At 41.0% G+C, this 72,089-nt stretch overlaps 2 protein-coding genes and 1 long non-coding RNA gene across 3 annotated transcripts in view; 2 read left to right on the forward strand and 1 right to left on the reverse strand.

Annotated features, from left to right (window-relative positions):
- The first annotated feature begins 12,264 nt into the window (after nucleotides 1-12,264).
- On the forward strand, nucleotides 12,265-36,794 carry LOC121860734 (phosphoserine phosphatase-like). The gene is made up of 6 exons (XM_042358062.1): nucleotides 12,265-12,449; nucleotides 24,753-24,900; nucleotides 25,509-25,643; nucleotides 25,970-26,115; nucleotides 28,613-28,774; nucleotides 32,638-36,794. The coding sequence occupies exons 1-6, from the start codon at nucleotides 12,413-12,415 to the stop codon at nucleotides 32,736-32,738; spliced, it is 729 nt and encodes a 242-aa protein (XP_042213996.1). The 5' UTR covers nucleotides 12,265-12,412; the 3' UTR covers nucleotides 32,739-36,794.
- Nucleotides 36,795-41,727: 4,933 nt separating this feature from the next.
- Nucleotides 41,728-51,831, forward strand: LOC121860733 (mitochondrial inner membrane protein OXA1L-like). The gene is made up of 8 exons (XM_042358061.1): nucleotides 41,728-41,951; nucleotides 42,587-42,775; nucleotides 44,217-44,360; nucleotides 45,887-45,972; nucleotides 47,161-47,325; nucleotides 47,897-48,004; nucleotides 48,348-48,510; nucleotides 51,045-51,831. The coding sequence occupies exons 1-8, from the start codon at nucleotides 41,903-41,905 to the stop codon at nucleotides 51,200-51,202; spliced, it is 1,062 nt and encodes a 353-aa protein (XP_042213995.1). The 5' UTR covers nucleotides 41,728-41,902; the 3' UTR covers nucleotides 51,203-51,831.
- Nucleotides 51,832-54,182: 2,351 nt separating this feature from the next.
- Nucleotides 54,183-72,089, reverse strand: part of LOC121860838 — a 72,209-nt gene continuing 54,302 nt past the window's right edge. The window contains exon 2 of the long non-coding RNA XR_006087935.1: nucleotides 54,183-54,614. This is a non-coding gene — a long non-coding RNA (uncharacterized LOC121860838). The remainder of the gene's footprint in view (nucleotides 54,615-72,089) is intronic.

Genomic DNA, 72,089 nt, shown 5'->3' on the forward strand with positions numbered 1-72,089 from the left:
ATATCACTTGCATTATTTTGGTTATAAATTACCTTCGTTAGTTAATTCATATTCTCAATAGAAAGAAGTAGACGGTCTTTTCAACAGACTCGTGTGTGTGTGTGTGTGTGTGTGTGTGTGTGTGTGTGTGTGTGAGGACTCAGACATGTTTGATATACTGCTGGTCATATCTCACTCGTGCTCTTCTGTGACCTGTGGCCGAGCCTGAGGGAGGGGGAGGAGGAGGGAAGAGGGCAAAAAAGAGAATGTATAAGGATAGAGAAAAGGAGGATGAGAAGGGGAGAGGAGGTAAGAGAGCAGAGAAGGAGAGAGGGTAGTAGGGAGGAAGGAAGAGGGGGTAAAGGGATAGAGAAGAGGGGGAGGATAACGGGAGAGGAGATGAGAGGGCAGAAAAGGGGAGGGGTAGAAGGAGGAAGGAAGAGGGGGTAGAAGTGAGGAGGTATAAGGGAGGAAGTGGGAGAGAAAGAAGGACAGAAAAAAAAGCAAGAGAAGGTAGAAAGGGATAATAAAAAAGAAAGTAACGCGTAGAGAGAGAGGAGAAAGAGAAAGGCCGATAGTTAGAGGAAGAAGAGAGAGAAGGAATAATGAGAGAGAAGGGGAGAAAGAGACAAAGGAGATACAGGGAGACACAGATAGAGAGACACAGAAAGAACAACAGGTTGACTGTTAGGTATATAATGTGTCAGAAAACGAAGACAGGACAGAGGGGATACTTGTCTATTTTTTGTTCACAAGTTGACAACATTTTAAGAAGTTGTAATTGTGTTAGGCGCTGGGTGAGGCGTCTTCTTGCCTCCTGCACTTTACCAACCCGCTCAGAATTCTCAAATTTTCGTCTAAGCGAGAGAGAGAGTATGTGAGAGAAAGAGAGAGAGTTTGTGAGAGAAAGAGAGAGAGAGATTGTGAGAGAGAGAGTGTGTGTGTGTGAGAGAGAGACTAAGAGAAAGTGATTGAGAAACCAAGAAATTGAGAAATAGGTAATGAGAGAGAGTAAAAGTATGAGTGAGAGTGAGAGAAAAGGAGACTAAGGGAGAGAACAGGAGAGAAAGTGAGAGAAAAGGAGAGTAAGTGAGAGAACAGAAGAGAAAGGGAGAGAAAAGGAGACTAAGGGAGAGAACAGGAGAGAAAGTGAGAGAAACGGAGACTAAGTGAGAGAAAAGGAGAGAAAGTGAGAGAAAAAGAACAAAAAAGAGAGAGAGAGAGAGAGAGAGAGAGAGAGCCACTAGAGATGATATAATAAGTCGTATAGGAGCCATAATTTAGGGGTGAATATTGTTGATAATTTTGGATATAGTTTCTTCAGCCTCGATATGTTTACATTATCAACTTTACACTAAGATTCATATTAATCTGTCAAGCTTTTATCATGTTATCTGGACCTACAGTACACGCAGACGGACGGACATACGGATGAACAGACGGATAGCATGTACACCCCCCTCACTCACTAAATTTTGTCCTCATTCCTCTCTATTCTTCCTCAATTACTTCAATATAACTCTGCCCCCCAAAAAAACAACCTTCCTGTTCAACATAACGTGTGTGTGTGTGTGTGTGTGTGTGTGTGTGTGTGTGTGTGTGTGTGTGTGTGTTATGAACCCAAGCCTCTTCTCTGGCTGGTAGTAACGATGATGTCGAGTGTTTGTCTCTCTCTCTCTCTCTCTCTCTCATCTTCTTCCTACCCTCCTTCTTCCTCACTCCTTCCTCTCCGTGACGTCACAAGAGGATAGGCAGAGGGATAGGATGTGTACAAAGGATAGAAGTCGTGACTCGGGCTTGGGATGACGTAAAGGAAAACACACACACACACACACACACACACACACACACACACACATAGAAATAGAAAAGTTGGCACACCCGACCCATACCAGCTGTTGTTTGTTACCAGCTGTTGTTTGTTACCAGCTGTTGTTTACGTTACCAGTTGTTGTTATTGTCACCAGCTGTTGTTATTGTTTGTTTCAATTATTCAAAACAATCATATTTTATAATATTTTTATCTAACTTCCTGACGTACTAAATTTTCTTCTGATTTATGGGATTATTTTTTCGATTGTATATTCTGTGTCGTAGAAACTTTCTAATCTACACGTATGTAATTTTTATTTCGTAATACAGTAAAAATAAATCCAGTATGATTTATTTTATTCTTCTCTATGCGAAAGAAAATTTAATTTGACGAAAACAAAATTTGTGTAATATATTAAATACATCCGGTATTTTGTTATTTTGTAAGTGAATGAAAATTTAATATAGTTAAAATAAACCTTTTGTTGTTATTTTTTATGTGAAGGAAAATTTGGCTCAGTTTTAGGGTGAGTGGTGTAATGTTGGCGCACTGTCGATTCAATGTTTCCAGGTAAGGGTGAGAGGGTGAGTTGCTCGCCTCACTTACTGTACATTTGGCTCCAGTGCCTGATAGTTATACGAGTTTTAATATACAGTACAGGATCCCAGGTGTTATTACCTTCTCTCGTGTCTAAGAAAAATAAAGTATATTGCGACATTCGTGGAATTATTGTTGCTGCTGTGTCGTACTGGCGTTATGAAACCACACGTCAGTGAAGTTGTCAAATCCTCCAGTTTCCGTCTCCACCTCCTCCGCCGACTCAAGTCCCTCGGAGTTCCTGCACACGAGCTCCTCAGTGTTTACATAACATTCATACTTCCCAAGCTCACCTATGCCTCCCCCACCTGGTCTTCCTCCCTAAATGCCACACAACGTAAACACCTAGAAAAAGTGCAAAAGAGGGCATGCAAGATTATTCTCCCCTTCCTACTCCACATATCAAGAAGCGCTCAACACACTGACCCTTTCGACTCTCACTGACCATCACCACGACCTCATCTGCAAATTTGGTAAGAAGCTTTCACCATCCTCGACACCGGCTCCTACTACCACCTGAGATCCCTAGTCCGAGAATTGCTGTTCGACACCACAACCGCATCCAGCCCATACGTGCACGAACTGATCGCTATAAGAACAGCCCAGTCCCAACCATTGTAAAAATTATCAATAACTTGTAATAAACCAGTGTATTCACTCCCAGTAAACACTACTCCTTGCACTGTCACTATGTTGAAATGAACTGTAGTTTGAGCTTTTCCCCATCTAGTTATTATATATCTTATTTGTGTCACTTATGTTACTTGTATATTATCTGTAATTCGAAACCCATTCCCCAAATATGTAACTGTATATTTTCAGCCTTCTGGCTGCCAAGCTCTTTCAATAAACCGTTAATTATTATTATTATTATTATTATTATTAAAGACTGCATGCTGATGCCATTTTCCTCACTATTAGAGAACAAATATATAACAATATTCTTAGGGAATTGCTGTAAATTTTTGAGTTGTAATATAATTTAAAATACTGTTTCAATGTAGCAGAAGTACGAGTGATTTCCTCCGTACCTTTTTAAGAAGAAGAGGTGTAGAGACGCACACTACGGGGGAACTATTAAATAATAATTATTGGTAGTGTCGCTCAGGCAGACTCACCTTAAGCCGTCATGTTATTACTGTCAGGTTTACCTGGTTGAGGGACGCCTGTTATTACTACAGTATATTGTTCATAACGGCGGCGGTATGTTATTAATCCCGGGAACATACCACAAGTAAATGTGCTAGAAAAATATAACAGTTATTAAAATATTATAAAAGGAATATATATATATATATATATATATATATATATATATATATATATATATATATATATATATATATATATATATATATATATATATATATATATATATATATATATATATATATATAGAATGTGTGTGTGTTCACAAGTTCATCGCTTCATGTACGCCTGGCTCTCATTCCATGTATGGTTTATGACGATTATTTTTTCGTGTACGAGATTTGTATTTTTTTCTCTGGTGTATATGTGAGTGTGTTGCTTCTGCGGGTGAGTAGTGCGTCACTCTTGTCTCTGTGTCTAGCAAGGGGGGGGGGGCACGACATATGAGTGACCACTGAAGGTGGACAAGGCCAAGGTATAATACCTTGGACAAGGCATCAAGCTCTCATGAGTAGTAGACCAAAAAATTTGCGAGCTATGTTAAATTAGGTTAAGCTAGGTTACTTTACGTTACGCTACGTTACGTTATTATAAATTAAATTTGGGATACGTTAAGGTAGGTTAATTCAAGTCAGGTTTCGTCTCCTAACTCCTGAGTGGCACCAAGTAAACGAACATAAGGTACTTCTTGATAAAGGCAAAGTTTGGGAATTGACAACAGTAATGGACTTAAAATTAACCCTTGACAAGACCATCAAGAACACAGGTGGGATCCTACACACGCTACTGGCTTCCTTCCATCGCCATGGCCATTTTTTAAACGTTATTCCTGTGTTTTAGCTTAAGTTAACCTGTTGAGTTCTTTGTTAAACCTTCACTTATGGAGGAATATTGATCTTATCCAATATAACTATGACGTCATGTTTAGACTCGATTTCTGTGCCTTTGTTTAAGTGAACCAGCAACCTACTTGATCACATCTTCACTTACGAGGAATATTCATGGTAAGGAATCTTCATTAGCGAGGACTAGACTTGTTGATTGGCTGGAGTGTGTGGGCGTGTAGTGTGTGTGAGGGAGGCGGTGTTGGTCGCTGATGGATGTGACGTGAAGTGTGCCACGCAGGAATGAGAGAGTTACCCCGCCGTCATAAGCTTGGTGCTCTATGGTGACGATACGCAGTGCTTCAGTCTCTACTGCCTTTATATCACAATGGCTAATAAACACAGTTACTAAGATATACTGAGTTGCTGTTCGTCAGTAGAATATACTGTATATGCTAGCAAGGTATTGGATAAACCAATGATGAAACTTTCTAGAATATAGTGAGTTACTATTGGTTACCTAACACGCAAGAGGTTAGTTAACGTGAATATAAACAGAATTCAGCACAGTAGTTAGGGTAGTGTTGATTATTATAGTATATTAACTAGCGAGATGCTGGATAAACCAATAGTAAAAGGATGCCGGCATAACCTGAATTACTATTGAGTAGTGCTCTTTGAGATGCTTATACACCTTAGCTAGGTCGCCCCTTGCCCGTCTGCAGTATAAACTAGGCAAGTTCAGGCGCTCTAATCTCTCTGGGTAGCCGTGGTGCCGAAGTGCCGTCACCAGTCTGGTGACATTTTCAATCCACCCGACTCTCTCCGTCAAATTCTCCCTCTCTCCCTCCTCACCAAACAGTCTCCTCTCTCCCTCATTCCTTCCTCCACCACCACACAGCCTTCTCTCCCTCGCTCCTCGTCCCGACTCTCCGTGATACCTGATCATTATAAAGGGGTTAAGAAAATTGTGTTTACGATGTGACAGAGAAAGCGACGCCCCGACCATTACCTGCCCCTTCTCCACCCTCCTCCATCTGTCCTTCCCATGCTTAACGAGACTCTTGTTGTTAGTTTGTATTGTTATCGGAAACTTTTATCAAGTAGTGAGAGACACCAGGCCCTGTGGAGAGATAATAATAATAATAATAATAATAATAATAATAATAATAATAATAATAATAATAATAATAACTTCCTTTTACTTACAACAACAAAAACAATAAGACAAATGTGATCCCTCATTATTTATTTTCTTAAGTTCATTTACCAACTTTCACATTTTTTTTATCCAATTTTCCTCATAAGTTAAAGAGTGAGAATGTATTTAGTGGATGACCTTAAGCTACAACACTGAAGATGGGTCCTCCTGAATCCCTTATATCACTCTCTGAAGCTACAACACTGAAGATGGGTCCTCCTGAATCCCTTATATCACTCTCTGAAGCATTAACTCTTACTTCGTTTGTGTCGTTTTTAACTTTATTGTTTATCTTTAATTACTTATTGTTTGGCGTTATTATAGCGATCGTAAGACCACCAAACAATAACTAACAAAAGACGTGTACAATATAGCTTTAGTTATTCTCCTCCCAGCTTGTTTAAAAGCTTTGTAAACACCAAAACACCAACAGGACTTTGAGCCATTTCAAGAACAAAGCTTCGGATAAAGAGTCGGGCTATGAGTCACGTTCAGTGTGTAGGAGTCAACCTCTTGGTCACGTTCCTCTGTCTCATCAATAATTCTTAGTTGTTAATGTGTGCGAAGCTTAAATACTACCAAACCATCCCTGGCCCTCCTACCATCCATCCCCTGGCCCTCCTACCATCCATCCCCTGGCCCTCCTACAAATCCATCCCCTGGCCCTCCTATCATCCATCCCCTGGCCCTCCTACCATCCATCCCTGGCCTCCTACCATCCATCCCCTGGCCCTCTACCATCCATCTCCTGGCCCTCCTACCAACCATCCCTTGGCCAGCTCACCATCCCCTGGCCCTCCACCAGCCATCCCTGGCCCTCCCTACCCAACCATTCCCTGGCCTCCTCCATCCATTCCTGGCCTTCCTACCAACCATCCCTGGCCCTCCTACCAACCATCCCTCCTCCCCATCCATTCCTACCATCCATCCATTTCCTGGCCTCCCACCAACCATCCCCCGCCCTCTACCATCCATCCTGGCCTCCCATCCATCCCTGGCCCTCCTACCATCCCATCCACATCCCCCTGGCCCTCCTACCATCCATCCCCCTCACCATCCATCCCTGGCCCTCCTACCATCCATCCCCTGGCCCTCCTACCATCCATCCCTGCCCTCCTACCATCCATCCCCTGGCCTCCTACCATCCCCTGGCCCTCCTACCAACCATCCCCTGGCCCTCCATCCATCCCCCTATCCTACCATCCATCCCCTGGCCCTCCTACCATCCATCCCTGGCCCTCCTACCATCCATCCCCTGGGCCCTCCCACCATCATCCCCTGGCCCTCCCACCATCCATCCCCGGCCCCTCCTACCAGCCATCCCTGGCCTCCTACCAACCATCCCTGGCCCTCCTACCATCCATCCCTGGCCCTCCTATCAACCATCCCTGGCCCTCCTCCACCATCCATCCCTGGCCTCCTATCAACCATCCCCTGGCCCTCCTACCATCCATCCCCTGGCCCTCCCTCCCTGGCCTCCTACCATCCATCCCTGGCCCTCCTACCAACCATCCCCTGGCCCTCCTACTCATCCATCCTACCCCATCCTGGCCCTCCTACCATCCCCCTGGCCCTCCTCACCACCATCCATCCCCTGGCCTCCCATCCCCTGCCTCCTATCCATCCCTGGCCTCCCACCATCCATCCCTGGCCCTCCTATCAACCATCCCCATCCTACCATCCATCCCCCTCCCCCACCATCCATCCCCTCCCCCTACCATCCATCCCCTGGCCCTCTACCATCCATCCCCTGGCCTCTACCATCCATCCCTGGCCCTCCCATCCATCCTACCATCCATCTGGCCCTCCTGCAACCATCCCCTGCCCTCCTACCATCCATCCCTGGCCCCCTATCAACCATCCCTGGCCCTCCTACCATCCATCCCTGGCCCTCCTACCATCCATCCCCTGGCCCTCCTACCCATCCCTACCATCCATCCCCTGGCCCTCCTATCAACCATCCCCTGGCCCTCTACCATCCATCCCCTGGCCCTCCCACCATCCCATCCCCTGGCCCTCCCTACCATCCATCCCTGGCCCTCCCATCAACCATCCCCTGGCCCTCCTACCATCCATCCCTGGCCCTCCTACCAACCATCCTGGCCCTCCTACCATCCATCCCCTGGCCCCTCCTACCCCATCCCCGCCCTCCACCACCATCCATCCCCTGGCCCCCCCCCACCATCCATCCCCTGGCCCTCCTACCATCCATCCCCTGGCCCTCCTACCATCCATCCCCTGGCCCTCCTACCAACCATCCCCTGGCCCTCCTACCAACCATCCCCTGGCCCTCCTACCATCCATCCCCTGGCCCTAGTGTCGACCCCTCACGGCGGTTCACTGTTGGTTGAAGATGCATTAATTGGCTGATAACTTGTATATTTTTAGTTCAGTAGAAATGTTAACATAGAGTAAACTGAATTAAACATTTAATAGTTTTCAAAAATATTCATCTCTGGCTCAAGATCACCAAACTATGGCTCTTTATATGTAGCCAGAATCCAGATTAGAAATATATTTACAAGAATATTTCAACATTAATATATCTTGTAATAGGCCCCTGTCTCATCAACAGAACGTATTATATAAATGGGTCAATACATCTGATATTATATTCAGATTCACCACCCTGTAACTTTCCACTGTCTATGAGTAAGACATGAGATGGACACGTGAGCGGGCAACTCACCCAAGCGGGCGAGACCCATAGCTCAGCATTTCTGTAAACCTGCACTGCGATGCCCTTAAGCTTGAGTAGCTCACCTTAACTCATATCGTAAGGACGTGACCTAACGTTTATAAGACATAAACGCCGTACCTTTCTCATTCACTCCTATACAGTGAGACTTACGGTCGATCTACACTCAGGAATTATATATACAACCTTTTATAATAAAACAAAGGAACTACCGTTTGGGTTTCGTTACTTAAAACCCAAATATAAATATGTGTGAACGGACTGGTTAATTGGACAAGCAGCCGATTCAATCTGACAGTATATAGATAAGGTTTCCAAACATTCGTACTTTTTATTGTTCGCGTAACTGGAAAACTTCCTGCCAGGCTTACATGAAGTCGTGGATATAACAACTGGATTAAAATTACAATTGGCTTGGCTCGGTTTCCCTCTATATAAGGTATTTTTAACAGTCTCTCTTTAACACCCGCCAAATAACTCAATAGGCGGCTGATATACTAACTATTGTTGTTTTATCTAATTCTTTCGGGATTAATTGCAGGTAACATCACCAGGTAAACGCTCGAGTACAGACAGCCCCTGACAGGAGGAAAACCCATGTTGACCAACTCCTGACGTGGCCGTGATTGCCTCTTCACCAACATGACTTGCGGTGATTGGCTGTTGAACGCATACGAGGTTAGCTGATTGTCCTTTCACCCACACGACTTACGTTCATTGGTTCATGGCCTAAAGTCAAAATCCGCTGATTGGTCCATTTATTCATATGACTAGCGTTGATTGGTTGGTAAACGTCGTGAGGTTAGCGATTGGCTACTGTCCCAGCGTAAGAACACTGGCCTAGGTGTTGTCACTGTATAACTGCCTCTGTCTTATATGAGAGAATAGTTAGTTTTATTCAAGACTACTGTTACTCATAGACTATTAATCCCAGAGTATTTATATATAGCCCACCAGCAGCCTCATATAGTCCCCCAGCAGCCTTATATAGTCCCTCAGCAGCCTCCTGCAGTCCCCAGCAGCCTCATATAGTCCCCCAGCATCCTCCTGTAGTCCCCAGCATCCTCGTGTAGTCCCCAGCATCCTCATATAGTTCCCCAGCAGCCTCCTGTAGTCCCCAGCATCCTCGTGTAGTCCCCAGCAGCCTCATATAGTCCCCAGCATCCTCTGTAGTCCCCAGCATCCTCTCCCCAGCAGCCTCCTGTAGTCCCCAGCATCCTCGTGTAGTCCCCAGCAGCCTCATATAGTCCCCCAGCATCCTCCTGTAGTCCCCAGCATCCTCGTAGTTCCCCAGCAGCCTCCCCGTCCCCAGCAGCCTCCTGTAGTCCCCAGCAGCCTCCTGCAGTCCCCAGCATCCTTATATAGTCCCCCAGCATCCTCCTGTAGTCCCCAGCATCCTCATATAGTCCCCAGCATCCTCATATAGTTCCCCAGCAGCCTCATATAGTTCCCCAGCAGCCTCATATAGTCCCCCAGCAGCCTCATATAGTCCCCAGCATCCTCATATACTCCCTAGCTTTGTTCGGTGTTTTTCCTAGTAATATATAGAAGTTTAACTCCATGCGTTATATAGCAGTATTTCTATCTCCACCTTTTGTTTTTAGTGATCTGGTTTCTAGTAATACTGTATGTAGACAACGCAGGTATACCGTTTAGCTGTGTACTGTATACCACGACCCGTTAAACAGCAAGATTCATCGGCTATCTCGCTCTTAAGTTTGTGTCTTAAGTCTTTAATGTTATAGCCCTTGGTGAAAAAACACTGGAGCAATTCTATTAACACAACTTGCGGCTGAGAACTTGAACCTACCTCAATATTGTGGGGGTATTAGTAGATATGTACGAATCACCCAGTTGATTCTTGCTTCCAAAGTTCTCATTAGCCAATATATAAATGCCTTGATTTAGTTTTCTCTACAAATTCATACCACAACCTGCCAGAAAATCACTTGATAATAAGTTTAACACCCCCCCCCCCTCCACACTGTAGTCATGAGGGCTTCAGAAGTGTTCTATGCTATTATGGCAGAAAAATTCATCGCAAATTGTATAATTATTAAAGGTAAAGTAATTCTACACTGAACAGTGGGTCATTAATGTTTATGTGATAGTTAGGAAGGCTTAATTTATGCCTTACAGTGTAAAATTATTAATAGTGTAACTAGCTTTGGAAACTCATTTGTTTACGTCTGTCTGAGATTAAAAAACCTTGGTAACTCATTTGACGGAGCGATATATAAGAGAGTGTTATCAGAGAATCTCGTAAGATGGATTAAATGTATGTGAGGTGTTGGGGTAAACCATAAGCTGTTAAAGTGAAGTTATTATACATAGCGATCTAATGTGACGGACAGCCACGGACTCTGGGTGTTACGGTCAGTAAGTTAGCAACAATATACTTGAGCACATCAGTCAGTCACATGACACAGACGCAACAAAAACTTCCCTGTTTATTAACCTCAGACAGAGTAACCAAGGTAACCCCCAGACATCCTTCAACTACTCGCAATATTTGGTACCAATTGAGTCTCCCCAACAATTGTGTGGGCATCTATAATTCTCCCTTAATACTAACTATATACAGACTTAAGGCTATATGCATGGACCCCAAAATAAAGTACAAAACATTAAATAAGTTTCCCCTTCGAAATGTTGACCATTTTGTGACAGCATAGAAAACTTATATATATAATGAGTGACTACCTTGAAATGTTATTTTGGTCATGCAGATGTAATATAATTGTATAAATAAGATTGTAGAGATCAGTAACTAGGGTGGTTCATTTTGCGAATAATTAAATATCGGCATCTGGTATTTCTGAAGTCTGGCCGAATAGTCGACTCAGCCGCTCGTGATTTTATTTCACTTTTTACTTTTTTCCTCTTCGCCACTGATCGGCTCGTTAGCCGCTTGGGCGACCTGTCACGTCTCTGATTACTTTCCCTTTTCATTTATCCTCTTCACCAAAAGATCGGCTCGCTAGCCGCCCGGGCGATCGGTCCCGTCTCTGTCACGCACTGTTGGCAAATACTGGGCATGCACCGGCTCCTTAATGTACCTGAACCCGCTCCAGTGTTGGTCAAGTCTTGTCTTGAAAGAGCTCACACTCGGTGCCGTCACAACACTCTCTGGTAGATTGTTCCAAGAGTTTACAGCCCTCACTCCGAAAAAGTTTGCCCTCACAGTTTTCTGGACTTGCGGCTTCTTCAATGTTGAGCTGTGACCCCTTGTGGGGCGAGCGTCCGCCAGCTCCAAGTAAGGACACTACTGAGTAGTGCCCCCTGAGATGCTTATACACCTTAGCTAGGTCCCCCCTTGCCCGTCTGTAGTATAAACTAGGCAAGTTCAGGCGCTCCAATCTCTCAGGGTAGCTGAGGTGCCGAAGTGCCCTCCTTTGAACAGTTTGACAGTTAAAGAAGATTACCGTTGTCCATAATACAGTATACTGTATAACAGCGAAATGTTATTGATTATTTGTGTATCTGAAGCTTGCTTGTCGTTCTGTATTGTCCTGTTGCTTTTTATTGTTCTGAGTATCTACAGTACAGTATCTATAATTGAGTTCAAATGCCAAGGTTTCCACACACGGAATCAACCACGTTGTGGTATCTGTCTGCCTGATCAAAAGGAATACATATTATTTTCAAGCACCAGTATTTTCATGACACTTAAAATATGGTTTCGCATGAAGTTGCGAAAGTGTTGTTGTCTGCCATCTATTTCTCACCAGTTGAACAGCGACGAGCGCATAACTTCCTGCTCACTCTTTTATTGATCTGCCTATATGAATCAAACATAACCTGAACACAAGTACAACCTGGCTATTTAATTTTAATGTTAGGTTAGATATGCTTAGATTTTCGTTATCTGCTTTCACTTAAATGATGAAAATTATTTGTTTAACTGACATGGTCGTGGTATTCTCTTAACATGACTGTGTTTTGCTTGGCGCAAAGAGTTACTCTCATCCCCAGCTGGTGTGTGGTAGTCTCGTCCCCAGCCTGGGTCTGATCAGCTGATCGGAATTTTCCTCTAGTCTCCGTCAGTGAAGGGGAAGACTGAGGCCGTGGGTAGCGTGTTGTCTGGCTGTGTCTACTTAATTCCCGTAATATTTTGAAGGAAGTTGTGACCAACATCACTACCACACACCATGAACGGCCTAGAGAAGAATATTATCAACAGGAAAGGTGAGAGACACCGTCTTTGTTTTATCTATTAAGTATATTTTTCTTCCTAATTGAATAATGTTGAACCTATCGGGAAAAAAGGTTTAATTCTATACTGGAATTTATCGTTACATTAACTTTCCTATAATACAAACTGAATATAAAAAAACGCTATAATTTTAACAAATATTAAAAATGTAACGAAAAAACAAGTAAAATTAATACATATTTAACCTTTGCCAAAAAAATACAATCATTCACGTTGTCATCTCACGTAGATAAAGATAATTTTAAAAGTCGGGAGGGACTGATGTATTCCCCGCCAGCACTGGACACAGCTTGTGATATAGATTTTCTCACTAGTGTAAATATTTCACCCAGCGTCGCCGGGAGACTCGCACTGTCGGGCTAATCATACGGTATTGTGCTAAGTTAACCTAGTGTGTGTTGGGGGGAGGTCAGTAGTAAAGTATGGAGGTGTAACAAGTCATCAGTTTGACCTATGTTACTGTTATGCCTGTAGTAGTGTGGTTATGGTGTGATGGTGGTTGTAGTAATGTGGTTATGGTGTGCTGGTGATTGTTGTAGTGTGATTGTGGGGTGTTGGTGGTGGTAGTGATGGTGGCTGTAGTGTTGGTGGCTGTAGTGATGAAAGTGATGGTGTTTTCCGTGTTAATGATGATAGCGCTGTACACGTGCAACATCGGTGGACGACCCTGCCGCGCTGGTCCCGCATCGGCCTCTCGAGCAACCTCAGAGTTCACCAACGAAGGTGACATCTTTAATAACTCCTATCATTGTATCATAGCTGGATGATCGTCATCCTCGATTCCAAGTGATAGCAAAGTAGTAGTAGTAGTAGTAGTAGTAGTAGGTAGTGATGGTGGTGATTATGAGATGGTGGTAATGTCGGTAGTGGTTATGGGATTTTGGTAGTGATAGTGGTGGTTATAGTGATGGGAGCAGTGGTGAGTTTTGTAGATCAATCACACACACACACACACACACACACACACATTAACCCATCTTTGCCTAGAAAGGGAAAGTGATGTTGATGTACGATAATTTTACAGCTGCACCCACTAGGTACTGTTGTTTGTATATTGCGGCGTTGTCACAAATACCGTTACAGTTCTGTAGTGTTATTATTAATTATTATTATCAATGTTATTATGATCACATTATTATTATTAATACTATTACTATTAGTATTAGTATTTCTTATTACTATTGGACGGATCACCTGAAGAATCGTCACCCCAGAGTCCGGCAGGGCGACAATTCTTCAGGTGGGATATCCTGGGGTGACGATTCTTCAGGTGGGGTTAGGAGCCTCCACGGTTGTTAATCTTCAGGTTAGTGGAGTCAGGACCCTCCAGTCAGGTAGGAGGACTATATAATGGGAAGTGGGCTCAAAATTTTAGTCACATTCATCAGTCGACCATGGCAGGCAATACCTTCCAAACTGTCGTCCTACCACTGTTGTGTGATGAGTCCTCTAAAGTTATTCGATGGCTTCAACAAAACAGACTTTTAAAGCTTGAAGCGAAGTGTGATACTTGTGATAACTGGAGGAATTGGACAAAATGCATCAGATCGAAGGATGTTTTTTTGTGGAAATGCCAAACAAAAGACTGCCTGAAGTATAAATCCACTAAGTCTATAAGAATAGGATCTTTTTTTGCCCGTTCTAATATTTCACTTCAGAAGTGGGTTCATGTTATGTATCTTTAGAGTGAGCGTATTGGAGAAACAGCAGCAGGCCGCCAGGTGAACCTTTCTGAGAAAACGATGATTGACTGCTGCAGCTTTTTAGGGAGGTCTGTACTGTGTACTTTGAAGCAAATCCAATCAAACTTGGCGGACCTGGGATCACCGTAGAAATTGATGAATCTTGCTTCTCCCATAAGCCGAAACATCATCGTGGACGTGCACCACACTCTCCTATTTGGGTTTTCGGTATCGTCGATACGAGCTGGAGCCCTTCAATTGGCTACATGGAAATTGTCGAGACAAGGGATGCTGCCACCCTTCTTCCTATAATACTCAAAGTGGTTCAACAAGGATCAGTCATTCACAGTGATGAGTGGAGAGCATACCGCAATATTCAAGGTCTTGGATACACGCACAGAACTGTGAACCACTCAGTCAATTTTGTGGATGTGGATACTGGTGTGCACACACAAACGATTGAATCATATTGGAACAAGAACAAGAGTTTCATCAAGACCATGCGTGGCTGTAAACGAAGCTTTTTAAATTCTTACCTTCAAGAATTTATGTGGCATTATCGTTTTTCTGATAATCCTCTGGAAATTTTGTGTCAACACATTGCTGTTCAGTACCTTTGTAATATGCATCACAATAAAGAAGCATAACACAAAAGAATATATTTATGTTATCCTAATTATACATATTATATTCACTGTGGGCTGGGGCGACGTTTCTTCAGGTGGAGCAGGCTGGGGTGACGATTCTTCAGGTGATCCTATTGGACTATTGATTATTTTGGGTGATTACAAATTGCAATCTGACTAGTTTTTGCCTCTCTGATACCATGTGGTTTGATCTTACAGGCTACTTGTCTGTATGTCTGTCGAAAACCTTGAAGAAAATCCTTGTACAACCCAATTACCTTTTTCACCGTAGTTACCGTTTGTAAACAACTTCGTCAAACAAGATTATCTCTATAAAACCCGTGTTGTTGTGATAGTGCTCGGTTAGCGTCTCTTGTGTCATGTTAAACTGCTTGGGTTATATTATCTGTTTCATCACTACCCTTTACGGAGTTCAGGATGACGTTGGGTGATTACCAGTCTCAAGGCGCCTGTGTTCCACGATATTCTGAACAGTAGTAGTGGTGTACATTATTCTGAACACCGTAGTTACCGTTTGTAAACAACTTCGTAAACAAGATTACTTATAAAAACGTTTGTTGTGATGTGCTCGGTTAGCGTCTCTTGTGTCATGTTAAACTGCTTGGGTTATATTATCTGTTTCATCACTACCCTTTACGGAGTTCAGGATGACGTTGGGTGATTACCAGTCTCAAGGCGCCTGTGTTCCACGATATTCTGAACAGTAGTAGTGGTGTACATTATTCTGAACAGTAGTAGTGGTGTACATTATTCTGAACAGTTTAGTAGTGGTGTACATTATTCTGAACAGTTTAGTAGTGGTGTACATTATTCTGAACAGTTTAGTAGTGGTGTACATTATTCTGAACAGTTTAGTAGTGGTGTACATTATTCTGAACAGTTTAGTAGTGGTGTACATTATTCTGAACAGTTTAGTAGTGGTGTACATTATTCTGAACAGTTTAGTAGTGGTGTACATTATTCTGAACAGTTTAGTAGTGGTGTACATTATTCTGAACAGTTTAGTAGTGGTGTACATTATTCTGAACAGTTTAGTAGTGGTGCATTGTTCGGAATTCATTCGATACCTCCTTCATCACCTTCGTCTGTGTTTCATTCCCCTGGGCCCTGGATGTCCTTCAGGCTGGCTATTTTTTTTTTTCTTGACCAATTCATGTGTGATTGTTGTCTCTCTTAATTCAACTTCAACCCGACGGGTGTACATTCTCTTGGAGACTAACAAGTTATCCAGGTAAGATTAGAGAGGAGACTTATAACTGGTCTTAAAATCCTATTAAGTGGATAACATTGTGTCAACGGCAGCGAGATCCAGTCACTCGGTCAGTCAGTCTTGAGTTAGTCTCGGTCATCACCAGGGGTCAACGAGATCCAGTCAGTCAGAGTTGGTCTCGGTCATTTACCCTCAGGAGTGTGAATGACGCTCCGGGTAAGGTAGGGAGCTTATTAAGGTGTGACACGACCCAGATGACTGGCAGGTATAGACCTAAGGGAGGGGCTCTTGGCGTGGTGGTGGTGTGGGACGAGGTTTATTAGGAACACCTGTGGGATTACATGTTACTATTACTACTACTACTTATAATAATAAACAAAACGGATCACATGAGGATTTGACCCCCAGGTAGCGTCACGGTAGTTAAACTTTAGGTGGGATGAGCTTGGGGATAGTCTTAAGGAAAACAAAATGGGGCTAATCTTCAGGTGAGCACTGTTGGAGGTAAACAGACCCAGCCATCGGTATGCAATTATGTGCTACTGTCAGGTGTTAGTTTATACTGACTCTGTTTCCTGTCCTGTGACCACACACTAATCCAATTTAGAATATCTCCTCCAATTCCACAAGCCTCTTCTTTAAATGGGAGAGGCTGTCGAAGGCTTTGTTAAAGTCGAGGTAAACCACATCATAATCTTGTCTGTTATCCACTGATTCAAAACACTTGAAAAGAATAATAGATTTGTCAGACATGAACACCGCTTGTGAAGCCATGTTGGGAATCATTGATGAACTTGTGTTCCTCGAGGTGATTTCGAACTGAGTTTGAAATAATTGCTTCCAGCAATTTGCCTACAATTGATGTTAAACTAATTGGACGGTAATTAGGAGATAATGATCTCTCTCCCTTCTGAAAATTGGTATCACATTCGTTATTCTCCAGGATTCTGGTACTACACCCGTTTTTAATGACATGTTAAACAAGTTTGCTAAGGGCATACTAAGCTCTTCCTTACATTCCTTTAATACTTTGGTAAATATCTCATCGGGACCTGGTGACTTATTAGGCTTTAGTTGATCTATTTGTTTACTTACATCGTTACTCGTCACTGCTATCTTGCTTAATCTATTTTCTTCACTATCTTTGTATATAGTTGGTGTCTCGGATATTATGTTCAAATTTTCGGTTGTGAAAGCTGATGAAAAATATCTGTTCAGATTATTGCTCATTTCTCCGATGTTATCGGTTAGCTCGCCGGTGTCTGACTGTATTGGTCCAATCTTTTCTCGTGTTTTAGTTTGATATATCTGGAAGAATCTTTTAGGGCTCGACTTCGCCTCCCTTGCTACCTTCAGCTCTATTATTCCTCTTTGATTTTCTTACATCAGTCTTAACCCTACTGGCCAGTACTTTATAATAATCTCGGAGGTAAACGTCACCATGGCTGATTCTCGTACCTATAGCCTTCCTTTGTCCAATATTCTTTAAATAATTATTTATCCTTTTGGGGTCATTGTTATTTGTTCTGGGTTTTCTGTATGGTGTATTCTGCCTTTATGCATGAAGTAACTCTTCATCCTCGTATATTTTGTGGTCAGGTCACCCTCAGCACAAGGTCTACAGAGATTAGGTTAGCGTTAGGTTGGGTTAGATTAGGTTAGCGTTAAATTGGGATAGATTAAGTTAGCGTTAGGCTGGGTTAGATTAGGTTAGCGTTGGGTTGGCTTAGATTAGGTTAGCGTTAGGTTGGGTTAGGTCTGCTTTAGGTTGGGTTACGTTAGTGTTAGGTTAGGTTAGGGTGTTTAATATTCAGGTGAAATAAGCAAGTGTGGCTGTTCTTCAGGTCATCCGGCTAGATACTGTATACAGACTGTTATACCCCATAACTATACTGCACTCCAGTTTGGCGCCAACTCATACCGGATGGCACCAATTTTTTCTGAATTGTGACCTTGACCTTCTGACCCCGAGGCACACCAGCTCGAGTAGTTAGTGATCCCTTCAGGCATTTACGCCCTTAATGCATGAGTCACGAAAGCAAGCATGAACACCGCATGCTTACCCTGTAAACGCTTTTGCGATCCACCTTGCACAGGATGCAAAGGGGTACCCAATAAACTAGCCCCCTCGCAGGGCAAATTAAAATAAATAAATAAAGAAATAAATATATATATGCTGATAACCACAAGGAAAAAGAAAACACGAAGTTTCCAAGCGCTTTCGTGTAATTCACATCTTCAGGGGTGAGTACAGACTAAGGAGAAGTACATAATAACGTGTATATATATATACAGAGGAGGGTGAGATCAGGTCCACAATGGTCAGGTATTAGATAATGACCCTACTAATCTTCAAAAGCACCGCAGCGGTCGGTAGTCAGGTCAGAGGGTAAGGTGACCCAACCTTCTCACCTGGTTACAAATCTTATTAATTACGAAATTATCTAGTTTGTACATACCATTACTCAAATTACATAAGAAAATAAGGAGTCTGCAATAGGCAGGTTGGCCTGTGCATGGCAGCTCCTGTCGAGAGTTACTACCACTCTCTATCATCCATGAATCTATCCAGTCTCCTTTTGAAACTTTCCAGAGTTCCAGCACTTACTACATAGTTGCTAAGCTTGTTCCACTCGTCCACCACCCTATTTGTGAACCAGTTCCTTCCTATCTCCCTCCTAAACCTAAACTTATCCAACTTAAATCCGTTGCTTCGAGTCCTATCCTGCTCGGATATTATAAGAACTTCATCTATATCCCCTTTATTGATTCCTTTCACCCACTTGAATACTTCCATCATATTTCCCCGTGTTATGTATTTCTCTTTAGTCTGTGCTCACCCCTGAAGATGTGAATTACACGAAAGCACTTGGGAACTTCGTGTTTTCTTCTTTCCTTGTGGTTATCAGCATATACCTAGATCACGCGCACCTACAGTGATTTACTTCCATATATATATATATATATATATATATATATATATATATATATATATATATATATATATATATATATATATATATATATAAACGAGAGCCTAATACACGAGAGAGAGAGAGAGAGGTAGGTGCCTAATAAAAGAAAGTTTACACCCCCGAGCAACAGCTGATATGATGCGGGCAAGAGTATACAAACCAGGGGTAAAAATAGCTGTGATATAACCCCTTGGTGTGTGAGAGAGTGAGTGAGTGTTTTGGTCGTCGTAAGAAAAGGATTTACAAACCCCTCCAGGCCATGTGTACATTTGTGTGTACAGTACATCTTGTTCTGTCTAGACAGTTGCCGCCATTTATAACGGGTACAGCTGCTGGCTTGTTTTGTGAGATGTGGCACCACTGTGTGCACATCGTAGTAAAACTAGCAGAATGGGCAGAAACACCCTCGTTGTAGTAACCAGACCAGAGATGTTAGATATCGTCCTCATTTTCTCTACCTGTGAATGTACAAATTGCCTGTTGGACAGTGGTGCCACATCTCGCAAAACACCAGCCACTGTACCCGTCATAAATGGAGGTAACTGTACATCGTGACTGTCTGTGCCTCTTAAGGGGTACCCGGTGACGGTGTGTACATTGAGTGTGTGGATGTCATAACTGTGTACATTATGAGAGTGTGTACATTGAGTGTGTGTGTGTCATAAGAACATAAGAATGGAGGCAACTGCAGCGGGCCTATTGACCCATACTGGGCAGTCCCGTTTACACCCAACCCCTATTGCTCATATAAGCATCCAACCTATGTTTGAAGCTATTCAGCGTATTCGAGTTAATGATGATATTTGGTAACTTGTTCCATTCATCCACTACTGTTTCCAAACCAGTGTTTACCTATTTCACGCCGAAATCTAAATTTGTCTAATTTAAAACCATTGTTACGAGTTCGCTCCTGGTTGGATAGTTTGAGTACCTTTGTAATGTCCCCTTTGTTTAGCCCTGACTTCCATATATACACCTCTATCATAACTGTGTGTACATTATGAGTGTTTGTGTATGTGTCATGACTGTGTGTGCATTATGAGGTGAGTTGATATCATGACTGTGCACTTCATGTATACATCATAACTGTGTGTACATTAATATTCCGTGTACATGACGACCTCTACAAACCTCACCAAAAAGGTTCACGGTACAGAACCTCAGCGAAATTCCCCTGACATTTTACCTCCAGCTTTCGGTAGGAATATTAAGCGCTTATTATGGTCCTCTGGGAGATTCTTCAACCCCTGCATGCTGAATGATTTCCCTTAAATATACCTAAGAGAAAATGTAGTTAGTTAGGGTAGATGCTCAGTGAAATTAAGACGCCATTTTGAATTATAATGTCTGTCTGGCGTTTTCACCTCCAAGTTCATATTTATAATTATTATCTGCGTTAACTTCATGTTTATGTACTGTAGTTAAGGTAGAGTCTCAGTGTTATGTTGCTACCATTTTGGGTGTTATTTTGAGTGCTTTAAGTTTAAGTGTGATCTCTGTATTCATTTATGGGGATTTTTTTAGATTTAGGAACCTTTGAAAATTTAAATCCACGTTTTCTTCTCCGGGATATTTATAAAATTTATTGTTTTGCCGTAAGAAAATACACAAAGAATATTACTGCTGGTGTGGAAAACAAATCAGATTTATTCCATTTTTAGTCGTGAAAGTATTTAAATACATCATACATAATTAATATTTTATTATATAAAATATGGAACAGATGTCCTAATACTATACGGTGAGCCTTGAAAAAATATATTTAAAACTCGAGAGAATAACGGCAAGATTGGTTTAAATTGGGAGAATTCCTTCACAAATTGTTACTGAAGAAGCACTGGCTGTGTATTTGTCCAGAGATTTAAAACAAAAATATCCAGTTTTCTAGTATATGCGACTGAATGATTGGGCCTTACTCCCAACAGAGGTTAGGATGGATGGGGTCTATTAAGACTGGTGGGGCTCAATCGAAAGCGTCGACATTTGCAGTACATAAAGGGCAGACTGAGGGCGGGGGGCAAAGCAACACCACATTACTTACAGAGTTTTACCGACTTAAACAAAATAATAAAAAACAGTTGATTGTTGTCTGGCAACATCCCAGGGGAAGATGCCAGGAGGAAAGTGATGTAAACAGACCTGGGCGGCCGCTAAATATACCTGCCCCCTGTCGTCATACACACCATGGCCAACAGGTAACTTGCCGGGAAGCAGACATCTTTTGGTTCATTCGTTAAACAGTTATACACAAATGGCAGTTACAACAATATTGCACCAAATATTTATTTCTAATTTTACTTGTTAACGATTAGAGTAAATAAATGTTATCGTAATGCTAATGGATATACTTGCTGACCATGGCAACTATAAACCAGTTTAGTTAGGCGTGTTCCTCCTGACACACTAACTCACGTCTACAGTACTGATACAGCCGCAATATACGCCAACTTGTTCTTGTTGTCCTTGACCATTTAAAGCGCCACGAGTTGCACACATAGCGCATTGATGGACTAGACTAGCTTGCAGTATACGTAGCATAGTTTGTATACCTGCACTGTATGTGTATTTGTACAGTATTCTATCTGACTATATGATGAACCAGTTTGAAATTGTATGGGGGGATTTTTCAATGTTGTCCCTTGAAACACTGTGTTTCGGCATCAAAATTAAATAAATTAGTTTCGCCGTCTGAAGTAGAACCTGTTTTACCCTGTACAGTCATTCCTACTAACAATACAATATTTCGCAAGATGTTCTTTGCCTTCTTCAACTTTCACCAATTATACAGCATCTACGTATATTATCACCAAACCCGTTATCATTATTAACAAATTAAATACATAACGGCAAGATAATGGAAGATGTTGAAGGATGAATTAAGCAGAAAATAACAAGCCAGTGAATCGTTGTTGTTGGTCAGTTTCTCATATACGAGAAAACAACTTTTACTCGACCTAAGTACCAGTTGTTTGACCCCCCCCTCCCCCCACACACACACACTAGGACAAGTAATATTTATCTCATGGTAAAAAAAATAGCCAGTCTTTTATATGTCTGTGTGTGTGGGGGGGGGGGGGTAAAGGGATGTTGGCTTTTTATTATGTGTGATATAAGTTTTGTTAATAGACCTACGTTGGCTAGATGTCTGTTAGTTTTCTCTCTCTCTCTCTCTCTCTCTCTCTCTTTCTGTACAGTAAATGGAACGCACATCAAATATTTCCAAATATGTTAAGTTTTCCATTATTGGTATTAAAATATTAAACATGATCGATTAATAAGGATGATCACGACAATATTAATTTGAAGCCTTGTGGTTTACTGAATTTCATAGCATACCATTAGAAACCTTGATTTATCACCTTATCAAATTGAACTGATTGGAAAATTTAGGAATTATTTGAAAATTACTACAATATATATGATACTTTTATTCAAATAAAATACCCAAGTTACTCGTAGGTCCAGAACCATTGTCTAGAGAGGGAGGCTGACGACAGCTCCGAAAATAAGAACATAAGAATGGAGGAAACTACTGCGGGCCTATTGACCCATACTGGGCAGTCCCGTTTACACCCAACCCCTATTACTCATATAAGCATCCAACCTATGTTTGAAGCTATTCAGCGTATTCGAGTTAATGATGATATTTGGTAACGTGTTCCATTCATCCACTACTCTGTTTCCAAACCAGTGTTTACCTACTTCACGCCTAAATCTAAATTTGTCTAATTTAAAACCATTGTTACGAGTTCGCTCCTGGTTGGATAGTTTGTGTACCTTTGTAATGTCCCCTTTGTTTAGCCCTGACTTCCACTTCTACACCTCTATCAGGTCGCCCCTCGCTCTACGTCTCTCGAGGGAGTGCAAATTAAGATGCTTTAACCTGTCTCTATACTCAAGGTTCCTAATGCCCGGGATTAGTCTTGTCATTCTCCTCTGAATTCTTTCCAAGAATTTATATCCATTCTGTAATACGGTGACCAGAACTGAACTGCGTAATCCAGGTGTGGTCTCACAAGCGCAAGATACAGTTTTAGGATGACCCGCTAGTCTTGTAACTAACACTCCTTTGTATGAAACCAAGTACTTTATTAGCCTTGTTACGAGCAAAAACACATTGTTTACTTGGCTTAAGGTTCCTACTTATCATTACTCCTAAATCTCTCTCGCAGTCGGATTTCTCTATGGCATCGTTGTTCATCTGGTATCTGGTTTCCCTGTTTACATCTCCTATACTGAGTACTTGTACTTTACATTTGTCCACGTTGAATTTCATCTGCCATTTTTCAGATCATTCGAAAAATTTGTTTAGATCTTCCTGTAGTTTTGCGGAGTCCTCGTCAAATTTAATAACACGTCCTATTTTAGTGTCATCAGCAAATTTACTTACGTTGCTGTCTATGCCGATATCTATATAGTTTTACTGTATTTTCTTTGCCACTGATCGACTTGTTAACCTCTTGGCGGTCGGTCACGTCTTTGTTACGCACACTTGGCAAACACTGGCTCAATAACATATCTGTACCTACTCCAGTGTTGGTCAAGTCTGGAATACGCTCACACTCGGTGCTGTCATCGATTTGAATTAAATTAACGTTCACTCGGCACAATATGAAGTAGAATAATAGTGTACAGTGGTTCCTAAGTAAGCTTATGTTGTGTAATCTTATTTTTCCAAAACAATAAATTCAAAAGAAAAAAGTATTGACGTGTTGAATTGTCTTAGCAGCTTCCCAAACTATCTCATTTCACCGAATAAACAAAAAAACGATTACTGTCAATCATATACTTCACCATGATTCACCTCACCTGCCTCACCGCTGCTCTAAAATACTGTTAAACTTTTATAATATTTTGCGAGGAACATAAGACATAAGGTCGTTGTGAGGGTCTGAAGTTTAGTGTTGCCACAGAGCTTAACTCAACCAAGGAGATTATAGGCTAATGAATGTTTGCACTCCATGACTTTTTTTTTTATTTTATTTTGCGTTTGAAATAAAATTCACGACGGATTTTGTTTCTACTGTATAGGGTTTGTCTACACCACTCAGCATTTATGCTAATTATCTAAGATGAAATAAATCATTCTCCGTTGTTTTTTATCAAGGAAAAACACGTTTTATAAATATATATAATCAACAGACACTAAGCTTGGATAATACGCTCCTTCGTGTGTTTCTTTGTTAAGCCTTGTTTACCCCTCCATATTTTCCACTGCTCAAGAGTTGATTAAAAATGGAAAATGTTCGTCGTATATCCGCGTCCGGACCCTCGTCGTCAGGGAGCAGGAAAGCATTTGAAGTACTGTAGTCAAGAAGCCCTATATTTCACCCATGGCTCGGCGCTAATAGCTTTACTTAGCTGAGCTTTCTTTTCCTCCTCCTCCTGCCCCAGGCGCCGCTGTGTCCAGTAAGACGCGTCACTCTCAGAGGCAAGAATTACTTTAGGATCTTGTAGGCGGAAGTCAAGACACATTGTCGAGGACCGCCATGTGGGTACTCAAGATGCCACCATTAATAGCTTCCCCCTCGTAGCCAGGGAACACATCTTATTACAGCAGATGAATTTCGTAATCAAATAATTCTTCAAACCTCTGTGATAGCTAAGTTAGATTAATGAATTCTCTTAATATCCTAGTTAAATGGAAATAATTAACCTGCGAATCTTCAGTCTTTCTGAGTCGTAAACAAAGGCGTACGGTTTAAATCATGACCACAGCGTGGAGGTGTTTACTTATATTAATAATTTGCTTCTGTTACAGTGAGCAAATTACCATCCCCGGGGGAGTGTCGTGAAATATGGAGGTCAACTGATGCTGTCTGCTTTGATGTGGACTCTACCGTTATTATTGATGAAGGTCTCGACCAGCTGGCCAGTTTCTGTGGCAAAGCTGACGAGGTTAAAAAGCTGTAAGTGTTACACACACACACACACAGACACACACACACACACACACACACACACACACACACACACACACACGAATCCATAAAATTTGCCATGTATTTGTTTAATATGAGTTATTACTTAATGGCAATAACCATTAATTAACACCTGTCATTTAATTGTACTGTATTTTAAGTTACTCAAAGCACAACTGCTGAACTCTTAAAGTAATGCCTTTAAATTATTATCAGTTGTCCCATTTACCTCTAGACTTAAACAAACTCATCTGTTTACAAGTGAAATAAACTTCAATGTGTCGACAACTTTATAGTGTTTTGACAACAGTGGGAATTTGGGGAGATATTCGGGTACATTCAAGTGGCTGTTATGTACGTGTCCAGTACTGTACCCGCCTACATTGATCAGCAGTGAACTTATTTACTGCACCATAAGCTTCTTAAATTTACAAGTAGCGAAGAGACTAAGAATATACTATTATAGGAATGTGATTTTAGTGCATCTTAAAGCTTGAATCCCTCATTACAAACTTGGTAATTGTTTTATAGTTTACTATTCACACATGTGTGAATTTTCATGAATTCATGTTCAAATAATACATTTTCGCCAACAGGACAGTACAAGCAATGCAGGGAGGAATGGAGTTTAGAACCGCTCTGCGTGCAAGACTTGACTTGTTGCAGCCAAAGCTTTCAACTATACAGAAGTTCACCAGATCAAACCTTCCAAAGCTCACCAAGGATATTGAGTATGTTGTGATATTACGGCAATGTGAGCACAGTGCTTTTATACTAAAAAAAAAAACATTGCAAATGTTTATTGTTAATTTTACAGTTTTGTGTCGAAAATATTGTAAAATACAAGTACAGTATAGACGATATGTTCACCCTAACCCCTACTTCTCCCCACACCTCCACTTCTCCCCACACCTCTACTTCTCCCCACACCTCCACTTCTCCCCACACCTCTACTTCTCCCCACACCTCCACTTCTCCCCACACCTCTACTTCTCAGCAGTAGAGGTGTTCCAGTGTACTCAAAGTAGTTAAGTGTGACGTATGCTCCTACCCCCAGCCGCCTGGTAGCCGCCCTACAAGCTCGTGATGTTGACGTGTATCTCGTGTCTGGCGGGTTCAGGTCCCTCATCGCCCCAGTAGCCAAGATGCTCAACATACCACTCGAGAACATCTTTGCAAATAGATTAAAATTCTTCTTCGATGGTAAGGCAATATTTTTGTGATGCTTTGTAAAGGTGCTGATGATTGTGAATGTAAATATAGTGTAGATCAGTGCTATTCAAACTGGGTGGATGGTCCTCCCTTGGACGAGATTTTGTTTGGGGTGGATGAGATTTGAAGGGATGGGGGACACGTGTGAAGGTGTGTGTTGCCTACGGAATCATGACATCACCCATAATATTTGAAACGCCGACCAATGAAAAAAAGAGTGCCGGGAGGAGGATTCAGTTTTAAATTTCAAAGTCAGTGCCCAATTGACTGTCGTAGGGAGAGTAGGTAAGGTAGCGTTTCACTCTATTTCTCACGGCATGGGTTGATATACAGTACCATGAAGCTGGGCGAAACAACAGATGTGGGAGGGAAGCGCAGTTGATTGTGTGCCATCGCAGCACTAATGGTGCCGCCTACAATTGAGGGTTGAAACAGCAGAGAACATTTTCCCGAAACTGAATTACAGTATTTTATTACTGAAGAGGGCATTGAATGGTCGAAGTGAAAATCCATCACAACAGATGGTGCGAGGGCAATGGTTGGAGCAATCATTGGGGGAATCAAGCAGTATCACCTAACTGTGTTACAATTTACTGTGTAATTCACCGAGAGGCCTTTATTGCTAAGCTACTAAAAGACTAGAACAGCCAGTGAGAAGAATGATTTTGAGCATCTTCTTGGTGAGTTGTGGAAAGATATGGAAGCCAACTTCACCACACTGCTCTTTCATGCCGAGGCGCGGTGGTTATCCAGTGGGAAGGTTCTGAACTGAGTGCTTGTACGGAGAGAACGGTTGTGTGTTTTTGTTGTTTTTTCACAGAGGAAGCAAACCCCATGGCAGTTAAATGTCAGGATAACTTTTGGTTGGCAAAGTTGTCATACATTGCCTCAGTTTTTGATCATTTGAACAAACTCAACATCAGTCTCCAAGGCAAAGGTCGGGATATTTTCACAGCAGTGAGAAAAATAAACGGATTCAAACTGAAGGTGCAAAACTGGAGAGCCAACATAGAAAAGAACAATTTGTCTGATTTCCCGACTTTTGATAATTTTATGAGAGAATGTGGCTGGGAACATAGGGTGCAGGCAGCAGAAGAGGAGACATCCGTCCCTCGTAACGATCTTCAAGAGTGAAGTGCTTCCCCATCTGGAGTACTGTCACCCCGTCTGGTCCCGAGATATGCTAGGGACTGTCAGTTGGTTGAAAATGTTCAAAGGAGGGCCACCAGACTGGTGCCTGCACTTCGGCACCTCAGCTACCCTGAGAGATTGGACCGCCTGAACTTGCCTAGCTTATACTACAGACGGGTAAGGGGCGACCTAGTTGAGGTGTATAAGCATCTCAGGGGGCACTACTCAGTCGAGTGTCCTTACTTGGAGTTGGCGGACGCTCGCCCCACAAGGGGTCACAGCTCAAAATTGAAGAAGCCGCAAGTCCAGAAAACTGTGAGGGCAAACTTTTTCGGAGTGAGGGATGTTTTCGGAGTGAGGGATGTAAACTCTTGGAGCAATCTACCAGAGAGTGTTGTGACGGCACCGAGTGTGAGCTCTTTCAAGACAAGACTTGACCAACACTGGAGCGGGTTCAGGTACATTCAGGAGCCGGTGCATGCCCAGTATTTGCCAACAGTGTGTGACAGAGACGGGACCGATCGCCCGGGCGGCTAGCGAGCCAATCTTTTGGTGAAGAAGATAAATGAAAAGGAAAAGTAATCAGAGACTTGACCGATCGCCCAAGCGGCTAACGAGCCGATCAGTGGCGAAGAGGATAAAAATTATGTCCTGTTTGGTTGTCAGTCACCTTACTTTGATTCAGAAAAACCTTAACGTGCATTTCCCAGAGAGTGGGAGCGAACACCTGAATTACATACAACCATTTGCTGATGATGGGGATAACCATTCTGAAGCTCTATTGGAGCTTCGGACAGATTACGCAAAAAAGCAGCCTTCAAGACATGAGCACACACCATGGATTTTTGGGTTACATTGTTGGATATTCCAGAATACAAGGAGTTGGCCAAGCAGGTGACAACTATGTTTGTGCAGATGCCAACATCATATCTGTGTGAGCAAGGCTTCTCAGCTTTAGTTTTAATCAAATCAAAGAAAAGGAACTCGATTTCGAATGTGGATTCCCTTATGCGGGGTGCACTCGAAGGTCGGCTGATTCCAAGATTTCACCAAAACATTCATAATTATACCTATGGTAAATAAATACAAGTGAAACGACTTTTTTTTCTTTCTCTCACTTTTAGCAAAATATGGTTATCACTAGAGGTGGATGGCATTGTAAGTTTCATCACTAGGTGGATAACATAAAAAAAGGTTGAATAGCACTGGTGTAGATACTTTTGGATCACATGAAGATTAGCACCACAGGCACTAATGCTACCTGGGGTGGTTAGGTTAGGTTTGATTTGGAAAGGTTGGATTAGGTCAGGTAATGGTTGCATCTCCTCCTTTGCCATAATTTAGCAATATTCTACAGGTGAATACGGTGGTTTTGATGAAACTCAACTGACGAGCAGATCAGGGGGTAAAGCCGAGGTCATCTCATGGCTAAAGAAGAGAGAAGGTTACTCAAGCGTCGTCATGATTGGTGACGGAGCAACAGACATGGAAGCTTGTCCACCAGCTGATGCCTTTATTGGTAGGTCATAATTCAACTTTCTTCATATTTTGTCCACATTTATAACATCATTTTATTTATCATTCCACCTCTTTTCACCGTACTAGTTGTTCAGGCAGTTGATCTGTTTGTTTTTTTATAAATTTTATTGGGTAGTGTTAGTACAGGAGGAAACCAGAGTACCTGGAGGAAGCCAGTGATGTTAGGTAGTCACACTGGTTAACACCCTTGTTACATCTGTCTTACTGGATTAAATGCAAAACATGGGGCAAGAGATACACACCTTATCGCTGCACCATCAATACCACATTGAGGTTTAACTCGAGAGAATATCTCCGTTTGTACAGATTTGTGCTGAAATGTGTTTACTCACAATCTTTTTTTTAACTGTCCATTTGTCTCTATTGTATTCTATCTGTGTCTGTCCATTATCTTTACTTATTTCCCATTTACCTGTGGTACTCCATTATTTGGCAAGACTGTGAGGCTACCATCTTTAATGTTATTCCTTTTGTCAGTTCACATGCCTAAAGTGAAGGAGAGCTTATGCCCTACCCTTGATGGTGTGTAGTCATCGTGTGGGTCGTGTCATGTTGCGTTTCTGTAGCAAAGCGTGTTGGCACTCGGGCTTTCATTGTTGAGCGGTGACAATTAGATGGTGATTACGTACGAGCATCAAGATCGCCTTAGTGATGTGAATTTGTAAATTGGTGTAGGATTTTTAACGTTATTTGCAATTGTACTGTATATTGAATTATTCTCCCTGCCATATGACTACGGAACCTCAGCTAACTAGAGAGAGGACGCCTTCAACTGCCAAGCTTATACTACAGACGGACAAAGGATGACCTAATCGAAGTGTATAAACATCTCGGGGGGGGCGGGCACTACTCGGTCAAATGTACATACCAGGAGCGGCCAGACATCCGCCCCACAAGGGGTCACAGCTCAAAGTTGAAGAAGCCATAAATCCAGAAAACTGTGAGGGCAAATTTTTTCGGAGTGAGAATTGTGAACTCTTGGAACAATCTGCCAGAGTGTTGTGACAGCTCTGAGTGTGGGCTCATTCAAGGCCAGACTTGACCAACACTGGAGCAGGTTCTGATATATTTAGGAGCCATTACTTGCCAAAAGTACATAACTGAGACGTGACCGACTGCCCAAGCGGCTAACGAGCCATCAGTGGCGAAGTGGATAAAAGTAAAAATCACAAACACTTGGTATCCTTCTACATGTAAGGTCATAATTCAGTGGGAAATGCAGCATCGTCATCAAGTTTGACATGTATGATTCACAAATGGTACCTGGTTACCTTTGAAAACTAGGTCACTAACTATATGAAAATAGGTCATGTTCAATGTTCTCTCTGACAGCTACATGACACACAACACTTGCCAAACTTCACTTGAATGATCAGCTAACAACACCGTGTCTGGACCTGTGTGAAAAAAATAGTGGGTGAAACAAAACACCTACTTTTACTTTTTCTTTTATCCTCTTCACCACTGATCGGCTCGTTAGCCGCTTGGACGATCGGTCACGTCTCTGATTACTTTTCCTTTTCATTTATCCTCTTCACCAAAAGATCGGCTCGCTAGCCGCCCGGGTGATCGGTCACGTCTCTGTCACGCACTGTTGGCAAATACTGGGCATGCACCGGCTCCTGAATGTACCTGAACCCGCCCCAGTGTTGGTCAAGTCTTGTCTTGAAAGAGCTTGCACTCGGTGCCGTCACAACACTCTCTGGTAGATTGTTCCAAGAGTTTACAGCCCTCACTCCGAAAAAGTTTGCCCTCGCAGTTTTCTGGACTTGCGGCTTCTTCAATTTTGAGCTGTGACCCCTTGTGGGGTGAGCGTCCGCCAGCTCCAAGTAAGGACACTCGACTGAGTAGTGCCCCCTGAGATGCTTATACACCTCCACTAGGTCACCCCTTGCCCGTCTGTAATATAAGCTAGGCAAGTTCAGGCGGTCCAATCTCTCAGGGTAGCGAGGTGCCGAAGTGCAGGCACCAGTCTGGTGGCCCTCCTTTGAACATTTTCAACCAACTGACAGTCCCCAGCATATCTCGGGGACCAGACGGGGTGACAGTACTCCAGATGGGGAAGCACTTTACTCTTGAAGATCGTTACGAGGGACGGACCGTCTAGATATCTGAACGACCTTCTTATAAGACCCAATAATATATTTGCCTGGTTTACCTTCTTCTCGCAATGGCCCAAGAACTTCAGCTCATTGTCAACATACACACCTAGGTCCTTCTCACATTCAGTCTCAACTAGTGCAGTTTCTTCATCCCGTTGGGACATATGATACGCCTCCTTACCGTTGGTACGCCCCGGGTGCATCCTCTTACACTTCGTAACATTGAATCTTAGCAGCCATTCCTTCGACTATTCCTGGAGCCCACAGAGGTCCTTCTGCAGCTCTTCACAGTCAGCTTGGTTCTTAATTTCCCAAAATAACTTGGCGTCATCGGCAAACATTTGTATGGAGGAGTGTACAACGTCAGGCATGTCATTTATGAAACAAACAAACAACAGCGGGCCCAATACACTGTCCTGTGGTACCCCACTTGTGACAGGTACGGATGAAGATTTCGTGCCATTAATCACCACACACTACTTGCGGTCATGTAGAAAGTCTTCTATCCATGCAAGGACATTTCCCCGAATTCCGTACCCTTCCAGTTTGATTTTCAGCTTTTCATGGGGTACACTGTCGAAAGCCTTGGCAAAATCTAGGTTTATATTGTCGATATTACCACCCCGTTCCAGAATATGGGTCAAAATATCCAATACCTTGAGCAATTGTGTTAAGCAGGAGCGCCCCGGCATAAAACCGTGTTGGCAATCCTTTACAAGATTGTTTCGTATTAGATGTTCCATTGCAGCATCTCTGATAATTATACTCTCAAGTACCTTACATATTATGCTGTTCAGGCTCACTGGTCTATAGTTGTTCGTGGAGTGCCGATCGCCCATCTTGAGGATAGGACTCGCATAAGCCACTTTCCATTCACTGGGGACCATTTGTTCATCCAGGCATTCACAAAACAGGATCTTCAGGGGCTCTGCAAGCTCGTTGCACAACTCTCTTAGCACTCTAGGATGCACCATGTCTGGGCCGGGACTCTTATGGACCTTTAGCCCGGACAGTTTATTTCTAATACCCTCTTCTGTGAACACAATGTGGGTCAGTGCTGTGTCGAACTGTCTGTCCTCAAACGCAGGAAGGTTAGTTGCATCCTCTCTTGTGAACACTGAGGAAAAGAAGCTGTTCAATGCCTCAGCTTTATTCTGGTCAGAATCTGCGTAACTACCATCCACAAGCCTCAGGTCTGATACTCCTACTCGCGTTTTCAATTTCGACTTTGCATAGCAGTAAAACGCCTTTGGGTTTGACTTGACCTCGCTTGCAACCAGCCTCTGGAACTCCTTTTCAGCCCTTCTACACTCTGTCTTTGCTTGGTTTCTGGCTCTTACATACATCCTCCTGTCTTGCTCATCGTTTGACCCAACCCAAGTCTTGAATTTCTGGGTTTTCTTCTTAATTTTGTCGACCACCGCATGGTTCATGTGTAGGGATCCCCTTGTATTCCTAGAAGCACTGGGTTTGGTCTTGGGTATATATTTATCGATCAAATGGGTTTATTTACTAGTTATGATATCCAGCGTAGTGTCCGCGTTCTTGTACCTTAATGAGTCAGGCCAGTTGATACTACTCATCTCTTCCCTCATCCCATTGTAATTTCCCTTGTAATATTTGCACCTTGGCCTGTTTAAGCCATTTTATAATTCAGTACTGTTCTGTATTAGATACTCTAAAAATGTATTACAGCTTAGCAAATTACTGTGTACCGTATGTAATTTATTTTTAATTTCAGGGTTTGGTGGAAACATTGTGAGAGAAGCGGTGAGGGACACAGCAACCTGGTTTGTTTATGATTTTGCAACTCTCATTAATGAGTTAGAAAGTGAAGATTAGCAGATCCTCAAAAGAAATCTTTGTTGACACAAGTCTTCTACAGTAAACTTTATATCCTAAGCTGGCCAATATTTTATATATTTTATTACAAGCTGGTTGGGGTAAGCAGGTGAAGCAAATCTTGTAATATTTTCTTGTACAAAGACTCTGATTAATGTCCATTTCAACTGAATGTGGATTGTGATTTAATAGCTTAATTTTCTGATGTGTTCTAGGAGACCAATATTAAATGCTGTTTAAGTATACTCCGAAAACCGACATCCCAATAACCCCTGATTCGCATAACTGACGATTACATATTGGGGAAATACCCCGCATGCTTCATTGAGTACCCCGTTGATCAGACCAAATACTACTGTAATCTTAACTTAAATCACAAATTTACCTAAAAAAAAAATCATTTAAAGCTTACTCATGATTTATACCAAGATATTTTACTTTTGTTATTGCACTTCAGTGCACTTCAGACAAATAATTTTAATATTTTTTTTATTAGTAGTGTGTACAGTATGTGTAGCCTTTATGAACTGTGTTGGTGAGGCAAGATAAACTAAATTATTCTATTTTCATCTGACATCAGTTCAGGGAAGGATGACCACATGTGGTGACTGTACTGTACTGTTCATCCTTTTGTGCTATTTGTAGAGAGGATAGTAATATGTCTCCTAGGAGACCAGCAGGCAGTGGAAATGGTTGTAATGCAGCAAAATGTAAGCATGTGACATTAACTATTTTAGAAATGATGCCAATACTGAACCGGTCTGGTCCCAAGCTTCCCGGATTAGTGAGGTCCAACCTGTACAATAATTCTGCAAACATAAATTTTAAACTGTATCATAATCTCAAGGGTTTATCTCAGTAAACTAACTTGAAACTTAATATATATGTGACGTGCCAACTGATGCATATTGTGATGTTGTGATGCATATTGTGTGTTATAAAACTACAGTAGTGAGTGTTTGTTGTGGTACTGTACCCTGTTAAGAAAAACCTTCCATACATGTAATAGTTTTGTATAAGTAGCCTAGAGTACAGTAGTAAGTTCCCTTAGAGGGATAGACTATTATTTCTACACTGTTGTATTGATGCTTGTACAGTATAAAGAAACAATGAGTGTCAAGAACAAGTGTTTAATGCAAGTTATAGAATGAAGTTGTCAGATTTTGAATGAAAGATTAAAAGAGAAGTTTGTAGACATGAAGGAAAAATCTAGGGAGTTGTTTAGAATAAGGATGGATGGAAGGTTTTAGGTTGTTAGGTGAACCGTAAATGGCAGCTATCATTTGTGGAAGTTTCCAGTTCCTTTGTGTTCAATATTTGTGCAAATTGGGGTGGGAGAAGGGGTGAGAAATCATTTGCTGCCAGTTAAGGATTGAAGAGGTTGTAACTAAGACTTATCTACTGAAAATCATTCAGTATATGGCCAAATTGCAGCAACTGAGCATTGCAATTAATACAAATAAAAGTTTAGGGATTTAGTGAAATTAAGTTTATAAAATTTATATTATGTGATATAGTACAGCATATGAATAGGAACAATAAAAGTTGATGTAGGTGCCAGATCAATCAGTCAGTGTTACCAGCAGCCAGAGTAGTGTAGGAATAGACAAATACAGGATGGAGTTGTATGGCAAATGAGAGACTGGCAAAGTAAATTCAGGAAAAGTGTTGTTTCTAAAGTTTAAAAAGTTATGGTATGTGTAAAATGCATATTACTGTACTTTAACATGACAAAACGGGTTAAATTTAATTAGTCTATAAAATATTTCTATATCTTTAATATACTGTATTAGACAAATGAACATACAAATGTGCAGTTTATCTACAGTAGGTATTTTATTTATTTTTGTTATAGAAACACTCCCCATAAACAGTAGGTAGCCCGTAGAACATTTAGACAATTCTCTACCTCCATCCATGTTTGTGCCAGTGTTTAGTATGACTGTGGTGACTAGCAACTATGGTGACTGCAGCCATTATCTACACAGTACTGTATGTGCAATGTTTTGATGTAACCTGATACATTAGTGATGAAGGGAGCTATGAGAACTTAACCTTACTGATCTACCACCTGTGAAATGTCTTGTTGAAGGATTTAGAAGGAATTGGATGGCTGCAGTGGTCATAATCGCACCTCGTGGGTGATATATACAATGCAGTATTATGATGATACGAGAGATTAGTTATACTATGTCACAGTTATTAGTAAAGTGAGACATAATTATACTTGATATGTCTAATAGTCATATAAGTGAGGTGAATGATATGCATAATGCTTTTATATGAGATGAGTGATATGCATAATGCTTTTATATGAGATGAGTGATATGTTTTATGATTATACTCGAGACGAGTACAGTAATGCAATTGCACCTGAAGTGATATTCATTATGATTATATGCGAGATGATGAGTATTATACACAAGTCATATCAACAGTGTCAGGAGGAAGCTTCAACATTGCTGAATTATACTGGGCAAAAAGCCTCATTGAACTTGTGAGAATGCAAAAAAAAAAAATCAATAGATTTCAACTGACTGCTGATGCTAACTTTCAGGAAATATGTTTCAGTATCACATCAAATTAGCTTTCAACAACTTAACCTACCCATCATAAGCTAATGTACCTTAGTGATGCTACTAAGGGTGGGTTAGGTATTATTTGGCCATCAGCAACATACACTGGTGTACAATACTTCACTTGATAATTTTACTATACAGTAATTCAGAATGAGAGAATGTGTTGCAATGGATGTTGTATGAGTGTGTTGATGTGCTTCCTTTATAGATAGTAGTGGTGTTTACTGTAGTGAAACAGAGCTGTAATGTTCAACTTGAATGATGTAATTACTGAAGTTGGCAAACAAAAATCAGGTACAATATTGTAATACACTGTTGTGTATAATTTCTTATCAGGTTACTTTGAGAGTGATCATTATTTTTCATAGTTAAGGTTCCATGTATAAATATACAGGAATTTCACTTGTGATGGGGTAAAATCACTTCAAAAGTGTCTCATCACCTCTCACTCTCATCTCCAGTTCATGTAACACTTAAAATCCAAGCAGCTTTATAATTCATAAAACACCAAGGTACAATCAATTGTCTCAAATTTCCTAATTGTATCATAATTCAGTCAGTCATGGCACCACCCTCAAGTCTCAGGACTGGTAGCCATCATCTTTCACCTAATCATTTTATGGGCCATCACCAGTCCTTCCAGACAAAACTTTAAATTTCAGTCAGCCATCTCAGTCTCTGCCTTACCCTGGTCTTCAATGATAGCAGCACCTCCTTCCTTCCTCTGGTCCCGAGTGATATCAGCAGCACCTCCTTCCCCTAGTCTTCAATGATGGCAGTACCTCCTTCCTTCCTCTGATCTTCAATGGTAGCAGCACCTCCTTTCTTCCCCTGGTCCTTCAAGAGAGCACCACCTTAATGCAGCCAAAATCTCTTCATGTTTCAGATTTAAATTACAGCACTTCAAAATATTTACTATACGTACAGTAATCCTAAAACAGTCTCGGGCACCACTAAACTTCCCATTTATTACCAGCAATGTCTTTTCAATCAGACAAGGCAGAGCAACTTTTAAAGCTATTTCATTTGCAAAAAGTTAGCAAAGAAATATGTTCAAAATGCCTTTCTGTACTTGGACGTTTTGCCCATAGACTAGTGGTTCATTCACTGCCTCACATCCCATCACTTGGTGTCAAGCTGCTGACAAAGTGTTGTAAAATACCCCGGTTTCTTTTAAGACATTATATTACAAACTAATGTGTTCACTAATGTACAGAACTCAAATTCTTAGAATACTAGAGTGCAATCACTCATATTTTAAGTTAATTTACTAGTAATCATAAGTAAATTGTGATAGAGATTCTTGATGTTGTAAGCTGTGATCTTCTTTGAGTTGTGATATCAAGAGTAGGAAAGAACTTAGTATTAGAATAGAACAATATTTGTTAACTGGAGTAGTGAAGAAGTGTCACCATTTCAAATGCCATACAGGGTTCCCACCGTACCAGGGAAAATTAAAATATACTATATCTAATAATTTGAGATTTACTTCTAGCCAAAATTAATCTTCATTGTGTATTTGTCAAAATAATTAATAAAAAAAAAAACAAGAAACCATCAACACCAGCTGTAGGAAGACTGAAACTGGCCTTTCCATCTCTAGAAGCAGTAAAACTCTCCAGTGGTTGTGATCCAGACACCATGATAAATGCCTTAGTGTTCTTGAAATACCTGGAGGAAGACTAGGTATCAGAAATAACCAACAATGTGAGAGCTCTCGGTGTATAATACTCATTAGTTTTTATTGAATGACTTTATATGTGGATTTGTTTGGCTTGTTTTTCAACATTACAATGTAAGGTAAATGTTTTATAAAAGCTAAAATCTATTTTTATGGAAGTGTGATATAAAGTTTTGTATTTTGTGTAATTATAGTAAAGATAATATGCAAAGCAAGTATTATATATATATATATATATATATATATATATATATATATATATATATATATATATATATATATATATATATATATATAAATATATATATATATATATATATATATATATATATATATATATATATATATACAAAGATAGACCCGACTTACACGGGGTTAGGGACAAATCCAGGTCGTAAGTCCGACATAGATAAAAAAAAAAAAAAATTTAAATAAATAATCTACAATGAAATACAGTACAGTAAAAGTAATGAAATAATGAGGAATGGATACAGTACAGTGAAAGTAATAAATAATAAGGAATGGTTACAGTGTAATTGAGCACTTACCTTTATTGTAGTCAGCTGAATGCATAGGATCCATAGTTTTCTAATTTACATGGAACTACATTAACTGGAAACGTTTGGTATAGAAAATGCATGTTTGAAAAAAAAATTTTTTAATAAAAATCTCTGGCGGTTGTAAGTCCCGACGGTGTAAGTCGAGGTCTGTATATATATATATATATATATATATATATATATATATATATATATATATATATATATATATATATATATATATATATATATATATATATATATATATATATATATATATATATATATATATATATATATATATATATATATAACGAAGAGGAGAACCAGGGAAAACACAAACATCTTGAGTAAGTCGAGTTTCTTTAATCACTAACGTTTTCCCAGGTTCTTCTCTTCGTTATGAAACTACGCTTTCCACGTAACAAGTCCATTGCTGAAGTTATATATATATATATATATATATATATATATATATATATATATATATATATATATATATATATATATATATATATATATATATATATATATATATATATATATATATATATATATATATATATATATATATATATATATATATATATATATATTTTTTTTTTTACTAAATTAAAAATAAAATCAGATTAACAGTAAGTAAAGACTTTTTCTGATTAATCCACTGCAGTCTGACTCACTGCAGCTACTGAATAATCTGACCCACTAGACTACAACTGTTGAATAAAGTGACTGACTTAATGCTTAAATTATTCTAGATGTGATTTGGGGCCCAAAAATTAAGAACTTCCCAAAGAGTTGAAAAACCATGTTTTTGTAGTCAGGCGGTATGGGGAACTTCTGGTCCACCTATACTCGGACCAGAAGTTACCTAGTGGGCGGCAACTCCTGGTATCAAAGACTAGTTTGCCTGGTATGCTGTGATGTCATCAACGTGCATGCGCAGTTATCGTCTCGGCTACTGGTCCGCTGCAACGGCACCGAATGTGAACTCTTTCAAGACCAGAGTACCCAGGCTTGACCAGCAATAGAGCAGGTTCAGATACATGTGGAGCTGGTTCATGCCCAGTACTTGCCAATCGGTGCGTGTCAGAGACGTGACCGACCGCCCAAGTGGCTAACGAGCCGATCAGTGGTGTATCGTACTGTATGTGGCCAGTCTCGCAGCAGCGTAATCGTTGAATATTCTGTCTGCCGAGGTTGCGTAGAGTTCTGGTGTTGTAGAGTAATCTACTGCGGACAGGGTGATGCGTACCTGCGTGGGGAGCATTTGTGCGTGAAGCTGGCGCAGGATAGAGTCGGGGAGTGAGTCTGTGCGCGGAGTTCAGCCTACACATCTCCTCTCAGAGACGTCCGGGGTTGAGTTCGAGGAGATAGAGGATAGGTCTTGCAGGAGATTGGGTCTGGTCTGTTGATAGCGTCTTCAGGCATCCGCGGGTGGCGTTTGTTGTCAACTGGAGGGTTGGAATTGGTCTGTGAGGACCTACGTGGCGAATTCCGTGGGCAAGGCACATAGCAGGGCGCCGTACTTTTGCTCGTCAGTAGCTTGGAGCCGATGAGGGCTGCTTCCACATGAACCCAGTCCTCGACGTTGTGGTTGAAGGTTGGTAGAGATCCGTCCGTCCATTCTTGCGGAAGTGCGTCAAACCTGTTAGGGAAGGATGAGGGATGGGAGCTTGTTCCGACCCCATTCCGTGTTCACAATCTCCTGGGAGGGAGGTGAACTGTTGCTGGGGGGACTTCGGGACGAATACACTTTTTAGGGTGCAGGTCCTAAGGCCAGAACTAAAAAACAAAAGAAAAATAGGAGAGTAGGCAAAAGAGCTCAAACCACGTATGGAATATCGTGTGGGGTACGCAGTAGTTTGTTCACACTCAGGATGGGATGGAGAAAGGAAACTCACAATGTGCTCTCTGTACACATGTTGTATTGGATGTACAATGCAGCTTGGTGCTGGGAAGGCAGCATGGTTACAAGCGTGATGTAGAGAGAGCTGGTTGGTGAGGGTGCTCGAAGGAGGACAGCTTGTGGGTCGCCATGCTCGCCGGCAGGGCGAGGACCGCCAGGCAGGCGGAGAGGTGGTGGTGTTGCTGGCTGGTTGGTGTAGGTAGAAAGAGACAGGTTACCACGAGGTCAGGTCTTAAACAGCGAGGGGTAGGCGTGGCTTAGTAGTTGACCTCCGCTCCGTGATGTATGGCGGCGCTGGTTGACCTAGACCACGAGGCATACACTGGGGAATTGGTGGGGTCGGCTACTCAGCGTTTGTGGGGAAAATCCACTACAATCGCACAATAGTCGCTCTCCAGCTGTGATGTGGGTCACTCACATCGCCAGTGGGGAGAACAGACATGCGTTATAAACCTTACGGTCGTGGGATGTGGAGTAGCGCGTAGGGCAGGTGGCCCGGACTGGCAGCAGACAGCGATCCTCACAGCAGTTTCCAGACAGTTCTGTTGCTCACAATCTTTTGTTGTTGATGTACTAGTGTAATTATTGACATTTTTACGCGATTAAAGACTTTAGTTGTTGAAGCGCAGTAATAACGCTGTAAAATAAATAGTGGGGAAGCTCTCGTCAGTCCAGTCGTACAGTCAGTCAAATAATTACAGTATCTATATAAAATTGTGTTGAGAAAATATGACTCAACAGACGAAGGATTTTGACAACTTTACTGAGACAACAGGGGTCGTAGTGTTCATTCTGAAATTCATCGCCCCACCCTCAGGTACAGAGAGTGTTTGGTGAATACAGTGTTATGCAACAAGGATGATGTTAAAAAGGTTCCACGTACAGAACTACCAACACATTTAATTTTCAGTCGACATTAACATGAAACAACTCTATGTAATCAAAATTACCATAAATATTTTATAGTATAGTAGGTCTAATTTGTCTCATTTAAATGACAAAAATATTTATAGTGACATAATAGTCTTCACGAAGGCCGTAAGGACCTGAGATGTCAATGGTAAAAAAACCAGCAGATTGTTTTCACGGTACTATTAAACATCGACCGATCAAAAGATAGAAATTTGTTTTAAAATAAATTCATGTCTTTGGATATAGTTTTTACTACCAAAGTTTGCAATCATTGAATTGAGAATTTGTTCAAGTAACATTGGGCTTATATAGCCTTACGCTCGTAGTCCCCGCCACAACAACATGGCAGCAGCGCTAGGCAGACCACCCGGCGCTCGGTGCCTGCGGAGGTGTGTCACATTCACTAATACTAGTCGAATATGTGAGTCTATTACGACGTACAGGACAGCGTACAGTGTAAGTATTCTTCAAGCGACTCTTGTTGGAGTTGTCTGGAAGATGCATGGGACAATAAATGGTAAATTTGCATAAGTGGGAATGACAACTCCTTAAACCATGATCAATTGAAGATTACTACCCCAGTTTACTTCACCATATGATTAAACAGCCTAATGCTATCATTGGTGGGTTAGCTTAGCACGAGGGTGGTTAATCTTCAGTGAAATAAGCCGGGATTAATCTAAAGTGATTAAAAATATTGTATGAAGTTTGAATTTCCAGACATTTAACAAACTTATATTTCACAGGTTGGTTATTGGGTTTCCTCCTCATCAAGTTATCACACTGGTACAACATGTCAGAGAAGCAAGTGGGCACATTGTGGAGGCTCCCAAAGATTGATGAGAACACTTTACGGTTTACAAACATATCTCACCACTGTTCACACTCCATCTATTTAGTAGGCTATTTCTTAAAACAGAAAACGCTAAAGCTTGTCAGTTGCAATGTGTGAATACAACTGGCATATGTTTAGGAAAATTACTAGAAAACTGTTGGAAGTTAACTTCTTAAAATTGATTTGTAATTTAGATAAATATGGTAAGTAAAACTTCATGAGCCTTAGTTTATGGTTACAGCTAATTTTTAGCATGCATCTGTAAGTCCGGCATCCCTCATAGAGGAGGAGTGATTGTTATACCCAAAAGGGCTAACAGTCCACCCCTGACTTATACTGTAGGGGAAGGCATGAGACAAGATCCCTGTATAGTGAGGGCCATCTGGTCTTGGACTCTGCTAGAAAATAGGATGCCAGGAATAATTCTCAATTTCTTTTATGGGAAAACAAATTAATGATGTTAATGTTTGGTTACATCTGATTCTTAATATTTGTTTCTCACTCCTGTACCAGGGTGAGGATGTTTATCAGTTATTCATTTGATTTTTTCTTTTTATAGATATTTTTTGTGAATGCTGCATCACCCTCACTTGATGAAGAGATCATTGACCCAGCTGCAGCTGTTGGTGGCCACACACTCTCACACTCAGACCTCGAGGCTTCCACTGACCACATAGTCTCTAATACCAGTGACACAGTTGGTCCTCACATGGTACCAGATGTTGGTGCTGAATCCATCTTGGCTTCGCAGGCTGTTGGTTAGTTGACAACATCTTTGTAATTACAGTATTTCATTTCACTCTTGCAGGCCATAACTCCCTATGGTTGGGGGTGGCTGGAGTCACTAGGAACACACTACCTTCTTTGGCTGTCATTTGTTTCCTGCAACTACCTTTTCCATAAGTGTGATGTGTATGATCTCCTTGTGTCAAAAGTTATGTATTTGCTCCTGCCTGTAGATCAATGGGTTAATGTTTTTACTTTTATGTATCAGCTTCTCTCTGTTGAACAGTATATTGTATATAAAAAATGGTGCTTCCTTTTTAAATATTCACTAGCACATGGGTTGGGTGTTGACAGAAGAAACTGGCTTGAATCAGTAAACATTGGCTTTGGAAATTTGTGTGTGTGTGGATGGACTATGGGATAATGAGATGATTGGGGAGAAGAAGACAAGGCAAGTGTAGATAATTACAGGAGAGGGTTTAAGACAACTAGTAAGAAATACCAACTCATACCTGCTCTTAGCCTCAGCTTGCATATACATAATACAAAATACAGTCCTTTCAGTAAATTTTGAGCAGCCACACCGAGATCATTGTATTTATATACACTGTACAGTACTAAATTACTTTGTTAAAATAACATATTAATACATCACATTTGTTTTCAGAGTCCATAGCTTACATCCCTCCACCTCCAGTACCCCCAGAAGCTGTCGGTCCAGCTCTTAATGCCCTTGGTGAACCCACATTTGCAAGTCTGGGTCTGGGTGGCTGGGGACCAGTTGGCATCATCCAGCAATGTCTAGAACAATTACATGTGACTGCTGACCTCCCCTGGTGGGGGGCTATTGCTATAAGTAAGAACAATGTCTGCCTTACATGGTAGTAGCCCAAATGATGATAGAATTACAGTAATTCATGAATCACAGAACACATTAATCCAGAGAAATGGTGTTGAATGATGGGTCTCATTATCAGTAAAAATTGAACCTAGCATTGCCATTCAGTCATTCTAGATAGTACAGTACAACAGATGTCCTGCTGTGTGTCTTCCTTACACAACAAGGCTCTAATGTTTCCATGTGGTGTGTGCTGGTACCTGTTACTTCACACAGCCCACCATCATTAGCCAGCTGACACTATACTTCATATGGTGTTCCATTTTCTGTCATGTCCACACTTTCGCATCTGAGACGCCTTACTTCCCCCACTCTTATCTCCATTCAAGGTAACACATACTTCTCCCATCTCTGTTTATCTTTATTACTTTCTAACTCATTCACTAATGGTTTAAATATTGTGAATTGCTCCATGGCAAACAGCGAGTAACTCACTCCCTTTTGCATCTTATTTGCCTTTCTCCCATACATAGGTTGACTCAAGTGTACAGTATTGTTTGATGTTACATATTTAAAAAATCCATTTAGTTAAAGAAATATTAGCACATAAATTCTGATAAGCTAATTCATATTTATTAATCTTGTGGTGAATTAGAGGACTTTATAGGTGGTCCTTGTGATGCTAGTCATCAATGTGCGAGGCCAAATTATTAATGAACTATACGTAAAAAGTTCCTGCACCTAAGAGGATTACAAGGAAAAATATCTGTTATACCTCCGTGCATCCCCCAACACTCACCACGCTCATCCCCCATACAGTGCAACTTCTTTATCTGAATTTCTTGGAGCCAATGATGGTTCAGATACCTAAATGTGCCTACAAGAACATGCAATAATTAATATTGGGAAGAGGAAAAACTGGGGATGATGCAGCTTGTGAGATGTCATGTTGCCATTGTTACATGTAATGAAACTATAAAAATTGTGATGTCGTGGTATTACACACACACAGACACATCGCTGACACTGAGTACGATGTCTCTGTCTACCACAAGCAGTATCTAATCGGCCACGGTTTTCTAATGTTTTTCTTGTGTATTCTTGAAATATTATTGCTATTGTTTTAACCATGAGTTCAAAGCGTAGTGCTAAACTAAGTGCCGTCCCTAAAAGGATATGTAGCAGCTATATACTGGACGTGAATTAGACATTATTTGTCAGAAGAAAAGTGGTGAACAAGTGATACACATCTCACATGTTCTTCAGATTCCCGAGTATAATTGATAAAAGGTATAAAAATAATCCTTTTGGGTGTCATTTAGTGTCTTATGGTCCTTTTCAGACTAATATCATTATTTATAGCCAGAAATTTCCTGCTTTAGGTGGTGATTTTACGGTCTTTTGTGGCCTCGGATAATGAGGTCCTGTACTGTATTAGCTAATCTCAGTTCCCCCACAGCCACGGTCATCATTCTGACGTTGATCTTCCCACTGGTGTTGATGTCTCAGAGGAACGCTGCCAAGATGAACAACAACATGCCACAACTCCAGTTCCTTCAGATGAAAATGACAGAAGCCAGGAACAGTGGTGACCAACTCAATGGTAAGTGTCATATGTTTTTGTGCTGAGGAAAGTGAGGGTTTAATGGAAAAATCTTTGCTGCTGAATTGTCTCAGTTGGGTTCACCCATTGGAAAATTATCTTACAGTAAGGATTCAGTGTACAGTTGTTTAATATACTGTAAATGGACAAGCCGGAGAGAATTACTTATTAATGTTAATTCACTTTAGTCCTTGATCCTTCCAGCATAAGGTTTGGTACTACAGTACTCTTAACCCTTTGCATATGGAATTCTGTGCTGAATAAAATCGTCTGGTGTTAGCCAAATCAAATGATATTCAAACATTAAAAGTAGCGTCCCCGTAGTGAAGGGGTTAGTGGAGATTATCTCTTAACCCCTTGTGTACTGGGGTCTCTTTGTGTTAAATAAAATTGTCCGCCGTTAGCCAAATAAAACATTAAAAGTAGCGTCCCTATAGTGAAGGGGTTGAGTCTTAGTAGTTTTAGTGTCATGACTTGGAGACACATGATTGTGCATATCTCCCTATGGAAAATAGTCATACAGTATGATAGCTGTAGGGACAGTGTCCATCATCTGTGGAAGTTAGCTGTGGGGACAGTGTCCATCATCTGTGGAAGTTAGCTGTGGGGACAGTGTCCATCATCTGTGGAAGTTAGCTGTGGGGACAGTGGCCATCATCTGTGGAAGTTAGCTGTAGGGACAGTGGCCATTATCTGTGAAGTTAGCTGAGGGACAGTGGCCCTTACCTCCCATCTACTTATTATGCTTTGTGTTATCACTAAGGTACGTAATTGAATGATAAATGGGCGTTAGGGAGTGATACTAGGTGTTTATGTAAGTAGGGGTGTAGGAGAGGTGGTACTGGGGTGTTGGAGGTGATACTGGGGTGTTGGAGGTGGTACTGGGGTGTTGAGGTGGTACTGGGGTGTTGGAGGTGGTACTGGGTGTTGGAGGTGGTACGCTGGGGTGTTGGAGATCATCTGGGGTGTTGGAGGTGGTACTGGGGTGTGGAGGTGGTACTGGGGTGTTGAGGATACTGGGGTGTGGAAGTGTACTGCTGTTGGAGGTGGCACTCGGTGTTGGAGGTACTGGGGTGTTGGAGTGGTACTGGGGTGTTGAGGTGTACTGAGTGTTGGAGGTGGTGTCAGTGTTGGAGGCGATACTGGGTGTTGGAGGTGATACTAGGGTGTTGGAGGTGGTACTGGGGTGTTGGAGTGTTGTGTACTGGGGTGTTAGAGGTGATACTGGGGTGTTGGAGGTGGTACTGGGGTGTTGGAGGTGATACTGGGGTGTTGGAGGTGGTTCTGGGGTGTTGGAGGTGATACTGGGGTGGTAAGAATCTGTTTGTTTTTATTAGGGTTTCTCGGTTTCTCCGCACTCTGGTAAAAAAATAGTGTGGTTAAAAAACATAATAACTTTCACTATCAAGGGACAGGTGTTTGTGTGACATACAATATTCTTTGAGCTGTGGGGGTTCATTTCAATATATGCAGTACAGGGCTAAGTTTTATAGATAGTACTAATTCTTTTTCATTTCTTCTGGCAGCTGCAAGATATGGTCAAGAGATGATGTTGTTTATGAAGGAGAAGGAAATAAGCCCACTGAGGAATGTTATCGTCCCTCTGGCACAAGTATGTCACCAGATGTTTGGTATCAGCTTAATTCATCACTAGTATGTTCATAGTGAAGAGTTTGTATTTGGTATAATAGACTGACTGCATTGGATCACAAACATGGAGATGCTGTAATGCTAATGCACCAATGTAACTACAGTGTTTAAAATTTTTCCCAACCTTAAGAAACTGTTTAGTTTGCAGCAGTTCATTTCCATAGCAGAAATTTTTTTTAACACGGCCTTGAATTATGAGAGCTGTCTGGCTGTTGGCTCTGCCAGAAATTTTTATATATTTTTTTTTCATGTCTTTTAGGAAGGTGGGGAAAGTACATTGACAATGGTGATGGTAAAGTTAATATAGTGAATGAAATATTGATCAGTGAATATTAATTTTTTTTGTAAAAGTGCAAATTGGTGAGACTGATATACTCTGTATTGTGGGTCATCTAATTCTTAAAATTCACCTGCTTGTGGGTTATACTATCCTCTCAGCTGGCTGATAGTTCAACCAATGATGAGTAAATCCAGTAGTGTAGTTATTTATTGCTGAGTGCACAGGGAGTATTATTCAGGTAGATAATCCAGTTTTTCACTCCTATTGAGAATCAAACCAGTGATAATTTTCTTGTGGGGTGAATTTGTTCTATAAACTAATCACTAATAAGTGGCTCTGGAGCTCAAATGGTACAGTCTCGTTCAAGATTCTTCGAACACTGCTGGAGACAGCTGGCAACTCCAGGCCGTTTGTTTACTATTGTACGTAGTATAATATAATACGAAACAACAAAGCCCAACCAATAGTTAAACAACAGGAAACTAAGTAACCAATCACCGATAACTTTTTACATTCAATCATAATTTTTACTACTTATTATAGTTAACAAACAGCCTTGAGTTGCCAGCTGTTTCCAGCAATGTTCGAAGAATCTTGAACGAGACTGTACCATTTGAGCTCCAGAGCCACTTATTAGTGATTAGTTTATAGAACAAATTCTGGGTAAAGTTTATGAACCAGACTTAATCAATCCTGTAACATATATTCTAGCTGACCTATGTGTGTGCGTGCGCGTGCTTGTTTAATGGAGCTAATAGTGTGTCCAGTAAGGAAGAGGTGATGGTAGGAGTTATAGCAGTGAGTGAAAAAACACTCGCACTAATAGTTTCTTTGTCATCTCCTCAATATTAACTTGAAAACTCTTTCCAGGCACCCATTTTTATCTCCATGTTCGTGGGTCTCCGTGGAATGGCAAATTTGCCCTTGGAAAGCTTCAAGGACGGAGGTATATTTTGGTTTACAGACCTGACTGTCTGTGACCCACTCTACTTGTTGCCTATCATCACCTCCATCACCATGTTGGCCACAATAGAGGTACAGTGAATGAGTTGATTCTCCATTGCCGAAGCACTGCAGTTCCTAGCTACATTGATATTATTTTCACATGTTGATTCTGGCTAACAAATCTTATTATAACTTGAATTCGTATGCTTTTCTCTATAATTCTTATATGGAAATGAATGTTGATTGAAAATAAAAGTTTGGTTATAACATGAAAAAGATGCCTGTATCCTCTTTTTCTTTTACCTTAACTGTTGTTCCCATGAATGATGACATGTGTTAACATAAGAGTCTGAAAAAAGTTCTACTTCTTAGTATCCAATTTCTTGCAGAAAATTGAAAATATATCCACCTTTCTTTTCCTTCCTCTTGTTTTACCCTTTACTCTCTCTCCTCCTTTCCTCCTTCATCCTTCTCAAGCTTAATCTTCCTGATGTCTAGAATGTTACACATTTTACACCCTCAGTTTTTGTTTATATATTTCCCTCATTTGCTGCCAGAACTCTGTTTTGGGTATAGTAAACATTTTGAGTTTCTTTTCTGCTAAAGTTAAGTAATTTTTGGCCAAGGTATTCATGAATTTTTTCTCTTAATTCAACATCAGCTGGGAACGGACGGCGCTAAACTGAATGCACAAAACATGCACTTAATGAAGTACGTCCTGCGCGGAATTCCAATCCTAGTCTTTCCCTTTACACTCAGCTTCCCTGCGGTAAGTACTTTTATATGTAGAATTACTGTAGTGGGCTGGATTGTGTAGTGATCGGGGTAAATCAGTTGGATATTTGGGACTTGATGTGGAAGAGGTCTATTGTAGCAGAATACAACTGTTATAACTCGCAAGGCAAGCATAGTGGTGTGTTACTCTTTTGTGGTGTGCACTGGGTTGACAGCCCCCTAAACTAAGCTAACTCCTCTTACGTGAGGCTTGAGGGGTTGCCACACCATCAGTTATGGGAAGCATCTTTAGAAGCTGTTTAGCATTTTTTACTAGTTATCTCTGATAATCTAATGTGCTTCTAGTATCTCTATTGCTACAGTGCTTTCCCTTGTAGGCAGTGTTGTGCTACTGGGTCTCAACCAACCTGTTCTCACTGATACAAGTGGGATTCCTCAAGATTCCCTCCATCAGGAAGTACTTCAAGATTGACCAGCTGGTGACCCACAAGAAGGAGAGTCTTCCCCCAAAGAAAGGAATGATTGAAGGCTTCAAGGAATGTGAGTTTACATACTACAGTGTGGGGGAAAGGAGATGGAGGTACATAGGATAGAAAGTGGAAAGGTAGAAGTAAGGGAAACTGGAGAGGAAAGGATGGTCAGGTAATCAAGAGGAGAGGAGGGAGAGCAAGAAGACATTGGGAAGGTTGGAAGGAAAAGGGCAGAAATTAAAGAAGGAATTGGGGGGGGGGAGGAAATACTGTAGTAAGAGTAAAATGATTTGGAAGGACAAGTAAAGAGAGGGAGAGATAATGTACATAGGAAATTAATTAATGGTGAGTGGAGTAAATGTACTGGAGGTGGGGGGGCAGTGTTGGACTGGCCTTGCCTCATTCAGCAGTCTGTTTTTATATAGCCATTATTATTTTCTTGCATGATCAGCCTCTTATGGTGTATGTTTCATCATAAATAATATAACGTACAGTATTAAATAATAGAAAAATATGATATATAATTTGACTTCCAAATAAAAGGAGAAACCTAATCAGAAGGTTAATCTCTTCCGTCGGTGATGGTAGGATTAATTGTTGCCATGTTCACGTTTGCTTTAATTTATTCATTTTAATAGACCCTTGCCATACGCGAGGGATGGGTTTCAAGAAATGGCCCAAATTGGCAAAACTGCGAGTAGCCACTTATATAATACCTTAGTGCACTTATATACAGGTATACCTATACTGTGTGTGAGAAACTTAAGTCACCAATACTGTACTTACATTCGTTTGTGGAAGTTTGGAGCTTGATGAAGTGGTGCACTGTACATAGGGGAGACATCTGGTTACTGAAGCTTAGGTGAATCATCAGGATCACTGGTGGAAGAGGGTGAAGCAGTGGTGGTTGGTGGAGAGACAGGTGGTGGAGTGGCACACGACCGGGAGGTGGCACGTGTCTGGGGGGTGGCGCGTGGCCGGCAGGCTGATGGTGAGGTGGCGGGTGGAATGGCAGCGGTAGTAGCTGGTTCTTTTTTGATAAACATGGTGATTGGTAGCTGTTTCTTTTTTGCATTGAGGTATTTGAACATTTCCTGGTAGGGAAACAATACCTGGTTGATTCCTCGGACCATCTTAAGGCTGCATTCCATGGAAGGGTCGTGGTCAACAATGAAATCATTTACCACCTTTACCTGACGAAATAGTTCACCAAAATTTTCCAAGCTCCAACCTTCTTGTAATTCCACAATGTCTTCCTCCTCATCTTCCTCGGCACTTTTTACCAACTCTTACAAATCCTTTTCAGTCAGTTCCTCTCCATGCCCATCAATCAGCTCTTCCACGTCTTCAGCAGCTATGTCCTCAAACCTCTCGCCACCCAACTGATGTGCAACACTCACAATGTCATTCACATTTTATGATGGATGGAAATCCCTGAAAGTTGTTAACACACTCAGGCCATAAGGTGCCCCAACAAGCTTTCACTGTCTCTAGTTTGAATTCATTGAATGCTCACTAATGTTGGTAATGCAGTCTGCAATGCTTTATTCCTTCCAATACTTGCTAACATCAAGTTCAGGGTCTTCATCCATGGCACTATTGATACGACCAAAAGAGCGACATCTGTAATATGCCTTGAAGGTGTGCATTACTCCCTGATCGAGAGGCTAAATAAGAGCAGTGGTGTTAGGACCACCACCTTGACACCTGGATGGCTAAACTGTAAACTTTCTGGGTGGTCTATCAATAATAACAATTTGAATTTCATCTTCTTGGAAGCAAAGTATTTTTCCACTTCTGGGACAAAGCATTTATGAAACCAGTCCAGGTATGCTTGCACAGTTACCCATACCTTTTTGTTGGACTGCCAAAACACTGGCAAAAGGTTCTTGTTTTTTTCCTTTAAAGCCCTAGGGTTTGTCGAGTGGTAAAGCAAGCCAGGCTTAATAATGCTGCTCTCTCTCTCTCTCTCTCTTCCTCTTTTTTTTTTTTTTTATCTTTCTCGAGAATGTTAGTGGCGAGAGGTGGAACTGATCAAGTAATGGCCGAACACAAAGCCATACCTTATCAACTCTAATGACACATTTCCTGCCTAAAGTTCACTCGCATTCTTTCCCAGAATCCCAAGTAAAGGCATATACGGATGTAACTAAGGGAAAGTTAAGTCCATAAGACACCTTCCCGGATACCTGCCCTCCTGGTTGGTTGGTTGGTTGTTTGAGGCTTTGGATTATCAAATGCCAGAGTCATTAAGGCCATCAACGTTAAACTACATCCATCAATCTTAACACCTTCAGGTGATAAGGCTTATTCTAAGACCACATACACTCTCACTACATATGTGGCCCTTGACTTGTGCCCTCCTACCTTACCTTAGTCTGCCACCCCTAGCTCTCCCCCCACCAATACCTCTTCCACCCTCCTGTGACCTGTTGTGTAAAAAGGCCTTGAGCGCATGGGTATGGTAGTAGGAGGGGTGGATGATTACTTTTGACCATCACGGTATATCCTTATGCGACTTTAATCACATTTACCATGCTGTACTGTATTTCTAAAGAACTCTTGGTTTGTTTTCATATTTTCTTACATTTATTTTTTTTACAGCTTGGAGGAACATGAAGATTTCAAATGAAATTGCTGATCGTCAGAAGTATGATGAGATGAGGTTCTCCAAGGCAGGTATGGGACCTCTCGTACGCACTTACAAACACGACCCAACCAAGAGAGTAATAAATGTTCAGGCCAAAGTGAAGAGCAAATAATGTTTTTAACAAACTATGAGCTGTATCAGCTGAGAAGAACAAATAGGGAAAAACTATGAGAAAATCTGCCATTGTTATAATCACTTTTCAAGTTGAAATGGAACACCAGAAACTGTTAGATAGAATTTCTTCAGTTGATTGTGTTGCTCTTTGACACGTACGGTGTTTTAGTGGCATTATTTATCTCCTGACCCTCCTCATACTGGTGACTGACAGGAATCCATGACTCCTCCCAAGTCATGAATGATCGTCTATATAAGTCTTTTGAGTTCACTGTTGTTAATAAAGTATTATGAATAACAAGATGAGGATCGTGTAGGAGACACACTGCTGCATTTGTGAGCTCGTCATTGTCATTCAGTTGTCCTGGTGTGTAATTTATGAATGTGTGTACTGTACTTAAGAGCAAGTAAGAGCAAGAATATTAAAATTCAACATTTCCTTAAAATTTGACAATGGTGTAGTTTGTGTATTGATACCAATTTGTATATATAAAGTACTGTATATTGTACAGTATTACAGGTATGTAATGAATATTTTTGTAAATACCAATATTTCAGACTTGGTTAAAAGTTTACTTCACTTGGTGTTATTAACCGAACATATTAAACTGTATTTTTTTTGTAAAATGGTGTATCTCTTTCTATCCAATGATTCAGTACAGTAATCATTCCTTGTAATGAAATTCCTTCTAGCAGAATGAATTTGTCCCAATACTTGCTTCTCCATCTAGCTCGAAAGGAGTTTCTGATAATGTCGTCGTGGGCTCCCATCATTGTTTTGGCATAATCAGTCAGTTTCCTGCCACACATTGCTGTGGTCTCCCATGTTTTTTAGTATTCTCCCAGTTTGTGTGCATGCACAGTAAACCCTCGATAACTCGGCACATGTGGGGCTCTGGCCTTGCCGATTTATCCCAAATTCCAACTTATCAAGGCACTTCCTCCCCTCTTACAAAAATACAGCAATAAATTATTGACCCATATATGTGTACATGTAATTACTAAATGTAAAAAAGTAACACTTACCAGCTCTGCAGGCAAAAAATGAATCATAATAGTCGGTGACACAGAGGCATGGTAGGTGTTGCAGGTGACCAGATATGCCGAGATTTTCCCAGATAATTTTATATATCTCGGCATTTCCCAAGTTATACTTATACATTCTGAGACCATATCCATGTCGAGTTATATGAAATTCCGAGTTATCAAATGTTGAGTTATCGGGGCTTTACTGTACAATATCTTTGTCACTATGCTTAAAGTGAGTGCTAAATCCAGTGAAGAGAAGGGTAAGTTTGTGTGTGTCTCAATTTTACAGAAACTAGAAATTTTATTAATTTATTTATTTATTATTTTATTAATATTAACTATATGTAATATATACATACTGTGTACGTATTATATACTGTGTACATTTTAAAGGTTGGAAATGTTAATGTTGGGTTTGTGGTCTTGTTGGTCATTTTTGCCAGTTCCGACAGTTGTCAAGTGGCTGACAATCAGCTTTCACTCTCAGTACTTTTATGAGTGGTTTCTGACAGTCTACTTACTGCCTAACCGCTCAGTACCCTAGACTTAAGTATAAATAGTGTGAATAGAATTTAATATGTAAAGTAACCATTATAAATAATAACAGAACTCAGGGGGGGTTCAGACCCCCACTTTTCATCAGAAAATTCCAATACTTTTTCTTTAATGCAGTACTGTACCTGTATTGTACTCAGGCATTTTTGTGTAGTAAAAAGTAATGGCTATTGACCTCAGAATATCTCCTAATATCAAGTGCACATGACTTCAAAATGCCCATGATATTGGTCAGATTTCAGAGAATTTATTTATTTATTTTTATTTTTTTTTTTTGGGGGGGGGGGCAGTTCCAGGCATGGCCATTCGACTGAGTAATGCCCTCTGAGATGCATATAAACTTCAATTAGGTCACCTCCTACCCATCTATAATACAGTACCCCTGTATAAGTTAGTCTCTAGCATATCTCAGGGACCAGGCGGGGTGACAGTCCTCCAGATGGGGAAGCGCCTTACTCTTGAAGATCGTGACAAGGGACGGACTGGCTAGGTATCTGAACAACCTTCTTATAAGACCAACTAGTTTAGCAGCTTGATTCACCCTCTCACAACGGCCTAAGAACTTCAGTTTGTTGTCAACGTACACACCAAGGTACTTCTCACATTTGGTCTCTATTAATATAGTTTCTTCATCCCTTTGGGACAAGTGATATGTCTCATTACTGTTGGGACCTACATGTGCATCTTCTTAAACTTAGTGACATTGAATCTTAGCAGCCATTACTTCGACCACTCTTGAAGCTGACAGATCTTTCTGTAGCTCTTCACAGTCTGTTTGGTTTTTAATTTCCCTGAATAACTTGGCATCATCCGCAAACAATTGTATGGAGGAGTGTACAGCTTCAGGCATGCCATTATGAAAGAAAGAAACAAACAACAGCGGGCCCAATACACTGCCCTGTTGTACCCCACTTGTCACGGGTACACATGATGATTTCATGCCATTAATCACCACACACTGGTTGTGGTCATGAAGAAAGTCTCCGATTCACGCTAGGACACTTCCCCGAATCCCAAACTCTTACAGTTTAATTCTCAGCCTTTCATGGAGCATGCTGTCAAAACCCTTGGCAAAATCTAGGTATATACTGTCGATGTTGCCACCCTGTTCCAGAATTTGAGTCCAAACATCCAGTACCTTGAATAATTGTGTCAAGCAGGAGGTCCCTGCATAAAACCGTGTTGGCAGCAGTGCTGCCGTTTCATGGTAATTCGTCTGCTGGTCACTAGTGTATTTATCAATTTCAAATACCTGTATGTGTTTAAAAAAAATAATAAGTGAGACACATTTCCACAAAGTTTTTGCCCTTTACATATTTTTAAGATAACTTACAAACCTGAAATGTGGGAACTCAGGGACACAAAATAAATGCAGGACTACAATTAAAATTTACTCGGTTTTCTCTTTATTCAAGAAACAATACATCTAGATTACATAATTCATTATTCAAAGAGGCTTTGAAATACCCTAGTTCCAATATTTACTGCTTTCGAAATAATACATGAAATTTCTATATTTCGTTTTGTTTCCATATTAACTGGACAAATAATAAAGTAACCAGGCAAGAGCCAAGTACATGTACTATGTAGATGGTTCTTCTTGGCTGCACCACAACACTCATGAAAACAATGTTGTATGACAAGGACTGTTGATCTGTGTTGCCCAAATTGCAGGAATCCTTGGCTGAGAGCAGCATCAGAAGTGAGCATCTTCAGTAGCAGGCTTCAGGAGAGAAAGATCTTGAGAGAGGAGGCACTTTAACAGCTATATGGATCCTTACACTGACAGTTGCCATCTTCCCCACGACATTTGCAGTCCGCAGCACCTGGTGGTGGGCAGAGGAGTCATTAGCACAGGAAAGTTAGAACAATTTAAAGAACACATAGAGTATGAAACAACAGGCTGCCAGTTCACAGACTTCATCAATAAAATCCACAAACTTAGTCCAAGTGTCAAAATTTGTTGTAAAAGAATAAGATTGGGATAACAACTAGAGATATAAAAATATTATAGGTTGTGCGTGTGTTTGTATGTAAGCTCACAAGAAGATATATCTGGAGATAATAACCTCAACAACAAGAGGTGACCAGTCTGTACAAGACTACAGTACTGTATATTAAGCCAAATGGATTACTTGAAAAGTCAGACAATTGGTAAACCACATACAGAATTTTAGAAAAGTATAATGTTAATTCTTTTACAAGAATTTACTTTTCAATGTCAGTTACTCTAAGTTAAACTACAATCTATGAGTCTAGAAGGTTGTTCCGAGAGTTCACAATTCCCACTTCGAAAAGTTGGCCCGACAATTTTATGGACTTGTGGTTTCTTCATCCTTTACCTATGACCTCTAGTGGGGTGGGCGTCCGCCAGTTCCAGGTATGGACACTCGATTGAGTGCCCTCTAAGATGTTTATAAACTTCAATTAGATCCCCCCTTGCCCGTCTATAGTATAAGCTGCAGGCGTTCTAATCTCTCTGAGTAACTATGGTGCTGGAGTGCAGGCAATCAGTCTGGTGGCCTACCCCAGACTGGGAGGTACCTCACTCCTGAAGAGCTTTACCAGTTTTAGCCTCACCAAACTCATTACTGGGACATGAATATTTAAATTTATTTTCTTTTGTATACAATTATACTTATCATAATTTTCTTGAAACCGTGATGTAAGAATTACTGTAAATATATATGTTTTTACTTTAGTTATCCCTAAATACAAATAAAGAAAACCTGCGTATTTATGGGTAACTTTCATAGTCTCATAATATTCCATACAGAGCAGTATCCCGATGTTCATCTTTGCGGAGGTACAACATATAGAAGGCCGTTGTGATTAACGAGGTCGTACTTACTACAGGCCTGATTACAGTGATTTATTTTATTCTTCTGTAGGCTTGAAAAAAGTTGTCGTATTTACATGCTGCAATTATTCTTTAAAAAATACACCGTATACTTAATTACAATATATTTATAGATAATATATTGACGAAACTATTAAAGATTTACCATAGAAATTGATACAAAGTTACTGAAATACGAGTATATCAGGGGAGGTTCCAGAATTTTCCAATAGCTGCACACACAGACACGTACTGTAATGTAGCGCCGTAAGAGTGCTTCAGTATACGTGTATAGGCATCACAGTGCTTCCTTGACAGACTTATTCGGAGGGGGGATATGAACCACACAAGAAATATTAAATGGTTCTGTTGAGAAGCATTGTTCTAGTACTGGTAGTAATTTATATTTTCGGTTAATAAGTTCTGAGCCAAAAACTTATTATGTTGGGTAGAAAGTCAAAGATTGATGAACACTAAATGATGTAGTGTGAACAGTCAGGTTCGAGCTATTTGGCTAAATGTTTATTTTGTCATAGTTTATTAGAAGCTAATATAAAATACTCTCAATCATACCCTATCTGAGACCATGATGAAGTCACGACGCCCGAATGCCTAAAAGAACACAATATGACGTCACGACACCCGAATGCCTAAAAGAACACAGTATGACGTCACGACGCCCGAATGCCTAAAAGAACACAGTATGACGTCACGACGCCCGAATGCCTAAAAGAACAGTATGACGTCACGACACCCGAATGCCTAAAAGAACAGTATGACGTCGTTGTGAAGTGGAGGCTGGAGGAATGAAGACGTGGTCGCGTTATATAATTATGAAAAGAGCAGCACTATCTCCAGGAGGAAGTGGTTAACGGTAAGTCCTCACACCACCTCCAGGAGGAAGTGGTTAACGGGGCAGAATAGAAGAACAGACGCCAACAATACACACAGAAAGACAAGCACACATACACAAATATACAGTATACACACATACGTACACCAACACAGGCACATACACACACAACACCTACACAGACTTACATCTCCACGCACATTAATACACAGACACACGCACACAAGAAAGATGCATGTGTGGGGGTGGGCGCGGGGTGGTCAGGGCTCGTGTTTTCATTAGCGGTGTCCCCAGCGTCGTCAAGTCAACGTGTTGCAGGAAAGTAAAAAGTGAGAATCATAAAGTGGACTTCAATACGCCAGAGATTAAAACTATTACTGGTAACTGGTCAACCTGATGGCCAATCACAGTGACGGCAAGTACTCAGCGCGGCCCAGTAATTCAATTATTTTATAGATTATGAACTAAAATCTTTCTCGTGTGTCTTTAGTATTTCACAATACGTTGCTGCCATGATCAGTGTTCAAATGAATTTTGTTGTATTAATGAAAAATGTTCTCCATGAAGACAGATCGGAGTAAAATGTGAAAGTGGTTCCCAAAGATAGTCAGGCAGCCGAACAAACACTTGGCCTAATGACCTCTCAGGTGGGTGGTTGTACAGCGGACACAACACAAGTCAATGTTATAACTCAGTAGTTGGTAACACAATGACGACTGAGAATATTGAGAGTAATTATTTGGTAAAAAATTCTCGTTAAAGTCTAGCTAAACCTTCAAACTTAAGCTAACCTGGGTTACGTCTGGTTAGGTTAGAACGATAGACAGATACTTCTTTCATTTTTACTTTCCTGTTGTTTAATACACTGCTGACAATAGTCTAGCATGGGATTACGTGAAGCTTAGGCTCGCATCTTATTTCGCCGGAAGATTAATTAAACACCGTTAGCTTTCTGGGAGAAAAGTAGGTTAAATTTTGTTTAGGTTAGATAAGATTTCGGGTGCTTAATTCTAATGTGATATAAGCTGGGGTGCCTAACTTTCATGTGATTCCAAACATGTCCTTCATTATCGTATATTATTTTATAATAATAAGAAAAAGATGAGTAGCCCTGCAGGAGTCCGCCCAACGGTTCTTTTGCAAAGTATGGTGGTGGTCCCTTCTGTTTCAATTCGACTTTCGACGCTACTTTGGTTGAATCGACCCTTGTTTTGTTTTGTCCAAGTATACGCTGAACTAATGCTAATATGTATGGCGATTAACTGAATATATATCTACTTTTGTTTCATTCTTCTAGTTAAATGTAATTGATCTTAATGAGGAATGAACCTAACAAAATGCGTTTATCGCGCTGCCAGACTAAGATCTACGCGGGAAAACATATTGTACTGTTCGTACAGGTCGTTGAAGAAGTGGCGCGAACAAGAATGAAGAAGATTCAATTCAACCCCTTATTTGCCTCTAGTTATGGATGAACTTGTTATTATAGAATTTGGTGACGACGATGAGGAGTTTGAAGATTTCCTGCAAGAGGCGGCCGGAGCTACGAGTGCAAAAGAAACAATTATCATAACAGCAGGACTTGTTTACACGTGCTCTATACCGTCATCAAATCTGCCAATGAATTAAGATGTGTTGTATATTACTGTATTAATGAGTCTTAGTGTGGGAGGACGGGTGGTGATGTATAACTTCATTGTATTAAGTAATTATTATTTTGTTCTGTTATTTATTTATGATGTTCAGATCACCTGACGAATAGCCACCCCAGCGTTGATCACCTGATGATTAGGATTGTTAGTGTATACGTGCCTGAAGATTAGGAACATCACCTTATATCACCTGAAGATTAGGAACATCACCTTATATCACCTAGAGATTAGGAACATCACCTTATGTCACCTAGAGATTAGGAACATCACCTTATGTCACCTAGAGATTAGGAACATCACCTTATATCACCTAGAGATTAGGAACATCACCTTATATCACCTGAAGATTAACCTCCCTAACGCTAACTTAACATGACCACTCCCTAGTACCAGGTAACGTTATTCTTCAGGTGAAATAAGCTGGGCTGTCTAATCTTCACGTGATCCGACGATTTTTTTCTGAATAAATATCTAAATATCTAACTGTTTATTTACTGTATTTTACATAATTCACTGACTTTCTAGCTATTGGTTTTCGTCTACTTCAATATTCTTTATTAATTCTTCTCTCCTATATTTCATGTAAACTGTCTTCTTAATTCCGTGATGAACAAGACTTCAACAACTACATCACACGTAAACTTGTATCCACACGTTTTTACACAACCCACTACCTCCTCCTTTATTAATCTTTCTTTCATCTCTCCTCTCCATCTCTGAGAAGAATAACAAACAGAGAGACAGAGGCAGTCATATATCTCTCTCGCGTGCCCCCTGTCTCTCTTCGGTCTGGCCAAATTATTCCTCACTTTACCTCCTGCCGAAGAAATTATCCCTGGCTTGTTTCTTCCCCCTCCCCCCCACATCGTCTCTCCCGCCATTCGTTCTACCACAGACTAAAGAAAATAAACAAACAATTAACAAAGATTAAGAGGAAGTGTAATTCTCTCCGTCTATTCTTCCTCCTCCACGTACTTAATCTTCATCCTGGAGCCGTCGAAGCGAGAGGGGGGTGGGGGTGGGGGGGTAAGACAGGAAAACATTTGTGACTGTGAAATATTCTTTAAGTCTCTCAGGAAATCAACCTTCTGGTAGTGGCGGTGTTGCCGTCGCGCAGGGCATACATTTTTCTGGTAAATAATCACCGGGATGGCGGCTCCAGTATTCTCCGACAAGCCCTGGTATTGTTTCTCCATGATGGCGCGCCGAGTCAATGGCTATTTTTTTTGGGGGGCAATACCAGCGAGAATTTGTGGCGATTATTTGGCTTTTGAGGGTAGTTTAGGCCGCGAAATTAACACCGTATCGTTCTCTAACCGCTGTAAAGACAAGGGCGCGGAGGGGTCGGAGTAGTAGCGTTTAAGAAGGTCGTGGGGGGAGGGGTGGGTGTATGTAAATTGAAGCGCATTAAGATAGCTCGCTTATATCTTAATGTTTACCGATGAGCTGCTCGTTGAGGTCGTAAAATTATAGTTGAGGGTTTAATTCCACCGTTGGCTGGTGAACGCACAAGTCATACTTTAAAGAAGAGGGAGTGTCTATTGCTGTGCTGACCTGGGGAGGCGGTGTGTGGGGGAGAAGGTTAGAAAGACTGGCGAAGAATGTTAGGAAATGTGAGGCAGAATGTTAGGAAATGTGAGAAAGAATGTTGGAAATGTGAGGCAGAATGTTAGGAAGTATGGTGAAGAATGCAAGGAAATGTGAAGCAGATTTTGAAGGAATGTGACAATATTTGGAAATGTGAGGAAATATTTAGCAGAATGTTAGGAAATATGATGGAGAATGTTAGGAAATGTGAGACAGAATGTTCGGAAATTTGAGACAGGATGTTGAGAATATTAGATAAAATTTTAGGAAATGTGAGAGAAAATGTTTTGGAAACGTGAAAGAAAATGGAAATGTTATACAAATATTAGTCGTTGCTTTTGGAATCACCACATCAACGCGGGCGACAACTCAAAGTAACCAATGTTTACTTCATACTCAACAAATTATAACATATGCCAGAGTAAATTGCACAGAAGTTAAGTAAAACAAACCACTGACATTTTATTTGTTGTTTTTGGTGATTCAACTGTCAAGGCTGTTAAGTACCTTTTACTGGGACTCGAATTTCAACGAGTGCATCGGCTGTGTTCGTCTTCACTTATAGATATCATCCGTAGTGTAAAAAAAACCATACATTAAAATATATTATACTGATAAATATATGATAAGTATACTTGTTTTTGTATTTAATTTTATGTTTATTTAGGTTGTAATCTGTTGTGGTAGAATTGGGATTTATTTATAAACTCAAGGTTTAATTTGACGAAGGTACTGCGGCTGTATATCGAGGTCTTCTCCTGACAACGTGTACAACCCATGTGAAGTTTGTTTATCAACTTATTGATGAACACTAATTGGCAACTCAACTAAAATTATTGTTAGCTTTTCGTATTAAAATAACAACAATAATAATAGTTATACATTTTATGAGCATATTCCCATACCAATATAATTAACATATATTGTACTTATATAAACGTGTATTATTTAATGTTATATTGGTTATTTAAGTTTAATTCCTCAACGTATATCTATCTAATTTTAAAGTTATCATAAATTTACTATCTTCTATTAACAAGTGAGTCCCGTCTAACAATATACGTTGGTGGTATAACACACTACTGGCTTCCACAGCTAAGATCTTTAAGCGTGTATACTAGATTAGTGATTATATTAGTCATTAACTACTGATGAACAGTAATGAAGAGCTAAATATATTTGTACACTGTAATAGATGAGGGCGTAACCGCTGAGTCAACAACTGCCGCCTCTGTTACCTGGGTAGCAAATGACGGTGAGGATTGTGCGGTACAGTATAATGTAATATTGGCAGTACTGTACAGGAAGTCTTGCCTCCTCCTAGAGTTACGCCTTGTTTGTAAACTGTATTATTGTCCTTTTAATTAACCAGTTCACTACATATCTTACTAGCTGTTCAGTCGGTTGGTCTGTTATTTGGTGGTCTGTAATAACTTTATTATCCAGTGTTAGAACGGGAGGAAACCTGAGAACCTGAACAAAACCCTTTTGTAGTGTCACACTGGTCACATCTGACTTAGGGGTTTGAACCAGTGACCGCAGTGATGAGAGAGGCAAGGGCGCCACTGCTGTGCCACCAATAGATAGACCTATCAAACCTTAATTAACAACCCTGGCAGGTGAAACGTCTATATAAAGTTGATTCACACAAACAGTAGTAACGATTTATCATTACAGTACAGGTGAGACTAAAATGTTTATGATTGTCTGGTGTAAACACTTTCCTCCCCCTCACCTCACCGTCCCTGTTCAGTCGACTGTCACGAAATCTACTACACTTTACTTGCTAATTTACCAAATGTCCTGTCAGAGTCGCTGCCACCCGCAAAGAAAATGTTAAAATTTTGTTCTTTTATATACTACTGGCGTGCACAGGGCGGCAACAACCAGGGAATTTACTGTTAGTCGTAATATTTGTTGGTCAGTTGCCATCATACTCATTGTTAATAGTGACCTGCGTAGGACGGTTACTACCACAACACTTACTATGTTTTCTGGTGCGTAAAACAACATTTGCATAGATATTTCAGCGGCTGATTCATAAGAGAGAGAAATTTACTACGGATTAGACCCATTCAAGGCCGGCCACCTACATATTGACAAGTGAGGAATCACAAACCCACGAAATCGTGTTGGTGAGCGTCCAGCCCCACCGCGCCAATTACCATACAAATATAATATAGTGTAAAAAGTCCTCCCGCCCCCCGACACCAATTCTAGCCACCCTCCAGACCCTATTCCCGTCAGCGTGGTGTCGGGGAGGGGACTGGCCGAGCTGGTTTAACCCAGGTGGAGGGGCCGGAGTATTATAATTTGTGCCGCATAATTCCGTAATCAAATCTACATGAATCTTGTTCCTGCGGTAGTGTTGCCGGCTGGAGTTCCTCTCATTATTCTTCCGACCTGGGCCCAAATTCTCTCCTCTTTGGACTATTTATTATATCCATTTCGATCTGTGCATTCTGTGTATGGATCTGCGAAGAGTTTTATTTATTCTACAAACACTCGGTGATTGATTGGAGGTAGACAAAGAGAAGTATATCCTAAGTCAACACACAGTGAACGCTTATCAAAGTCGTCAAACAGAACGTGACACAACAGCCCATTCATAAAACAGCAAAACAATTCCGTGCCCGCACTATGTCAACACCGGTATTCCCATTGAGATCGCAATATGTGAAACAAATGAAATTATTGTACGGCGACAGATTGCCTTTGTCAGTAGGTAGACTTAGAAAATTACTTTGCTCAGCGTCGGAATCGTGGGTAGCAGAGCAGAGATTTCTCCCCTTTCATATCGGAGGGTTTAGACATGAGTCGCTTATTACTCTTCCAGATTAAAATGTTGGAGACGGAGGTTCTTTGTTTCGTTATGTATTTATCCTGAGAAAGTTGGGGGAGGTTAACGTCTTGTGCCTCTTGTTATTTACGGTTTTTAGTACAGAGTTTCTTGTTAATTACGATTTATGATGAAAAGAAATTAGGCTAAATAATATATTTCACATATTTATTAAAAGTGATTAGATTAAATAATATATTTTGCTCATTCATTAGGGGATATTACACTAAATAATGTATTCCCCCATCACTTAAAAGAAATTAGGCTAAATAATATATTTCGCTTACTTATTAAAAGCAACAAGACTACATAATAAGTTTTGCCATATTATTAAGGGATAATTAAATTAAACAAATACATTTCGTTTAATTACTAAAGAAGATCAATCGATTTATCTTATAAAACGTAGAAATAAATTATATCAATCCATATAAACAATTAAATGATAAGTAAAGGGAAACATTAAAATGAAGTGTAATGGTAATAATGATAAAGATGTATAAAATAATGTTAACGATAATAATAATGAAGAAAACGACAATGATTATGGAAAAGAAAACTATAGTTACAATTATTATAGGGATAACTAAATAAAAAATAACAGCTAGGATGACCGATTCAGGAGACGTGACCAATTACTATTTAAATTAAGAAAACAAGAATTTTACTAAGATAACGAGCATAATTTTTTACTGTCACAATGAAAAAATTATGACGTGAATATTAACCACCCCAGTTTATGTCACCTGAGGATTAAACACCCTAACGTTACCTGGGGGTTAGGTTAGGTTAGGTTAGTGTGGTTAATCATTTGATGAAATTAGGTGGTGTGCTTAACGTGAGCCATAATAATAACAACATTAATAATAATAATAATAATAATAATAAAATAAATAAAGAGAGAGAGAGAGAGAGAGAGAGAGAGAGAGAGAGAGAGAGAGAGAGAGAGAGAGAGAGAGAGAGAGAGAGAGAGAGAAAATGTATGAAACAGCGATGCCGAGAATAAGAAAAGAGAAAGAGATAACAGAAAGTAAGAGAAACAAAACAAAAAATCAAGGCAGAAAGAGAGAGAGAGAGAGGACAAGATACAAATAGAGAGAGATAAAGAGACAGGAGACAGCTACAGGACAGTTAATGAGGGGAGGAAAGAGGAGGGGGGAGGGAGGGAGGGGGAAGCAACACTGGCATATGAATGTAAAAATCCGCATATTCTAATAAGTGTTGTGGCCTGGGGGTGGGAGGGGAGGGGGGGTAAGGAGGGAGGAGAGACAGGGGGTTAGGTGTGGGAGGGGGAAGGTGGAGGGAAGAGGGGTGAAGGAAGGGAGAGAGTTGGGGAAGGAGAATGAGAAAGGAGTAGAGATGAGGTACGAAGAAGGAGTAGGGGTGAGGGAAGGGAGGAGGAAGTGGAAGAGGGGGGGAATAGGGGAGGAGGTAGTTAAGGAAGGAAGAGGTAATGGAATGGGGATAGAAAAGGGGAGGAAAGTGTGGGGAATACAGAGAAAATGGGGAGGAGGAGAGGGGGAAGAAGAGAGAACGAGGAAGGAAAGGAAGGAGAGAGGGGAGGGAGGAGAGAGAGAGAGATGAGGAGAAGGGGAAAGGAAAAGAAAGAAGGAGGAGAAGAGCAATAGGCGGAAGAATTAAAATAGGAGGAAGTGAGAGGAGATGAGGTTGAGAATAGAGGAGGAGGTGACGGAGAGAGGAGGAGGAGGTGAGAAGAGAGGAGGAGGGGAAGGTGAGGGAAGAGAAAGAGAAGGTGAGGGGAGAGGAGGAGGATATGGTGGATAGAGGAAGAGGTTAGGGGGAGAGGGAGGTTAAAGAAGGAGGGTGCAGGGTGTGGCTAGCAAACGGGAAGAGAGAAGAGGAGGGAGGGGAGTATACGAAGGAGGAGGAAGAGGCGAGGGTAAGAGGTGGATGGGAGGAAACGAAGGGAGAGAGGGCAAGATGTCGCAGAATGAGTAGAGAGAGAGAGAGAGAGAGAGAGAGAGAGAGAGAGAGAGAGAGAGAGAGAGAGAGAGAGAGAGGTTGATGACAGTTTAATGGACGTATCGCGTGTTAGAAGTCTGGTGATCCAGTGTACTGAGTCTGTAGTCTGTGCAGCTACTGGATGGCAGACGGATAGATGGATATATAGATAGATATATAGATAGACAGACAAACAGATAGATAGATGTATAAAGAATAGGTAGATTGACAGACAGAGGTACAGATAGAAAGATAGATAGCAGCTGCCTCCCGAATACTGTACAGATGCCGTAGCTATACTGGATATACTTCACTCCTGAGCAGTTGCTTCAAGTATAGTATAAGGGATTCATTCGTCCTAACTTGGAGTACTGCTCTCATATCTGGGGTGGCTCTTCTCTTTCCACCTGTTAGAGAGGGTGGAATCAAAGGCATTAGTTGATAATCTTCCCTCCCTTTCTCATCGCCGCAATGTTGCTTCACTCTCTCTCTCTTTTACAGGTACTTTAACGGGCAATGTTCGGTGGATTTGGCCTCCTGTGTACAGCCGGCAAGGCCATGGGCTCGTAACACACGTCTTGCCCGCGGTGCCCACAGTTTCTCTGTGGATGTCGGCACTAGAATAACCCGTTATAGTACATCCTTCATTCCTCACACAGCCAAACTGTGGAATGCTCTGCCTTCTGTTTCCATACTTATACAATCTGTCTCACTTCAAAAAGTTGGTTTTCAGGCATCTTCGTGGTGTAGATTAATATAATTTTTTCTTTTCTATATTTAATTTCTTTTTACTCTTATGTTTTCGCCCCCCAGGCCCCGTTGTGGGTCGATGACCTGTGGCCGCGTGGGCTAATACCCGTAAAAAAAAAAAAGTTATATATGATAGATTGACAACAGGCAAATATATAGATAGACTTTCTCTATTAATGTAGAGAAGGTATAATATTTTGTGAATGATAGAGAGAGAGAGAGAACACAGACTAGATGTAAAGTTTTTTGTCGCTGTTGGCAGAAGACTGGCGAACGTTCGTCTGCCCTAACTTTCCTCTCATCACTTGTGCAGTCGGTGAGGATTATTGTTACTGTATATTGTTTGTACGTACTGTATTTATGTCTTCAAGCGTGTAAAATATTTAAACAACTAAAGTACTTAAAAAATATTATGATTAATTCTTATAGTCAATGAACAACAGCTAATGAGGCGGTTGGCGTTGTTATACTTCCTCCTGTGGCTAATTTATTTAGGCGCGCAGTGTATGTATAGGTTATATAAACTAAATAAATTTTAATAAAGGCAATTTATTCCTCACAGCTTAGTGTCAATATGACCATTTAGTCGCTAGTTATTAATTTTAGGTAATAATAATACTAATAAATTATTATTCACTCACAAAGCTAATATGATTATTGTTGCCATTTTAACCATTTAACTCAATGTGTTTTTAGTGGGTTTGAGCGGCAGGCGTCCAACTAATCCGGACAGACTATTGGTGACGCTGACGCAATCGAACGTTTTATCAGTGATATTTATAGACTGTGACCATAATGGATGTTCTTAGTTAATCTACGGGATTGTATTTCTTAATTAACAATAGTGATAATGAGGATAATGACCAAATGAAGCCGATGTTTGTGGATAAAAATGACTTGTCACTAGTTGGTGAATTTCGGCCGTTAAACACTTGAAGGATTGTGTACTTATTTCAATACCTTAAATACGTAAGTACAACAATGAAAGTACAATTCATTAGCTTATTATTGTTATGCTGTAGCTTTCAGTAATGACTACCTATTATTCATGTTCGATAAAAGGTCAATATATATTCTTTGAACATATGTGTGAGGTATTATTACTCTCAGGTTTGGTAATCTTATTTTCTTTAATTAATAACTATTACTTCCATGGTTTGATAATATTACCTGATTTAATATTAATTTTTTCTGGTTTGATAATATATTACTTTAAATTGTTTAATAATATTATTTTCTCTGATAGAATATTATTACTTTTCATTATTTAATTACTTTCCCAAGTTTAATAATATTACTTTGTATAGATTAGTAATATTTTATCTGGTTTGATATTATTACATACTTTGGTAGAGGAGTTATACTGTATTAAGATAAGCTCGGTTATAAACTAAACAAATACAGTATTGTAAATTGTATATTTAAGGTCTAGTCTGTCTTTAATGAGAGCAATACTGTTTTGTTTTATTTTTTTTTATTTTTTATTGGGCAATATGGTTGTCTTTATTTATATCCAGTATTAAGAAAATTTCGGTAAGTTTCCTGTATTTAATAAATGTTATATTAAAATGGATCACCTGAATAATCTCCGCATCAGCTTATTTCACTTCAAGATTAACCACCCTAATCAAACCTAACCTAACCTAACTTAACCTATCCTAACCTAACCTCTCCTCCCCAAATAGTGTTAAGGTTGTTAATCTAGAGGTGAAGTAAGCTGAGGTAGAGATTCTTAAGGTGATCCATTTTAATATATCAATTTATTAAACACAGGAAACTTATCGATTTTTTATATATAAATAAAGAAAACAATATGAAATTTTAAGGAAAATAGATGGACGAAGAAATATGAGAAAACAAAGTGAGGCTTACATAAAGATTTACAAGAAAGTCAAAGGGAATGCTGACAGGCCAAGAAAGATGATCTAGAAAGGAAATGCAAAGATATTGAGTGAAAGGGCTTTAGAGGTCCGAAGAAATTTGAATACGGTGTATCTGCTTTGTTGATTTTGGAAAAAAGCTTTTGATTAGGTAAAGCATAATAAACTTATAGAAATCTTGGAAAGAATAGGCGTTAATGAAGGAGATATTAGAATTTTAAAGAATTCTTACTTGCAATAGGAGGCTGCAGTGTTAGTAAATAATGAACTTATTAATTGGTTCACAGACTGGGAGTAAGATGGCTGTGTTCTATCTCCAAATTTGTATTATATATGTACAGTACTGTATTCAAAATTCTTAATGAGGGAATTTATACGTGATAATAAAGGAATAAAAATATAATGGTAAAGTAATATATATATGTTATGCAGATGATACTGCCCTTATCGTTAAGAGATTAGAAGAAAAGGGTGAAAAGTATGGTTTGAGAGTTAATGTTGTACAGACTAAAGTACCGTAATGTTTGTTTCCAATTTGTAAATAAATCCTACAGGAAAAATAATAGTGGGTAACAGGGAACTTAAACAAGTGGAAATTTTTGTGTATTTGGGTTAATAGTGACGGAGGTGTATAGAATGAAAGTTACTCAGAATGATGAGATATATCTATATTAAAAATTCCGGCTTCCATGGTTGTACGAAACAAATAATACCAGGGAATGTGGTGGTTGGGGAGCTTCCTTTACAGGTTTGGTTAAGCCAGTGATCCATGAACCTACTGTAAAAGTAAATAATGTTGTAAAATATTCTTGCTCTTTGTATGTTGACATATCTTACTGAGCTGCTGTTGACTTCTAGGAGGTCCATTGCCAGCTGAGTTAAAGACCTCCGTCGCCTTCCTAAACTTGTTCTTCTTGGATATCAACCAAAAGTCACGGCTTTTATCAAACAGGACGTCCTTTCGCTCTTCTAGTAACTCATCTAAGAAGGAACGCTCCTTCTGTGTAACATAGCTTGATCTGTCTTCTATATTATCTGCTCTGCCATTGCTCTCAGGCGCTTCTGTTGTGATGAAATGGCATACCAACTGTTCTTCGAGCAGTGAGGATTAAGGGTAAAGCAGGGCTACCAACCACACCCTACTCCTGATGTACTTTAAGACGATTAAATTTTGGGTTAGGTTAGATTAATTGTGCTTGTTTGTTGTGCTAGTGAGGTAGCCGGTGCATGAGGGAGGTCGATTACATCTTTAATTGTTGCCTCATAATCTGCCTAATAAATACAGTAGTTTCTGGAGAGACATGTTATTGGTGTACAATTACAGTAGTGGTGGAGACGAAAATAAAACATAAAATAGTTTTGATACAAAAGAAAATTTTGAAATATTGTCGCCTTATAGTTTTTGTGTATTTACGATATTTTTATTGAATATGAATTTAAATATCCATGTTATTAGGTATAGATTTGTATTCTTTCGTTGATATTTATTGATATATATTGTTCTTTTTTATAGTCATTTATTTTTTTATATAAATTTTGAAGATAAATAACATGTTTTACTGAGAGTTTTACAAGCAAACTTATTGTTTTTTACAGAGCAAATATTTCACTTAATTTTTCCCTTAAAAAACATTGGCTATAACGTATATTTTGAATAATGACAATTAAGAGAACAAAGTGGCGGATACTTCAAACGAAAACACTTTCACTTTATAACAGAACTGGCAGCTCATAGTTAACACTTCCACGCCCTGTATGTTAGTGTCCACGCCCCGTATGTTAGTGTCCACGCCCGTATGTTAGTGTCCCGCCCGTATGTTACAGTGTCCACGCCCTGTATGTTAGTGTCCACCCCGTATGTTAGTGTCCACCCCGTATGTTAGTGTCCACGCCCTGTATGTTGAGTGTCCACCCTGTCCCCGTGTTTTCCACCGTTCCACGCCCGTATGTTAGTGTCCACACTTGTATGTTATGTCCACGCCCCGTATGTTAGTGTCCACGCCCCGTATGTTGATGTCCACACGTGTGTTAGTGTCCACGCCCCGTATGTTAGTGTCCACACCCGTATGTTAGTGTCCACGCCCCGTATGTTAGTGTCCACGCCCCGTATGTTAGTGTCCACGCCCGTATGTTAGTGTCACCCTGTATGTTAGTGTCACGCCCTGTATGTTAGTGTCCACGCCCGTATGTTAGTGTCACGCCCCGTATGTTAGTGTCCACGCCCCGTATGTTAGTGTCCACCCGTATGTCCCCCCGTATGTTAGTGTCCCGCCCTGTATGTTAGTGTCCACGCCCCGTATGTTAGTGTCCACGTATGTTAGTGTCCACGCCCCGTATGTTAGTGTCCACGCCTGTATGTTAGTGTCCACCCCGTATGTGTGTCCCCCCCGTATGTTGGGTGCCCCTGTATGTTAGTGTCCACGCCCCGTATGTTAGTGTCCGACGGGTCCCCCTATGTTGTCCCCCCTTGTTAGTGTCACGCCCCGTATGTTAGTGTCCACGCCCCGTATGTTAGTGTCCACCCCGTATGTTAGTGTCCGCCCGTATGTTAGTGTCCACGCCCCGTATGTTAGTGTCCACGCCCCCGTATGTTAGTGTCCACGCCCCGTATGTTAGTGTCCACGTCCGTATGTTGTGTCCACGCCCCGTATGTTAGTGTCCGCCCGTATGTTAGTGTCGCCCCGTATGTTAGTGTCCACGCCCCGTATGTTGGTGTCCACGCCCCGTATGTTAGTGTCCACGCCCCGTATGTTAGTGTCACGCCCCGTATGTTAGTGTCACGCCCTGTATGTTAGTGTCCACCCGTATGTTAGTGTCCACGCCCCGTATGTTAGTGTCACGCCCTGTATGTTAGTCCACCCGTATGTTAGTGTCACGCCCCGTATGTTAGTGTCCACGCCCCCTGTATTGTGTCCACGCCCCGTATGTTAGTTCCACGCCCATGTTAGTGTCACCCCATGTTGTGTCCGCCCCGTATGTTAGTGTCCACGCCCCGTATGTTAGTGTCCACCCCGTATGTTAGTGTCCACGCCCCGTATGTTAGTGTCCACGCCCGTGTTAGTGTCCACGCCCCGTATGTTAGTGTCCACGCCCCGTATGTTAGTGTCCGCCCCGTATGTTAGTGTCCACGCCCGTATGTTTGTGTCCACGCCCCGTATGTTAGTGTCCACCCCTATGTTAGTGTCCACCCCCGTATGTTAGTGTCCACGCCCCCTTTAGTGTCACACCCGTATGTTAGTGTCCACGCCCCATGTATTAGTGTCCACCCCCGTATGTTAGTGTCCACCCCTGTATGTTAGTGTCCACGCCCGTATGTTAGTGTCCACGCCCTCCACCCCTTGTTAGTGTCCACTGTATGTTAGTGTCCACCCCGTATGTTAGTGTCCACACCTGTATGTGTGTCCACCCCCGTGTGTTGTGTCCGCCCCCGCCCGTATGTTAGTGTCCACGCCCGTATGTTAGTGTCCGCCCCATGTTAGTGTCCACGCCGTATGTTAGTGTCCACGCCCGTATGTTAGTGTCCACCCCCGTATGTTAGTGTCCACGCCCCGTATGTTAGTGTCACGCCCCGTATGTTAGTGTCCACGCCCCGTATGTTAGTGTCCACGCCCCGTATGTTAGTGTCCACGCCCTGTATGTTAGTGTCCCGCCCTGTATGTTAGTGTCCACCCCCGTATGTTAGTGTCCACGCCCTGTTCACGCCCCGTATGTTAGTGTCCACACCCCGTATGTTAGTGTCACGCCTTGTGTCCCTGTTGTGTCACCCGTTTAGTGTCCGCCCTGTATGTTAGTGTCCACGCCCGTATGTTATGTCACACCCGTATGTTAGTGTCCACGCCCCGTATGTTAGTTTCACGCCCTGTATGTTAGTGTCACGCCCTGTATGTTAGTGTCCACACCCCGTATGTTAGTGTCCGCCCCGTATGTTTGTGTCCACGCCCTGTATGTTAGTGTCCACCTGTATGTAGTGTCCACGCCCCGTATGTTAGTGTCCACGCCCCGTATGTTAGTGTCCACCCGTATTGTTAGTGTCCACGCCCTGTATGTTAGTGTCCACGCCTCTATGTTAGTGTCCACCCGTATGTTGTGTCCACGCCCCGTATGTTAGTGTCCACGCCCTGTATGTTAGTGTCCACGCCCTGTTCCCCGTATGTTAGTGTCCACCCCCGTATGTTAGTGTCCACGCCCGTATGTTAGTGTCCACGCCCTGTATGTTAGTTCCACACCTGTATGTTAGTGTCCACGCCCGTATGTTAGTGTCGCCCGTATGTTAGTGTCCACGCCCTGTATGTTAGTGTCCACCCTGTATGTTAGTGTCCACCCTTATGTTAGTGTCCACACCCCGTATGTTAGTGTCCACCCCCGTATGTTAGTGTCCACGCCCGTATGTTAGTGTCCACGCCCTGTATGTTAGTGTCACGCCCTGTGTTGTGTCCCTAGCCCCGTATGTTAGTCCACCCCGTATGTTAGTGTCCACGCCGTATGTTAGTTCCGCCCTGTATGTTAGTGTCCACGCCTGTCCCCCCCCCCAAGTGTCCACGCCCTGTATGTGTGTCACGCCCTGTATGTTAGTGTCCACGCCCTGTATGTTAGTGTCCACGCCCGTATGTTAGTGTCCACGCCCCCATGTTAGTGTCCCTGTATGTTAGTGTCACGCCCTGTATGTTAGTGTCCACGCCTTGTTGTTTAGTGTCCACACCTGTATTAGTGTCCACGCCCTGTATGTTAGTGTCACACCCAGTATGTTGTGTCCACGCCCCGTATGTTAGTCCGCATGTCCACGCCCTGTATGTTAGTGTCCACGCCCTGTATGTTAGTGTCCACACGTGGTTAGTGTCCACCCCATGTTAGTGTCACGCCCCTATGTTAGTGTCCACGCCCTGTTGTTAGTGTCCCCACTGTTGGTGTCCACCCCGTATGTTAGTGTCCACGCCCGTAT

This window comes from Homarus americanus, unplaced genomic scaffold, assembly GCF_018991925.1.
Source record: "Homarus americanus isolate GMGI-L3 unplaced genomic scaffold, GMGI_Hamer_2.0 scaffold23617, whole genome shotgun sequence".
Lineage (NCBI taxonomy): Eukaryota > Metazoa > Arthropoda > Malacostraca > Decapoda > Nephropidae > Homarus > Homarus americanus.

Coding starts and splice junctions, on each gene's coding strand:
- LOC121860734 (XM_042358062.1), top strand. CDS start 12,413: ATGAACGGCCTAGAGAAGAATATTATCAACAGGAAAG. Junction 12,450..24,752: donor GAATATTATCAACAGGAAAG/GTGAGAGACACC, acceptor CTTCTGTTACAG/TGAGCAAATTACCATCCCCG. Junction 25,644..25,969: donor AAGCTCACCAAGGATATTGA/GTATGTTGTGAT, acceptor TCCTACCCCCAG/CCGCCTGGTAGCCGCCCTAC.
- LOC121860733 (XM_042358061.1), top strand. CDS start 41,903: ATGGTACCAGATGTTGGTGCTGAATCCATCTTGGCTTCGCAGGCTGTT. Junction 45,973..47,160: donor TTATCGTCCCTCTGGCACAA/GTATGTCACCAG, acceptor AACTCTTTCCAG/GCACCCATTTTTATCTCCAT. Junction 48,511..51,044: donor GATTGAAGGCTTCAAGGAAT/GTGAGTTTACAT, acceptor TTTTTTTTACAG/CTTGGAGGAACATGAAGATT.